A 71,579-nucleotide genomic window follows, 5' to 3' on the forward strand; every position below is an offset into this window, starting at 1 on the left:
TTTTTTTGTAAGACTGATACAGACAAACATCTGTGATGAGACAGACATAGGAGGCACTGCCTTAAGCAAGGGGATGGACCTGGTCACCTCTTGAGGTGACCTGATCCCTTCCAGTCCTGCTCTGGCCATAGATGGTTGCCCCTCTACTTCCTTGAATAGAAGAATTGGGCAACATTTTTGTCTGTGGAGGGATACCAGAGACCATTGTCACTGCCCTTCTACGTTTAAGTCCATCAGGTGTGGCTGAATTCAGTTCTTTGTGTTACCAGGACTAGAGACAGAAAAGTCTGGCCTACCAGTGATGGTAAAAACTGGTCTCAAATACGTGAAAACATAAAGTAGTCCAAACGTTTTGGCAGTATCTGTGTGAAAGGGTGGCTTACTGAACAAATGGTTTGAATGTCTTAGTGACACTGGACCAAGCAAGTTATGCAGGCATTAATCTGTTGTACTTTGTATCATAAGAAAAACTGCCTGAGTAAGAAACTTGACTACAGCTTCTGACTTCTAATCAACCTACAAGTGAGGTTTGTCACATTTCTGGCTGGGTTTTCTGGTTTTATTTAAGAATGAAACACTCCTGCAATCTGAAGTTAATTTACAATATTTTCTCATTTGTCTTTAAATATATTCCCCTATGAATGTGTTCTCTAATGTTCAGATTCTCAAAAAACTCAAACGGGCTTTAACCTTTTCTGTCTGTTGTGGTTTAGTTAAGACCATAATTCGCATAGCCTTTTCTTAATGATGCAGAAGAAAACATTTAAAAAATTTTCATTTTAGTCAGAGTATTTGAGTATTTCAAGTTACAGTTTCATAAATATCCAAATGAAAATTACTTGATAGTACACGAGGAGATGTTAGGAAAAACAACTCCACAAAACCAACGAATGTCTTGTTAAACACTTTTCTCTTAAATTCCTGAAGCATTAAGCATCCTAGACAGATTCATTCAGCAAAACCCATCCTCCTGCAAGGTTTTCTGACCCTTCAGCCCTCCAGAAGGCTGCCTTGTTTGGTGTGTACATCCTGCGTGGGCAAACTGAAAGGGTGTATAAAGGAGGCATATCACCCACATGTGATATTACAGCTCATCTACTTCATTTTCATCTGTGCAAATTCTACCTGCTTAGGCAATTGCTACATATACACCCACTCAACTGCTTGCTATTGTTATAGCAATGCTATAGAATGCTATTATTACAGTATTTAACTGAAGTAATAACTAGAGCAAGGCCACCTAACCTCTTGACAATCAGGACCTGAATTATATTACAATGTTTATGTTGGGATTCGATGGTGAATACAGTTTATAATGCTTGAAGTGGTGCAAAATCGTTCAGGAGCAATGGGACCATCAATTAGACTGCTCTGAAGTGGAGACCTGAGTCCTGACTGTAGTCCAGCCATGGTGCAAGCTGTACAACCCTAAGTAAAGGAAGTGTCTAATGAGATAAGGCTGTATTTTACTGTGTCTATACATACATGAGTTTAGAAAATAACCGCGTATTCAGGTGCACATAATAGTTAATAGCCATGTAATTTGCACACGTGTCTGTCAGTAACATCATCACAGGGCAAGTACCTTAAATACACTTCAGTCCTGCTAAAAGATGTACACTTATGGTCATCATTAGTATTTTGACTGCTCACAGCAGCACTGGGCTTGGTTCATTCTGCCCAGAATGACACTGAGTTATCAGGGAAACTATGTATGTGTGTTTTTCCTGAGGTACCACACGAGTGTTGCAACCCAGAAAACAGTAACTACTGCAAACATTTCTGAACCTCTGTGTGTATTTGGGATGAATTGTTTTTTCCTCCCTCTTCTCTGAACTTTCTGCCAGCAGGTTGTGACATGATTGTCATGGTCTAGAGGCAAAATATAAGTATTGCTATCCTACAAGCTATACACAACTCTTGGTTGACTTTACCAACTGCTTATTGAGCTTTCAGCCATTGATATGAAGGCTAAACAGTCCACTGCGAAGCTGGAGTGAATGGAGGGAAATCACTAGATATATTTCTGACCTGCATCTAGGCTGACCTACTATGAAACATAAAAAACTCAGTGTGCTTATGCTCAAAAAGACTCTCACCTTTCAATATGTCTGCAAAGACACAGTATATATCTCTATATACTATAATTTCTCACAATATATAGCATTGATCAAACTGCAACTAAGGAGAACAACTCATCTTATTTTCCCTACCTCTAGGCGCAAAAATAGCTCAAGGCTATCAGTGCAGGCAATGAAATTTTATGCCAGCTGCTGAATTTCAGGAGACTGGAGGGAGAGAGAAGTGCAAGGGACTAGTGGAGGTTGTGGGAAGGAAGGGTGGCGGTTGTGAAACATCAGTGGTGTTTTACAGATATGAAGGTGGATAAGAAGGCAAGGGAGCAGTCTTTTTTTTTTAAAAGGAGCCATGTTGCGTAAAAGAGCTGTTGCGTAAAAGAGTGGCATTTCCAGATAATGAGGCTGGGGAGAGTCAATAGGGTTTTGGGTCAATGAAGGGGTGCTGGGAAGGATGCATCTAATGAGAGAGGGAAGCTTTCATTGGTGACATTGTGATAAACTGGGCAAAGAAACTGGGAACCAAGGTGATGGAGACCAAGTGGGGGTTGCTCAAGTGAGATGGATTAATGTTGAGAACAGAAAGAGAGAGATGTGGAAAGGAGAGAGAGAATCTCACCCTAAGAACTAGTGCTGGGAAAAAAGAATAGGGAGTAAGAATAATGCAGACTGAGATTAGATAAGAAAGATATGGAGGGAAGGAAAATGATATGAATGTCAGTAGAGTGAAGATATATTGGAACAGAATGAAGAGGACACTTGCAAAATATTAAGGTATAGAGAAAAGAGAGAGTACAATACCTGCTAGAGATCATGTTTCTTTATAAATTGGAAGAGACACAAGAATTCCTGACGACTTGTCATGTCTCTGCTATCCAAAAATGATCTGCTGAAAACCATTAAGAAAGTATGCATGACAAGAAGGCAGGATGAAAACATATAGTATAGTGAAGGGTTACACTTCCATCAAGTGGCAAACTCCAGCTGCCATGGTTAGAAGGTCTCCAGCCTTGTGGGCTGAGAACCACTGTCCCTGCCAGTAGTTAGACACTGAATCTGGAGCCAGCTGCCCTACACTGACAGCTGTGAAAGGGAAGAATAATGAGACTGAGGATATGAAAAAGAAATAGGGAGACTTCAGTAGCAAAGCAGCCTTGGCTCTCGTGATCTTGTGTATGTACAAGGGATGGCTTACACAGAGTATTGCATCTGGACCAAGGAGCATTTCCTGGAGCTAGGAGTAAGACTCTGTGTTGTTGCTCAGGTCAACACCTTCTGCTTCAGGGCAAATGAACTGAGTTAGTTTTTAGACCACAAAATCTTAATGTCAAGTGATTTTCTGTTCTCCTCTAGGCCATCAATGATATTTGCAAGAACAGGCTAAGGCTGAGCCCTCAGCCTTGGCAGAGTTTGGCTTGACTCTGCCCATTTTACGTAGGCAAAAAGAGAATAAGCTTTCACACGTAATGTCCATATACCCCTGCCTGGGCAATATAGCTCCTCACGCCATCTACAGTCAGCAAATTCAATCCATCTAACAGCTTTCCAAGAATGTTATTGGGGGATGTTTCCTTCAGGATCTAAGGAAAAAGCAATATCCTTTTCTTTATCTCCTCCTTTATCAGTGAAGCATCTCTCCTAGAAAATAAAAAATAATTATTCTTTGTGTCAGCTCCCACCTCCACTGCTTCCAAGACTGCCTGCAAAAAATCCCACAGCTGTGGTATTACCCTGATGCCCACATTTTATCATCGGTGATTGATATCTCTAGAATACCAGTTCTGAAGGAAAGAAAAACGGGTTCAAGTTCAGCTTGTTGGTACTTGAGACCTCCAAGACAGCCGTCTCTTCCCATCACTCTGCAACATTACTGGCTGAAATAAGACCCAGTCCTAAGGACCCACGAAGGCCACCACTTGCTCCACAATGGGGTCAGTAGCAATTGCTAATCCTGTCTAGGTCCTATTATTCATGTACAAGCAAGTACTGAGGCAGGAGGCAAGACTGAAGCACTGTTTTGAACCAGCACCAAATAATCAGTTTCTTTTAGGTAAGACACTTTCCAACCTCCAAACCCAAATGGTCACTTTATGTTAAGCATAGAATCACAGAATCATTTAAGATGGAAAAGGCTTTTAAGATCATCAAGTCCAACCATCAACCTAGCACTGCCAAGTCCACCACTAAACCATGTCCCTAAGCACCACATCCACCCATCTTTTAAATACCTCCAGGGATGGGGACTCAACCACTTCCCTGGGCAGCCTGTTCCAATGCCTGACTGCCCTTTCAGTGAAGAAATTTTTCCTAATATCCAACCTAAACTTCCCCTGGCACAACTTGAGGCCATTTCCTCTAGTCCTGTTGCTTTTTACTTGGGAAAAGAGACTGACACCCACCTCGCTACAACCTCCTTTCAGGTAGTTGTAGAGAGCGATAAGGTCTCCCCTCACCTCCTTTTCCAGACTCAACAACCCCAGCTCCCTCAGCTGCTCCTCATAAGATTTGTGCTCTAGACCCTTCACCAACTTTGTTGCCCTTCTCTGGACACGCTCCAGCACCTCAATGTCCTTCTTGTAGGGAGGGGCCCAAAACTGAACACAGTACTCGAGGTGCAGCCTCACCAATGCCAAGTACAGGGGGACGATCACTCCCCTAGTCCTGCTGGCTACACTATTTCTGATGCAAGCCAGGATGCCATTGGCCCTCTTGGCCACCTGAGCACACTGCTGGCTCATATTCAGCTGGCTGTCAACCAACACCCCCAGGTCCTTTTCTGCCAGGCAGCTCTCCAGCCACTCCTCCCCAAGCCTGTAGCATTGCCTGGGGTTGTTGTGACTCAGGTGCAGGACCTGGCACTGAGCCTTGTTGAACCTCATACAGTTGGCCTCGGCCCATCGATCCAGCCTGTCAAGATCCTTCTATAGAGCCTTCCTATCCTCCAGCAGATAGACACTTCCACCCAACTTGGTGTCATCTGCAAACTTTCTGAGGGTGCACTCAATCCCCTCATCCTGATCATTGATAAAGATATTGAACAGAACTGGCCCCAGTACTGAGCCCTGGGGAACACCACTTGTGACTGGCTGCCAACTAGATCAATCATTCTACGTTCTGCTGGAACCATCCTCAGCGGAAGGGAGCCAGCTCTGAGTGCAACTCACCTGCAGCGTTGTGCAACACCAGACTGGGACCGCCGACTTTCTGTAACCTATTTATTTCAACTTCCAAATAGCTGTAGAAACTCTATTACTGCTCTCGTAAACAGATTCAGAACCTCTTTTTTCTTGCTAGAAATCTTATCTAAATATAAAATGTGCTAAAGTTATAGACTGGCCATTAACACTCATTTATTCTGTGCTTTGACTGATGTCTAACTGAGTTACTTTTCTCCCTTCTTACCCCCAAAATTATTTAACAGCAACAGTTGTATCCTGTTTGAAATTTCATTTTGCTAGATTAAAAAAAAGCCACATGCCTTTGTCTTATTCTCCTAAAACAAGCTTCTGCATCTCTGTCATCCTTTGGACTCTTTTCTGTTCTTTTTTCAATCAAAATTAATTTGTATAAACAAGAAGGAAATAGAATTAAAAACAGTATATTTCAAAGAAGATCTCAGTAATGCCTTCTACACTGACTATAACACTTCACTAATCCTACCAGGAATTCTTGTCAGATAAACCCTAAGGTTATACTTACCCCTTCCATAGCTTCATCCCATTGGCAGGATTGCCTGGCAGGATTCACAATTAGAAAATGAAACATGAGTTTACCATTTCTGCACATCTGCAACGACTGTTTTCTTAACATGTATTGGTCTGGAACACACTGTGCAGTGCAGAATGCAGGAGACTCTGAATTGTTTTTACTTTCTCAAACAGAGGTGCTACATTTGCTATTCTTCAGTTATCTGGTATTCTTAACTTCATGAAGCTACTAAAAAATCCTCACTACTGGGCCTGCAGTTATATCTGCTGGACATTGCTCTTGTACAGACTGAGAAAACTAACTGGTTCTATCCTTACAATTTCTGAACCTTCATTTTTCATTCCAACTTTGTAATTTCTGCTGCTTCATCTTTATTATCAATCTGCCAATGCTGCATCTCATTGCCTACATTATGCAAAGTACTTTTTCAGCCCTATTAATTTTTTATTTCTACCTCCCCTTCATTGGTTGCTACTTTTGTTTTTATCTGAAGGTAGATAATCCTGACGGTTATTTTTTCCCCCCGTTTAACATATGCTCCTGATTCACAAGACACAGTTTATTATACCAATCAGTTCCTTTTGCTCCATTTCTCATAGAATCTTTATATTCACGATAATACACATTGTACACTAGGGATTTGTACAATTATTTGGGAACCTGCTTTCTAAACTTTTTGCCCATTAGTTCATCTAAAAATTCCAGGCTGGTGAAATTTTGCCTCTCTTGAATGTCTTTCCCCACTCCCCGAGATTCAAATGCCGGGGGGGCAGGGGAGAGGGCGGAGGGGGGCTGAGGGCGCTGAGGGTGCGATGCCGCCGAGGGCTCCGCGGCTCCCCCATCCCCGTCCCCTCGCGATGGCCGGGAAGCGGCGCCTCCACCCCGGCGGCGCCGGTCCCGGGATTGCGATGGTTGAGGAACCGGCAGCGGCGATGTGGGCGCGGAAGCCACGGGGGCCGCCGGGCCCCGCCCCGCCTCCTCGGGCCCGGGCGCGGGGGCGGCGGCGCGCTTATCCCGGGCCCGGGCACCATCGGCGGGGTCCCGGGACGCCGCCGCCGCCGCCGCGGGCCGGTGAGCGGGGCCCGGGGAGGCGGCGGGGGGCGCGAGGCGGGGCGGGCGGGACGGCGGGAGGGAGGGAGGGAGGGCGGGCGGCCGTGACGTCATGCGGGCGGCGGTGCGGGGTGAGGGCGGCGGGCGCTCGCTCGCTCGCTCGCTGCCGCGCGGGGAGCCGGCGCCGGGCGAGGCTGCGGCGGCGGCGTGGCAGCACCCGTGCGCTTGGGCAGCGATCCTTTGTCAGGGCCCCTCAGCACCAGGAACTGAGGAAAAAACCCCGAGTTTTCGTAGGTTAATGACGTTTCAAAACGTTAATGGCGTTTCCAGGTGAAGCAAAGGGATAAACGTAGGTGTCGGGCACTTACTGTATTTTACGCGTGCCTGGGCATGACGGGCACCGCCACTGAACGCAGATCCTGCCCTTCGTACGCCAGCTCTTCCCTGCCGCATTTCTGGAAACCGAGCTGAGCGCTGATGCCTGCCCAGGGATGGTTCCTCAGTTCCACGGGGTGCATCAAACCAAAAAGTGGGAATTTAGTTCATCGTATTTGCTGAGCCAGTAAGAGAATCGACGGGAAACAATACTCCGGGTTAGGTACCCTCGGTGTGTGCAGAAGGGGGAATAGCCACTGAAAGCAGGGGACCGGGCTGTGTAATTGCTGAGAGTTTCTGTTTTGGGGGGATAGACCCTTCAGTTTTGGAGTGGATGTGCTGCTGGAGCGTGTCCAGAGAAGGGCTACGAAGCTGGTGAAGGGTCTAGAGCACAAGCCTTATGAGGAGCGGCTGAGGGAGCTGGGGTGGTTTAGTCTGGAGAAGAGGAGGCTGAGGGGAGACCTTATTGCTCTCTACAACTACCTGAAAGGAGGTTGTAGCGAGGTGGGGGTCGGTCTCTTCTCCCAAGTAACGAGTGATAGGACGAGAGGAAATGGCCTCAGGCTGCTCCAGGGGAAGTTTAGGTTGGATATTAGGAAAAACTTCTTCACCGAAAGGGCAGTCAGGCACTGGACCAGGCTGCCCAGGGAAGTGGTTGAGTCTCCATCCCTGGAGGTATTTAAAGGACGGATAGCCGTGGTGCTTGAGGACATGGTATAGTGATGGACTTGGCAGTGCTGGGTTAACGGTTGGACTTGATGATCTTAAGGGTCTTTTCCAACCTTAACGATTTTATGATTCTATGATAATCCATGAAGGTAGGAAAAGCTGTAGAAACATAGCAGTGTACAAGATGAGTGGATTTGTGGAGGCGAATAGAGTGGGTGGTGACTGCGTGAGGCCAGCAGAAAAGTTATTTTCCATGGAGCTGCCACAAAAAAATCTGGGAAACGTAAAATTGGAATTTAATTTACATTGAAAGGCAAGATGCAGAGTTGTAACTGTTAGATCACTCTCCTTGTGAAACAGAGCAGTTGAGTTTGACAGAAGAGCAAGTAGGAGCCTGCCACAAGAAAGCAGGTGTCAAAAAATTCTCTGTAGAAGACTCTCCAGCTGCTTCACACTCATCTTCCCGCTCCGCTCTGCTAAACCTACTGCCAAGAACAAACTGGTGAGCAGCAAGACCAAGTTTATCCACTCTTTAGTCATGGTTGAAAGCCAACGACAAGGTTGTAATTTTGATGCCATAGGTCTCTTGTGACAGCTTTGTTGTTGCACTTCCATTCCCTGGGATTATAGTGTTGATAAGATTATCCTTATCCACAAATGATGCTTCAGCAAAAGCTCGGGATCTGAGTGACTTGTAGCACAGGAGGCTTTTGTTGGAAGGGGAGCTCCCCTTTAAGTAGGGAGACATTAGTTCTGTCTCCCTCTGACATCACCTGTAATTTTACATTGTAGATACAGCTATTACTCTGGAATTTTATATGCTTTATAGGTGGAGCCCAAACAAACATCTCGCGTGGCAACACACATGTTTTCTAGAAGAATAATGAAATCACTCAGAACGATAATGCTTCAATTCCATCACTAGATGAGATGTGAAAAATATAGAGAATTTAAAAAAATGTTTGTTCACAAATGCTGATTTGTTAACCTTTTATGGGATGTTGAGTATTGAAGAACATGGGAGCTGCTCTTGGCTCAGATTTGATAAAAGCAGAAGACAAATTTCTCTCTTAAATTTTGAGACTGGGGGCAAACCAGAGCAGTTACGAGTAAACATGTTGCAGTAGCACTCTCGCATTGTCTTCCAGTACATAATCAAGCAAGTCACTCAAATAGTTATATAATAATTTCCTATATGGTGTTTAATAGAAAGGGTGCTTCAAAATTGTGTTTATGGTCTCAACAAGGGGCTGATGAGAGATAGCCGGTGGCAAAAATAGAAGTTCTGTCCTGTTGTAGTCCTTTGATGTTATACTGGCAGTACAGAGGGATGCATTTACCATGTTGGACTCACATCATGTGGTCCAAAAACCGGGGTCAGGATTCAGTGATCAGGGTTCATTCTTTCCTTAAGAAATGTTGGAGGCAGTGTACAAGTGAACTGTGGGAGCAGGAACTGAAAGCTGGTTGAGCACCCTTCCTACCAGAAAAAGCCATGCTGCTTCTATTTTTTTTCTCAGTCGGTCAATCATTTATTCTTTCTTCACTCTGGCTTGGATTCAACTGGAATGATGTTGAATTAGCTTGTACCCCAGCCACCCAGCTAGCTGGCGTAAAGTGAACTCACTCCTTGTGTACCCAACTACTTTCATATGTCCTCAGTCAAATCTGTACTGTTAATACCTGTTTTGTAGGTTTTAAAAAAAATACTTTTGGACATGTAAGTATTTTAATTTCTATTGAACTTAAAATCAGAAATGAGTAAGTTACTATGTTCATTTATAGTGTAGTCTGTGAGCAAACAAGGTTAAATGTAGTGGTCTTCCAGCCAGCAAATAGTTTTCTGTTACATAAAAATAGGGATGGAGGAAGAGGAATCTGCGATATTACATTGTTTACGCTGATCAATGTAACATCCCATTAATATTAGGAGAAAATTCTGAAAATGCTGAATAATGTAGGACATCATAGACTCAATTCTCATTTGATGGGGATTCCACCACCGATGAATACTTTTTTGTCATGTCAGTTGATGACATCATTCATGTCATATGTGCTCCATTATGAAGAGCTTTATTTTTTAATCAAAATGTCAAGTGGTGGACATAAAGTCCGAAAAGTCTGGACTTGTTGTACTTTATGATCTTGGCATGGACTGTGGCAATTATGATTTTTTTCTTGTAGGTACTTGTTCTGGTGTTGGAGCAGAAAAATTTACTCATTAAACAAGTAGTAACCTGATTGAGACAAATAAAAGCTGTATTCAGTTATGGATTACTGAACCTGACTGCAAAGTTTAAATCTCTGGCTAATGCTCAAGAATCTTAAAATCAGCCAGCGATGCTGGAGTGCTCTTGCATTCCAGAGAAACCACTACCCGCTTTCAGGCCGGCAGGGTCAGCTGTAGGAACAGACTAAGTAGGGAGCTGCATGTGGCAAACGTATCACTAGGGCCATGGAGCCCACTTGGCCTTTGCCAGGGCTGGAAAATCTGAAAGAAGGGTGTGTTGGCATGGTTGTGTGGATGAGGAGCAAAGAGCTGCTTTTCTCAGTGCTGCCAGTAGTGCCAAACGTCCCAGGCACCTCCAGCCCTTGGGAAGGAGCCAAGGGTGCCCAGGTTTTGCCTACCGGCTCGTCATCTAGCTCAGCTGCTCACTCCACTGTTCGTTCCCCTCGCTGCCGGCTGCTGCCAAACTGAGAGGGACCAGAAGCCCAGGCTGGACTCTCTGCAGAGGATCAGGAGAGCCCAGACCTCTGGTAGCAGTCTTCTTGGCTAACAATGCTGAAAATACTTAGCACTTGCCCTCTTTTGAGCTGCTAAAAAGTAAGCCATACTTATACAGAGAAATCGTCTGATAAATAGCTTTGACAGTGAATGCGCTCTATGTTGCATGGATCCTGAGGCTTCCTTGGACTCCAGCCCTTGTCCTTTCAGCCCCTGTTATCTGGCTGTATAAAAAACATCCATAAATACATAGGATAATCTCATCACCCTTTACAGGCAGTAGGGGATGGCAATTGCCAGCAGCTATCTTAGCATGACAGAGAGAGACTAAATGTTTGACTCGGTGCCATACCCCTATAGGCATCCGGTATATCTACAGAAAACTTTTTTCCTAAATTGAGAAACTTTCATGATTAGAGAAATTAGAGCTGTTTTTTTTTTTTCTCCTCCATGCAGGACATGATAGGTAGAAAAGAATCCTGCAGTTCAGGACAGATACTGATGACCGACCTAAGCTGCCTTGCCTATGTACTGGAAGAATGGACTCTTGTGGAATACTTGAAGAAATACCTTTTTCATGTGGTCATCGCCTCACTGACAATGAGTGCAATATTATTTTTTTTTATAGTTCCTTTAACAATGCTCTTTTTCATTTACCTTTCTAATATATTGCTTTTAATATATCAGAGGAACAGTGACGTAAAAGGAGATCCCTTGAGTGATGTTTGGGATAGTGCAAGGAAAACTATAGCAAGCTTTTGGGATATATATGCAAGAATATGGCATGGTAAGTATGACATGACTTGTCTGAAGCTTTGAATTACAATAAATAGTAAATACACATAAGTTTTAATTTATTTTTTTTTATTTCTTCCAAGTGGATGCAAAGAAATCAAATCACATTTATTATACTTTGTATGGCATCTAACCCAAAAGTTTCTGCCTCAAAGACTGATTGCAATATAGAATAAGCAGAATGAAAGGGACAAATTAGTTTATATAGGGTAAATTTCTCTTAAGTGGATAGGCAGGTGCAGTTCTCTGTATATGGTATCAAAGTGAAGCGGAGTGTTAATGTTAGTTCTAGTAAGGTAACTGCAAGGGAGATGTGTGATTTATTTTTTACCTTAGTCGCCATTTAAAACGCACTTAATAAATGATCAAAACACAATGACTAGTTGGAAATGTAATTAGTTGGCAAAAACGACTTTGTATTATGACAATTGAAAATAATTTTAAGAGCTGTATGGATGAAGAAATAATTAGATACCACGTTTAAGTTGGTACTGTGGGAGAATTTAAAAGTAACCTCATTTTTCAGTTTCATTACACTCGATCTACGGATACTTTCAACACACCCTGCTACCTAGGAAAATCCTCAGCTGCATGCTAAGCACTTGTTCTTCCCACAGTTATAGTTTAAGGCTATCAGCAAGACTTAACTTTGCTGCTCTAAGGATGAACAATAACAGGTTGTTATCTGTGTTGCTATCCTTCCTCACAGCTTTTTCCCTTAATCTTTGAACATCCTGCAGTATAAAACTTTCTCCACCTCTTCCTAGGGCTCTGCCTGCTCCATCCCTGTCCTTCTCCCTGAACGGCTCATGACAGGTGCTGTAGCAGGGATGGAAATGAAGGCAGACAAGGAGGAATAGAGCTCTTAGTTGACAGAAGCTGTGGCTTTTGCAAGCCTCCTTCTCTGGCTCCACCTAAAACCCAAATCAAATGTAGGAAGAGCCAGGAGAGGGATTTACAGAAGTCCATGTCTGTGAGGAAATTCACTTCCACTGTGAAGTGAATACATTTAACCCTCATGGAGAGAACTTATCTTTGGGATTCTTATGGATTCTGGTTTGGACTTAAACATCTCAACCAGAGAAACTTTTTATTATGTAAAATCCCAAACTTTTAATTCTGCCTGACATAGGATGGAGATTCATACTTCTGTATTTCAGGAAAGCATCCTGACTGTTTTTTTGCCTCTCGTTAGAATCATAGAATCATAACATGGTTTGGGTTGGAACTGACCTTAAAGATCATCTGGTTCCAACTCCCTCTGCCAAGGGCAGAGACACCTTCCACTAGACCGGGTTGCTCAAAGCCCCATCCAGCCTGGCCTTGAACACTTCCAGGGATGGGGCATCCACAGCTTCTCTGGGCAACCTGTTCCAGTGCCTCACCACCCTCATTCTGCCAATGAAGTGGTTTCACACCAGTATAGTAATTTATTTTTTATTATTGTACTTTGGACTGGGAAAAGTTCCTAATGGGAAATAAATAATTTAGTCCACTCCCTGTGGAAAATGTCAGGTTCAGGTCTGATCTAGTGATTAAACTGACCAATGAGTTAGTCCACCGATAACCTGTGGTGTTTGAGGGTCTTTCTCTTTGCTATTGACCAAAAGTTCCATCCAGAACTTAATTCTTTTAAAAGCTACTGCAGAGGCTTTCACAACTCTCTAAAAGTCATTTAACAAAGGGCAATAAACAGTTTTCTTTAAATTGCCAGCTGATTTACAGCTATCGTTGTCAGTGTATTGCTTTCCATCCCAAACAGGTTATGAGCTTCATGGTGTGGAAAACCTACCAGAAGGACCAGGCATTCTTGTGTATTACCATGGAGCTATTCCTATAGACTACCTTTACTTTTTGTCTAGGCTGTTTCTCTGGAAGAAAAGACTTTGTCTGTCAGTAGCTGATCATTTTGTCTTTCGTTTACCAGGTAAGAACATGTTCTCTTGTATTTAAGCATCCTGGATTCACTCAACCTGTTAGTGGCTTTGGTGAAATTTACATTTATTGCCTTTCAAGAGAGCTTTTAAACTAAAAGACTGCTTTTAGACTTTTAAACTAAAAGCTGGTAGATGTAGAAGGGCAAACAGGGTAGAATATCTTGTCTTTTAAGTGAAAGGTCCTAAAAACACTGGTAGACCCTCCAAAGTGAACAAATAGACATTATATAATCCTGTTAGGCTGAAATGTCAGGCCTCAGTAGAAAGTGTAGGATAGGGCTATGTTATTGACATAATGCTGGCTGGTCAGCAATGGGCTGTGAGTGCAGAAGAGCCCAGTAAATGGTAGGATATCAATTACCTACTTGCCCTCTACACTGAGTAGCCATTGCAGTGGGGTATGACATCAAATCTATCTTTTGATCAAAGGCTGGAATAGGGCACAAAACTTGTTTGAAGATTTTACTGTTGAAGAGAACTCCGTAATACTGACTGCCACAACACATTCAACACCTTGTAGACTGAGAAAGAAAGAAATTCCATTGTGAAAAGGAGAAGATACAGAAAAGAAAACTTCATTCATTTTTAGAAAAGCAAGGTATAAAGAAGGAGCATCCAGAAGGAATAGCAGGAGATTATTTAAAGGCACCTTTATGCTACTTATATTAAAAATTATCATAATACTAAAGAGTAAAGGAAGCTATTTAAAAGTAGAAGGGCATTCTTCAGAAAAGGAAGTTGTGTTCAAATACTGTAAACAAAGAGCATAAACTCAGGCAAGTTTGATGCAAGAACATATTAAGGCATCCCCAGAAAGATGGTGAGGAAGAATTTGCTAAAAGCATACTTAGTAAATACTGTTTAGTACTAAACACATCAGAAGCCTGAAGTCATCAAGAGATGCCTGGCTTTTAAGAGGACCCCTCAAGGAATATAAAGCTTAGCAGAATGTTGCAAAGGAGACTTCTTTTTTAAGGGATAAATGAGAGGGTACTGTTTCAAATTGAAGTGTCCGTAGCACAGATTTTTATTACAAATTTATAGTAAACTATTGTCAGGACCAAGCAACACTCTCAGCTATGCAATTTCCAGACTATTGATGTGTACATAACATATTGCTTGAATTATGTTCATGCTAGAGGAACAGAAGGTGGCAAATATGGTGTCAACCTATAAAACGGCTACCAAAAAGGCATCTGGTAAAAGAAGACCACAAATAGTGGAGATTAAGCCTCCCCATTTGCTGCATTAGTAGAAAATGTGGCTGAAAGTAATAGACTGAGTGAAACTTCTCCCTGACCTTCTCTTGCTCTTGATTTACCTGCTTTTTTGTACAGAAAGATTGGTTCTTTAAGGATGCTCATGAGCATATGCTGAACCTCAGTCTGTTGGATTAATTAAAGTCATGGGAGGAGTCTTCTTGTGAATGAATAACTGGTTAAAAGGTAGGAAATAAAGGGTAGAAATAAACAGCTCATTTTCACAAAGAAGCAGAATTCACCAGGTATATCAATGAAGATCAGGGCTGGCACCTATATTGTTCAAAATAATCATAATCTAGATCGGTAGTGAGGTGACAAAGCTTTATACTGGCCGTTTTTTTTCAAGGCAGTAGAAGCCCACACAGAGTACAGTTATCTACCAATACTGAATCACTGGCTGATTAAATGGCAGATGAAACCCAGTATTAGTTATAATGCAGTGCAGAAGGAAAGAAAAACAAGTCTAAACACATAAACATGTAATCAGGCTTTAAATTTTCTAGATTACTTTAAGAATATGTAGCTTAGGTCTCAGCAGTCGCCAAAAGGCAAACAGAATTTTAGGCTTATCATGAAAAAAAAAAGAAACAGAAAATACTATCATGTACTCAAAATGTGTATGGTGCCCACATCTTGAGTACCACATGGAATTCTGGTCTCCCCATCTCAGAAAAGGTGCAAAGTAATAAAGACACAAAAAAAAGGACAAGGATGATCAGAGGACAGAAGTCTTGCATGACTGAGGGATATAAAATTCTGCGTGACCTGGAAAAGGGGAATAAGAAGTGATAATATGTTCATCATAATTCTTATCAGGCAAAAGTTTTAAAGCCAAGCAAAGTAGCTATTCACTTAATAAGGATATGGCATTCATGGCTGCAGGATAAAACGGGAATACATGAGAGTTTACAAAGGGATTAAACAAAGTCAACATCTGTCTTTGACAGAAACATCTATCAAACATGATGTCTTGAATAAGATTAACTACAATTCAATTACAAGATGCAGCACTGTGTTTTCCACTGTCTTCCAAAGTTTCTGATGCAGACCTTTGTCAAAGCTGCAGTGCTAGACACCAGTTCTGGCAGTCCACTGTTGTTGTTTACATTTATTAATATAAACAATTTCTTTTCAAACCGTGCTGTTGGGACAGTGAATTTGAAGACTGGGGAAACTCATTTGCTGAAGCTCTCTATGGGAGTTTCAAACTGATAGATTTAAAATGTGAAGATAATATAAGAAAGCATAGAGTGCTTCTATGGTTCTCAGTCTGTCTTTTGGAGAAATCCCAGTTATGGAAACAAAGGAAGGAAATACATTGAACTGTTCATTCAGTGCTGAAACTGCCCTGCTAACTTCTGCCGTTCACGCATCTTAAGGGTCATACAGCAGTCCAATTTGATCCACATAGTTTGCAGTTTAACCACAAAATACTCAATTTAATAACTCAAAACCTCAACATTTAAAATGTTAAACATCACATTTTAAAAGAATACTAAAAATAGTTGCCAGTCAGGTATTTATTTTTGTAGCAATCTTTATTGCACTGAAAATTCTTTTTTTTTTTTTTTTTCTATATTAAAATATTTAAGAAGGAGGAGAGAGGAATAGATATTTATTTTCAGATTTCTAGCTATGATGCACAAGTTTCAGTTGCATGGCTGGTGTTTTGATAATTATAGAAAATAGCATGTGGAGGCATTAGTTTACTGAGATGCTCCTGATAAGCTGGTTCATCTTTTGGGCATAAACACTATCACGTTTGTCATTTTGCCAATATTTACTCTGTATGGGTTTTACTTCCTTCCTACAAATTTGCCTTAGTCTAAATATATAGCTATTAGATTTTCACTTAGCTGTAATCTTGTTCCTACATGCAAGCAGTATTTGTGATATATTGTCATAATAATATGTATTCGCTACTTATTTATTGCAGGACTCAAATTGTTATTGGAAGTGACGGGTGTTATGCCAGGTAGAAGGGAGGAGTGTCTCATTGCCCTGAAGAATGGACACTTGGTGTCCATCTCACCAGGTGGAGTTAGAGAAGCACTGTTCAGTGACGAAAGTTATCAACTCATGTGGGGAAATCGAAAAGGCTTTGCTCAGGTTGCTCTAGATGCAAAAGTGGTGAGTATTATATGTTACCAATCCCAGTTTATGCTTATTGCGTACATGCTTCATTATAAAATGCAGCTTAGGAGTGTTTGTTGGAAAATCTTCCAAATAGAATAAAAGGTTTGGGAGTAAAGATTTCTTTTCCTTTTCCCATCACTTTCCTCAAGCACATTAATCCGTAGGGAGCAAGGGTTTTATGGAACTATAGCTTTTTCTTGACTGTTGCAAGGCATCCATCTCTACAGTTCCATGTCTACAGTTCCATCATGCAGGCATCCAATTTCTTGTCTTGACTGTATCTCAGGAATCTTCACTGTGGTCCTTCTCCATATTGCCATAAGGTTTCATTCTTTTTTCTCATCCTACTAGACTTATATCTTTATCTTACTTCTACATACTCAGTCATTTTCTTATGGCTCTTTAATGTATTATCTTTATCTTTCTTTCTTCTCATATATTCTGGGAGGATCCAGGATTTTGTTCTCAAGGTGTGTCTGCATCAGTGGCTGAGTTTGAATCATGTGTGCGCTTTTGAAGCAGTTTTTCCATCTCCCTCACTTACCATGATTTCATTCACATCATGGAACGTGTTGGAATACCTGAGCTGCATTCCTTTTGGCTGAAACGAAACCAGAAGTGGGACCTAATACTCTCCAGTTGCAAATGGGCATTCAGTCAACGGTACCAGACAAGAATTAGTTCTACATAAAAACAGAGCACTGAAATGTATTCGGTGTTGCTGTCAGATCCTCAGCATCCTCTAGAGATGTGCACTCCGCTAATGTACACATGGCCACAGTTTCAGTTATATTTTCCATATGGAGGATGATCTACAAATACTAACTCCTACCACTGGCTCTGACTTCTTCCATATAATTCCACATGTGAGACTGTTTCTCTGATATAGTCTCTGGGAAATAATTTTATTTGGGATGGCATAGAGCTGAAAGAGCAGCAACCCTGTCTTTTTCCTAACTGCCACTTATCATCATCATCACCACTAGAGATGAATTTTCTGTCTTAATTTAGACTTAGCATACCTAGCACTCTTCGTGTCTGACAATACTGGTACACATCCAGGCTTCATCTGTTCTGCCATGAGCTTTCAGCTGCTTTCTCGTGAATTGCACAACTGTCATTCTTCTTTACATTCTCATGAATATCTCATCAATTGCAGTGCTCTTCTTTGGCTTTCCACATAAACACAATCCTTTTCTGTTTGTATAGGAGAATCTGTACAGGTAGTTGAGTTCTTCCCATGAAACTTGAATTTCTTACCACGCCTTTCATGTTTTATGTGCAGTTAAATCTCTTTCTCGCCCCATCCAGTTTGTTGCTTCTCAAACTTTGCTTTAGTCTCTTGTGCTAAAGCTCCTACTACAAAGTACCTAAGGTTGCAAAATGCATGCTTCAGCTTAGTATTTCTTCATAACTTTATGTATCTCTGAAGTCTTGCAGGGAGATAACTAAACTAGAATAAATTTAGGGGGATTTGATTACTGAATGGATAAAGTAATTTTAGGCTGGGAGTCCTATTTCTACCTCTTTGTTTGTCTTGTTATATGGCCTTTTAAAAGTTGTGTTTTATGTGCTTCGGTCCCCTCTCCCACCCTTTTTCTCAAAAACCACGGGCTGGTAAATATTAGTCAAAATACTTAATATATTGTGTGGGCCTGTAAACCACCACTACTAGGAAAATATCAGAATGCGAATAGGATAAACCCAGTCAAATTCATATGGGCATTTTGAATTCACTTGTAGTCTTTCTTCTTCTTTATTAATTTAATAATATACTCTAACAGTCAGAAGGAGATGTCACTTTAACAACTCGAGTGATTTCTAATAATTTTGTTTTCATATCTGTCTTCCAAGCTACCTCAAACATTTGAACAATCTTGTGCCACATATTTTCACTTTACCTGGAACCTTATACTGTAATTCTACAATGTGATACATACATTTTTTAAAATAAAAATTGAATTAAAAAAATATGAGCGCCCTTAATATAGAGTGCCATCCTTATGAAAACACATCACAAAAATCCTTGCTAGTAATCCTCATAATCCTTCCAATCTTCCATAACTTAGAAGCATGTGGAAATAGCTGAATAGTAGTACCTAAAATTGCTGGCACCTTTTAATAACAGGGTTTGGTTTGGGGTTGTTTTTGTTTAACAAATTGGGTATTCACTGAGGATAAGGTTCTTGCAGTATGAAAGGTTCTCATGGCTATTTGTATAACGTTTGGTAAAACAGGCACTATCTAGGATTATCTGTTACCCAGAGGGCACAGAGAATATTTTCTCCTTTGACACCTACTAGCCTGAGCTTACCTTTACTGTGAGTGCTGCTGGCTGTCATATCACTTATGATTGCACTCATTCAGGGCTGGTTTTTTTATGATCAGGAACTCTGACTGGATCTCAGTATAGTGGGTATCACTGTAATTAGCTTGCAGGCTCCGCGGAATTTTGGGCATCTTTGATATTTCTCTGGAAATCTGTGATCAGACACACCTTAAATAACTAAACACTTAAAAAAAAAAAAAAAAAGAAGTGCTATGCATTTAACAGTAGAGGAGGCAATATTAACCTTATATACCATTTCTTATATAAAGTTAGACCCATAGTAGTAACTGGATTCCATCTTTTGACAAATTTGGAGTTTGATTGCTCCTGTTTGTTCTTGCTGCATCCTTTTCAATACTGGCCAAAACAGTCTTGTAGGTTGACTGAAGACTGAGGATATACTTGTCTAAACTAACAGAACTTGCTCTGTAATGTAGCGATTCATATATGTTTTACTAATACTTATTCGGATCCTGGATGAAGGCAAAAGAGGACTAGAAGTTCCTTGTTTTGAATTTATTCTACATACAGTGTAGCCATCAACCAAAGAACCACACACGCACTTTACAGTATTCATAATTACTACATAGTAGTTCATAACCTGCCACGGGTGACTTGAACGGGGATTTCAAGACAAAAATAACGTTATATATGAATGGACACTCCCATTCTTATCATAGCGTTATGGAAGTTCAACAGTTCTTCCACTGAAAAAGTTGAAGAAAAGCAAACAAGGAACATAGTTTCAGCCTCAGTCCTTGCCTGCAGGTTTCCACATTCAGTTTCCACTTCGTCTTGTATAACTCTCTGCTTACTTGGGGTCAGAGAAGGAGAGTGTTACTGTTTAATGTAATGTTCTCACTCATTGAACTTCTGAGACATATATTTGTCTCAGGTGAATTTATGTAGGTCAGGGGCTTGAGCTTCAGAAATACCCTCTGCCTGTGGCGGGAGTTTGACAGGCTAATAGGGAGAAGTCATCGTTTCTCAAGATCCCTGCATTTTATCTGTGCCAAGAAATTGGTTCAAACCTAATTAGGTAAAAGATAAACAGGGACTATGGTTTATAAAGTTCTTAAAAAAAAAAAATAGAATAACCCGATGCACCAGTACACGCTGGGGGCTGACCAGTATGTGGACTAGGCCAGAGGTCCCTTCCAACCTCAACTGTCCTGTGATTCTGTGATTTTCAAGCTGGCCGGGTGTGATCCAGCTCAGTTCCAGCACAGCAAATCTAAATCTGTGGGTTGCTTCAGATCTGATCATGCTGCTTTACAGATGCAAGCTTTTATGTATACCTGTATTTATCAGCTTAAGGACCAAACACTGCTACCCACTCTGTACTTCATTGGCTGATTATTGTATGCGAGTAACTTTCGTAGCTGCCAGATTTCTTTATAGCCTAAGATATTTCTCTTGCACTATTCCTAAAATCTAAAGTGTTTTGTCTGTATAACAGGTGGCTTTCAAACATTTTAAATGTTAGACACAGTATTCAATCAATAGCTGAAGCGAAGTGTGGTATTTTTAGTGTCCAGTAGTTGTATGCTTTTAAAAGATGTTACTGATTATTTTTAAGAGTTTATTTCTAATAATTTCCCATAATTTCTCATTCTGAAGAGTTTACTCTTACAACTTTATGTATGTTTGATGTTTTTGTTATCTGTGAGGGTTTTTTTCCTTTAAATGATTTCCATTGCTGCGAGTTCTTTGTTAGGCTCTAGTTAGGTCTTTTTCTTGCTTGTTTTTTTTCTTGTCCTGTGGTTTCCATTCCATGGTAGTGATTCTTAACAGCAGAAAGGTGTTCTTTCATTACCTTCTGGAAAAGTAATTCATGCTCAAAATACAGTTAAAAAAAATGAAAAGGGACAATAGAGGGGAAAGAAGTCATTGTATGTATGGATTCAATCACTGTTAGTTTGTCTACAAACTATGAAATCTTACCTCAGGCTGTAAGAGATGACTGTTTTAAGTTCAGGTACCTCAAGTGTCTTTTTAGTCACAGTAATGAAGTGAACTTGTTCTGTAATTGCCCTCCAGAAGGTGTGTAGTCCAGGTCAATGGCGACATACAATTGCCTTATTTGTCCAAAGGATCTGCAGAAGTTTTTTCCAGTGGCTTATTATGCAAACATTACTGCTTCAGTGACACCTTACTTTGAGAAGCAGATGAGATGAGTCAAATGTGAATGTCTACTTGCTTTCTGCAAGACTTCATGAACTGAATACTTTCCCGTTCACCACACATGATTGTCCTGGTTTTGGCTGGGATAGAGTTAATTTTCTTCCTAGTAGCTGGTATAGTGCTGTGGTTTGGATTTAGGATGAGAATAACCTTGATAACACACTGATGTTTTAGTTGTTGCTAAGCAGTGCTTACACTGGTCAAGGACTTTTCAGCTTCCCATGCCCTGCCAACGAGAAGCTGGGAGGGAGCACAGCCAGGACAGCTGACCCAGACTGGCCAATGGGCTATTCCATACTGTATGATGTCATGCCCAGTATAGAAACTGGGGGGAATTGGCCAGGGGGCAGCTCGGGAAATGGCTGGGCATTGGTCGGAGGGTGGTGAGCAATTGCATTGTGCATCACTTGTTTTGTATATTCTTTTATCATCATCATTATTATTATTTTCCCTTCCTTTTCTGTCCTATTAAGCTGTCTTTATCTCAACCCATGAATTTTACTTTATTTTTTTCTGATTCTCTCCCCCATCCCACTGTGAGGGGGAGTGATCAAGCAGCTGTGTGGGGTTTAGCTGCCTGCTGGGTTAAACCACAACAGTCCTTTTGGCGCCCAATGTGGGGCTCGAAGGGTTGAGATAACGAAAGATCTGACCAGAGAGTGTTAAGGCAGATTTGTTACATGCATTCATTATGTTGGTTCAATCGTCGCTGGTCACAATGTTGATTCATTTGCTCTCAAAGTTGTTGTGCTTGCTCTCAGAGTTGTATTATGTAACACCTTACCTGCAGTATGTTCCCTGTTGTGCTGTTTATCACTGCTGGGAGCTGGATCAAGGTTATCATTTTGCTGCGCTGTGTAACACTGGCTTATGATATGATGAAATTACCGGTTGTGAGACTAATCTGGTATTTGTACTCGGCATTGCCATCATCTCTGGGCCTCGGGAGCCACCTCTCGGAAACTATTAATAATTGCACTGTTTACCTTTTTTCCTCAGAGAACCAATATATGGGGGAGACAGGGGTGGAGACTTTCCCCTGCTCCTTCATCTTCCCTTTCTCCTTCAGGCTAGTTACAACAGCTCTTGAGAATTTTGAATATCCTTGGGATGTTCAAACCAGCATGTTCCTATTGCTATGTCTCCTGAATGAGGTTCAGGTCTTGTTTAGGGTTAAACAACTATTTAAGAATAGCATCCAGAGGTCCACCCCTGTGACAGGCACTGTGGCTACTTCAACCCCGGCGACAGGCACTGTGGCTGAACGAGAGAACCAACCCTTGCCAATATCAGTCACCCCTCTATACAAGGAGAAATACATAGAAAATCAGCTCGTTTAGTAAGGGATGAAGATGAACCAGGGCCACCATAAGAACAGGAGGAGGAAGAGGCAGAATCCATAAATGAGATGGTAAACACCTGATCCCTGAGTGAGCTGCGAGATATGCAAAAAGATTTCAGCCATCGTCCAGGCGAGTACATTGTCATCTGGTTGCTCTGATGCTGGGATAACGGGGCCAGTAGCTTGGAATTAGAGGGTAGGGAAACGAAGCAGCTGGGATCCCTTTGTAGGGAAGGGGGCATTGACAAAGCAATTGGAAAAGGGGCACAAGCCCTCAGCCTTTGGAGGCGACTCCTGTCAGGTGTGAAGGAAAGGTGTCCCTTCAAGGAAGATGTTATAGGTCACCCAGGCAAGTGGACCACCATGGAGAGCAGTATCCAGTACCTGAGGAAATTAGCTGTGCTGGAGGTGATTTATGATGACCTGGACAATGAGCAGTTATCCAAAGATCCAGATGAAGTCAGATGCACACAACCCATGTTGTGGAAGTTTGTATGGAGCACACCATCATCGCACGCAAACTCCCTGGCAGTAATGACTTGGAAAGACAGAGGGACAAATGGTGGATGAATTGGCTGGCCAACTCCGACAATACAAAGAAAGTCTCTCTTCCTCCCTATGGGCCTGCATCTTAACTGTGGAAAAACTGTCCAAAAAACTGTCCCGGGAGATCCAGCAACTCAAAGAGGATATGGCCTACTCCTCACCTGTACAGACCAGTATCTCAGCCATTAGGAGTAAGCGTCACTCTGCTCAAGAGAGAGGATATAGTGGATACACAGCATGGGGCGCCCTGTTGTTTTACCTGCGTGACCATGGAGAGGACATGAGGAAGTGGGATGGCAAACCTACCTCAACCCTAGTGGCAGGGGTACATGAGTTGCAAGGAAAAACAATCACACAAGGCGGCTCTTCCAGGAAAATTGCTGCTGCAGTTTCCAGTGGGCAGTTCCCCAGACAGAGTAGAAGGGCTGATCTTGCTTCTAATCTTAATAAAGGGACTTCTGATTCGCATTTACAAGGAGTAACAAATACTATGACCAGTACTAGCCCTGCCTCCAGCCAGGTGGAGGAAAGGGACAACTGGGTTTATTGGACTATGTGGATTCGATGGCCTGGCACATCAGACCCACAGGAGTATAAGGCTTTAGTAGGCACCAGTGCACAGTGTACCTTAATGCCATCAAGCTATAAAGGGGCAGAACCCATCTGTATTTCTGGAGTGCCAGGGGGATCCCAACAGCTGACTGTACTGGAGGCCAAAGTGAGCCTAACTGGGAATGAGTGGCAAAAGGACCCCATTGTGAGTGGCCCAGAGGCCTATGCTTGGCATAGACTGCCTCAGGAGAGGGTATTTCAAGGACCCAGAAGGGTACCGGTGGGCTTTTGGCATAGCTGCCTTGGAGACAGAGGAAATTAAACAGCTGTCCACCTTGCTCGGTCTTTTGGAGGACCCTTCTGTTGTGGGGTTGCTGAGGGTCAAAAGACAACAGGTGCCAGTTGCCACCACAACGGTTCACCAGCGGCAATATTGCACCAACTGAGACTTCCTGATTCCCATCCATAAGCTGATTCATCGACTGGAGAGCCAAGGAGTGATCAGCAAGACTCGCTCAGCCTTTAACAGTCCCATAAGGCCAGTGTGAAAGTCTAATGGAGAGTGGAGACCAACAGTAGACTATTGCAGCCTGAATGAAGTCACGCCGCCACTGAGTGCTGCTGTGCCGGACATGCTAGAACTTCAATATGAACTGGAGTCAAAGGCAGCCAAGTGGTATGCCACAACTGATATCGCTAATGCGTTTTTCTCAATCCCTTTGGCAAGAGTGCCAGCCACAGTTTGCTTTCACGTGGAGGGGCATCCAGTACACCTGGAACCGACTGCCCCAGGGGTGGGGGCACCATTTGCCATGGACTGATCCAGACTGCACTGGGACAGGGTAAGGCTCCGCAACACCTGCAATACATTGATGACATCATCGTGTGATGAAAAAGCAGAAGAGGTTTTTGAGAAAGAAGAAAATAGTCCAAATCCTTCTGAAAGCTGGTTTTGCCATAAAACAAAGTAAGGTCAAGGGGCCTGCACAGGAGATCCAGTTTTTAGGAATAAAATGGCAAGATGGATATCATCAGATCCCAATGGGTGTGATCAACAAAATAACAGCTATGTCCCCACCAACTCGCAAAAAGGAAACACAAGCTTTCTTAGGCGTTGTGGGTTTTTGGAGAATGCATATTCCAAATCACAGTCTGATTGTAAGCCCTCGCTATCAAGTGACCCGGAAGAAGAACGATTTCAAATGGGGCCCTGAGCAACGACGAGCCTTTGAACAAACTAAACGGGAGATAGTTCATGCAGTAGCCATGGGCCAGTCTGAGCAGGACAAGATGTAAAAAATGTGCTCTACACCGCAGCCCGGGAGAATGGCCCTACCTGGAGCGTCTGGCAGAAAGCACCAGGGGAGACTCGAGGTCGACCCCTAGGGTTTTGGAGTCAGGGATACAGAGGATCCGAGGCCCGCTATACTCCAACTGAAAAAGAGATATTGGCGGCATGTGAAGGGATTCGAGCTTCTTTGGAAGTGGTTGGTACTGAAGCACAGCTCCTCCTGGCACCCCGACTGGCAGTGCTGGGCTGGATGTTCAAAGGGAGGGTCCCCTCTACACATCATGCAACTGATGCTACGTGGACCTAGTGGGTTGCACCAATCACACAATGGGCTTGAATAGGAGACCTCAGTCACCCAGGAATCTTGGAAGTGATCATGGACTGACCAGAAGGCAAAGATTTCGGAATATTGGCAGAGGAGGAGGTAATGCGTGCTGAGGAGGCCCCACTGTATAATAAACCACCAGAAAATGAGAAGCAATGTGCCCTGTTCTCTGATGGGTCCTGTCATCTTGAGGGAAAGCATCGGAGGTGGAACGCTACTGTATGGAGTCGTATATGACAAGTCACAGAAACTGCTGAAGGAGAAAGTGAATGGAGTCAGTTTGCGGAGGTGAAAGCCATCCAGCTGGCTTTGGATATTGCTGTATGAGAAAAGTGGCCAATGCTCTGTCTCTACACTGACTCACGGATGGTGGCAAACGCCCTGTGGGGGTGGTTGCAGCAATGGAAGCAGAGCAACTGGCAAACCCATCTGGGCTGCCGCATTGTGGCAAGATATTGCTGCCTGGGTAGAGAACCTGGTTGTAGAAGTACATCATGTAGATGCTCATGTACCCAAGAGTTGGGCCACTAAAGAACATCAAAACAACCAGCAGGTGGATCAGGCTGCTAAGATTGAAGTGGCTCAGGTGGATCTGGACTGGCAACATAAGGGTGAATTATTTCTAGCTCAGTGGGCCCCTGACACCTCAGGCCATCAAGGAAGAGATGCAACATATAGATGGGCTCGTGATCGAGGGGTGGACTTGACCATGGACACTATTGCACAGGTTATCCATGAATGTGAAACACGCACTGCAATCAAGCAAGCCAAGCGGTCAAGTTGGCCAGGAGTGTTGATCTGCTGGAGGGTAGAAAGGCTACAGAGTGACCTGGACAGGCTGGATCGATGGGCCGAGGCCAACTGTATGAGGTTCAACAAGGCTCAGTGCCGGGTCCTGCACTTGGGTCACAACAACCCCAGGCAATGCTACAGGCTTGGGGAGGAGTGGCTGGAGAGCTGCCTGGCAGAAAAGGACCTGGGGGTGTTGGTTGACAGCCAGCTGAATATGAGCCAGCAGTGTGCTCAGGTGGCCAAGAAGGCCAATGGCATCCTGGCTTGCATCAGAAATAGTGTAGCCAGCAGGACTAGGGGAGTGATCGTCCCCCTGTACTTGGCATTGGTGAGGCTGCACCTCGAGTACTGTGTTCAGTTTTGGGCCCCTCCCTACAAGAAGGACATTGAGGTGCTGGAGCGTGTCCAAAGAAAGGCAACAAAGTTGGTGAAGGGTGTGGAGAGCAAGTCTTACGAGGAGCGGCTGAGGGAGCTGGGGTTGTTTAGTCTGGAGAAGAGGAGGCTGAGGGGAGACCTTATTGCTCTCTACAACTACTTGAAAGGAGGTTGTAGCGAGGTGGGGGTCGGTCTCTTCTCCCTAGTAACAAGCAATAGGACAAGACAAAACGGCCTCAAGCTATGCCAGGCCAGGGTTAGGTTGGATATTAGGAAAAATTTCTTCACTGAAAGGGTAGTCAGGCATTGGAACAGGCTGCCCAGGGAAGTGGTTGAGTCCCCATCCCTGGAGGTATTTAAAAGATGGGTGGATGTGGTGCTTAGGGCCATGGTTTAGTGGTGGACTTGGCAGTGCTAGGTTAATGGCTGGACTTGATTATCTTAAAAGTCTTCTCCATCCTAAATGATTCTATGATTCTATATAAATATAGGGAGGCCTGGCAGATTGATTGCATCACACAATTGTGGGACAAATCTGCTAAGGCAAGCACCATGTGCTTACAATGTTGGATGCAACCACCGGATGCCTGGAAACATATCTCATGCCCCATGCCACCACCCAGAACACTATCCTGGGCCTTGAAAAGCAAGTCCTATGGCTACATGGCACCCCAGAAAGAACTGAGTCAGACAATGGGACTCATTTCCAAAACAAGCTCATAGTCACCTGGGCCAGAGAGCATGGCACTGAGTGGGTGTATCACATCCCCTATCATGCACCAGCATCTGGGAAAACTGAACGATACAATGGACTGTTAAAGACTACACTGAGAGCAACGGGTGCTGGAACGTTCAAACATTGGGACACACAGTTAGCAGAAGCCAGCTGGTTAGTTAACACTAGTGGATCTGCCAATCGAGCTGGACCTGCCTAATCAAAACTTCTATGTACTGTAAAAGGGGATAAAGTCCCTGTAGTACACACAAAAAATATGCTGGGGAAGACAGTCTGGGTTATTCCCACCTCAGGCAAAGGCAAACCTGTCCATGGGATTGCTTTTGCTCAAGGACCTGGGTACACTTGATGGGTGGTAGGGCAGAATGAGGAAATCCGATGTGTACCTCAAGGGGATTAGATTTTGAGTGCAAATAGCCAATGAACTGAATTATATGATGCTAATTGCTATATAATGCTGTATATCATCACTTCTATGGTGGCTATATGCCATATCAATGGTATTACAGTAACAATCACCCAGATTAATGAAGAGTGAACTTTGATGAACCCGAGCAAAGTGCAGCAATAATGGAACCAGAACTGGCTTCAGCATGCAACAATCCAGCACTGCACACCATCTCTCCTGCCCTGAAGAACTGTTGTGACAGATGGAGCCCAAAGTCATGGACTGAATGAACTCAACGAACATTTTATAGGGATGGCCCATAGACTAAGGGAATGATATCTGTGTGTATATATCAAAAGACAAGAAAAGTGGTTGTGATTAGTTAGCATGTATTGGAAAGTGTGGGACCTGTGCATGATGTAGATGGTATAGAATAAGGGGTGGATACGTAACCGCAGCGCCTGTAAGCTTTAGACAGAGAAACTGCAAAACTTCATTTTATGTTTCAGTCAGTGATACTGCAATAAATATATAACATGCAAGATACTTTTTTTAGAATCTCATTTAACTTTTATAATGTACATTCAAAATGAAAGGTATAAACCTCTAATACAATGTCAGTCATTTTCCTTACAGATGGTGACTTTGAAACAGCAATGTTTGTGGGAGCTGAGAAATAGAATTTGATTTCTATTCTGGAGTTTATTTTTTATAACAAGATTCCTTGTTTGCTACCTGACTGACCGATAATTATCCTCTGTATTCAAGTGATTTTTTTAGCTGCATTGACAGGCACTAAAACATAACTTCAAACTTTGTATAACATTTCCATCTTTTTGTTGTTTTTGTGATTCCTTAGCCCATCATTCCTATGTATACTCAAAATGTCCGGGAAGGATATAGGATGTTTAAAGAAAGAAGTAAGAACTATAAAATATATTTTAAGTATTTGGAATGTTTTCTCCACTTTTCTCTTGGATTTCTCTCACTTTTCTCTTAGATTTTGCTTTTCAGACTTCTGCTTACTTTGGATTCTCTAACAAGCTTGCTGTGGGTCAGAGGTATCTCAAATATGGAAATAGCTCGTGTATAACTGGTTTGTGCTGTGTGATTTGGTTCTTTAATGCAGTCCTATTTCAGTGATCTGTTAAGTCTATCGAGCTTTGTTTTGGTGGACAGTTACCTAAATCCTGTAATTTCTTCCTGACTCTCAGAAAAAGCATGCATTTTTAAGAAGTCTTCCATATTAATCAGATTTCAACATTGGACTGTGTTTTCTGTGACTATAATCTCACTTTTTCCTCTCTTAAACTGTTTCAGGATTTTTTAGACAGTTGTATGAAAGTACTCGATTGCCACTTACTCCTCCATACGGAGGACTTCCAGTTAAATTTCGCACATACATTGGGGAGCCAATCCCTTACGATCCGAATATAACTACAGAGGAATTAGTTGAAAAGGTAAGTTAGATCTCCTTGCGATATTGAACTACATACTTTTCCCTCTATTATATATGCACTTGAAACTAGTTTTTTGTATGCTTGAATAAAGACAAATACACTTTTACTAGCTTGCTAAAGCAATGGGCAGTTGAGCTCCAGGATTATTGAATGTATGGATACATACATGTAAGTATCGACATAGTAAGAGTTGATTGGGATGCCCTCATCCTTTCAGAATGTGTGAGCTCTGTCGTCTTGGGATGCTAACTTTGTTTCTCCCATGCCTTTGATAACGTTGATAACTGAAATGATGTAAACTATGTTTTAAGTTCAGTTTTCAATAACTAGGAAAATAAATTTCATATATAACGAATGCCTTTGAGAATCTTCTCTAAGTACCATAGGGCTCTAGCAATAAAGTTCCACAAGATCTTCAGTCTCATTGTCAAAAGGAAAATGTTAAGAAAATAATTTGCATCCAAAATATAAAAATATTTTGAGTACCTACAGCTTGGTGAAATCATTGGTGCCCAGGAGCATAAAAATGTTTCTAGATCCAGAGTTCAGGCATTTTTCAAAGGACTGATCTATACAGAAAACACAGTTTTTTCAATTTTTCATAGAAGATGAAAGGAGGGCTTTATGCAAAAAAAATCTGCTATGGCCTAGGAATACACAGATCAAACACTTGTTAGGAATCGCTGATGTGAAAAACACCTTGCTGCCCCCAAAAAGATGCAAGAAGGCTAGATTTTCCTTCTTTTTTTTCTTTTTTTTTTTTTCCTTTTTTTTCCTTTTTTTTTTTTTCTGGATCTACTGCAGATTGTTCTGGGATTCATAGCAGTGAAACCAGAAAGACAGGTTTGGTCTGTTACAAGGGAACTGCCCCAGCAAGCTGCGGAGTTTGGTCTTGGCAGGTTTAGGAGGCTGGAAGCAATATTAGGGCTAAGACTGCCCTTATGGTTATCCATATTCTTGGATTTTGGGGGAACAGTATTTCAAAACTGAAATTGAAATTTCCTATGACATTGATTTGCTTTATTAAGTCAAGCCTTTGACCACCCACTTCAGGGGGAGTATGGTTAGGTCTTCTGTGGCTCATCTTAGTTAAAAAAAAAAACAAATGGGGTTTGAGATGAGCAGTGGCCTGGCTGACCTCTATCTGATCCTGCCCTGGAAAGGAGTCAGGACATGAATCTGTGAGGAAAGGTTTGGCCACTCTTTTCTTATATTCCCAGTGATATTCTACCGTCACTCTGGGGTAGATCACCGGAGCATGCAGTTACCTTTTTTTCAAGTTTAAATACATGAGGAAAAACTAAGGGAGATTATTTCTTAGTCCTAGTAGAAATACAGAATATTTTATCCATTCTCTTCACAAACTTGCATTTGAATCTCATGCAGAGTAAAAATGAACCGAATTTAGATATGAATTCTCTTATTATGTGTATGCTGAATGTGATACAATTACGGAAGAGTTCATGTTGGGAAGGACAGGCGGAGGTCCCTACTCTGAATTCCTGGTCCCAGCAAGGTCAGCTATGAGATCAGACGAGGTTAGTCAGGCTTTATCCAGTGCTCTTGATGAAAACCTTCAGGGATGGAGATTACACAAACTTAATATTTGCACATGTTAAGGGCTACTTTGACTTAGTAATGATCAAGTTTGATAAATCTCAATAATTTGAGCCTATCCAAACTGCAATCAATGTTTTTATTCCTTTCCTTTCCAAGGAAAGTGTCATTAGGACAACTAGCTAATATAAAAGACAACTTTTTTCTTACAGTAGATCTTATGTGTGAATTTCCCAATACCTCTTGAACCTCTGAGAAGATGTCAGTGATTATACTGTTCTTCCTTGCATAAACAAGTCTGTAAAGGCAACTTTCTGTTCTCTTTGCAGACAAAGACTGCCGTCCAGGCTCTCATAAGCAAGCACCAAACAATCCCAGGCAGCATATGGAAGGCTTTACTGGAGCGATTTGATAAACGCCATAAAAGTGATTAGAAAAGCGTTTATTTCATTGTTTTTACAGCATACAGTAAAAAACAGTGTCTTACAGCAATGATGACTAATAATTTGTGATCAACCAGTTTAATTTACAAGTTTCTACAGATTTGACAGAAGAAAACAATTAACCTCTTGAAGGTTCCCCTGTGTCTTTGAGGATATTCTGAAGACAGAAAGACTGAAGAAGAAAACTTACGTATAATACCAACGCCACAGCTAAATTCCCCAAAAGGAAATCATGTAGCCAGGATTTGCCTGGTCCCTAAAACAAGTCTGAGAGCCTCAGAAGTTTTGTCTAGATCCGTGGTTTTATGTTTGGAGCGGTTCACAGTCCAGTGTCAGAGCAGAACCTCAGCGTCGGTGTTGTCCCAATAGAGTTCACCCCTCAGTGGGCACCTTTCCTGTTGGACCCCATGCAAGATGGTGTAAGAAGAAAAAGTGTCCCGCTTTAGCTAATGATCTGCTTAGACCATTTTTCTAGAGAGACCATACAAAGAGAAATAATCCCGTTAAACCAGATATTAGACTCCTACAAACACATCAGCTTAGTGGTTTGGTACCCTGGAAAGTAGGAATGCTACATCCAAGACTTTGCCACGGCAGGAAAAAAGAAAAGTTTCTCAAAGAGAGGAAAAAAAGCTTTAGTTAAGCGTAGTACTACGAAAATACATGTAGAAAGTAGTTTCAAGTCTGAGCTGGTACATTCATGCACTATTGCACCATACTACACTGGTTTAGCAGATAAGGCTGCCTGCAGCCTAAGAATCCCTGCATTGCAGTGTTTGGACTACAGATGTGCTGTACTCACCCAGATCTCCTGGGGAGCAGGGAGCGGGCTGGGGGCAAGCTTACTTATGTAATGGCACCCTGAGACTTATCATAACTGGTGGTTTGCCCAAAAATGTGGTACTGCAACACTGCCGTCCCCATAGAGATTGAACCAAACGCCTGTTTGGAAAGGTGGACACAGGCAGTGTAGTCTTCCTAATACAACTTTCAGAATACTGAAACTTGCTACAAAGCAGAATGTGCTTTTACAAGCTGTGGGATGTTGTTACTGGTGGGTGTGAGACAACTTTGTGTAATCCAATCAATATGCCATTAAATGCAACCAAGTCTGTTAACTTCAAACACCAGGAAAGGTAATTTTTGTGCCTTGTTTTTCCTTCTTGTACTTATTAATACCTATACAATCTTTCCCCTGAACATCCTAAAACATTATCTAGCATCTAAGGAAATATATACAACATTTGCCCATTTTCAATAGAAAACTAAATCTACTCTTTGGATTAAAATAAATCCCTCCTCTTCCCATGCTGCTTCTCCACAAATATTTCTTGCACATCTGGAGAAGGGAGCAGGACAGACAGGTAAGTTATTTCCCTGGAGCAAAAAGACAAGAATCCTGTCCTGAAAAAAAATCTCAGATCTGTCCTAAGACACTTCCCCCCACCTCTCCCTTCTTCCTGGGCTTACTTGAACACCTTAACTATAATTGCGGTATACAGGCAGAAAGATTTTTCTCTCAGCAGAAACTCCAGATGCATAGGGGATGATAAACTAAAGCCAATCAAGATGCTGACTGATATGCCTGGACATGAACAGGAATTCAAACCATGCAGTCTTACACACTGTACTCGTTGATGCCAGGTGCCCACCAAAGCGGCTCTATCGCTCCCCTCCTCAACTGGACAGGGGAGAGAAAATATAATGAAAGGCTCGTGGGTCGAGATAAGGGCAGGGAGAGATCGCTCAGCAATTACCGTCACAGGGAAAACAGACTCAACTTGGGGGAATTAGTTTAATTTATTACCAATCCAATCAGAGTAAGGTAATGAGAAAATAAAAGCTAAATCTTAAAACACTTCCCCCCACCTCTCCCTTCTTCCCGGGCTTAACTTTTCTCCCGAATTCTCTACCTCCTCCCTGCCAGCAGCACAGGGAGATGGGGAATGGGGAGTGCGGTCAGTTCATCACACGTTGTTTCTGCTGCTCCTTCCTCCTCAGGGGAAGGACTCCTCACACTCTTCCCCTGCTCCAGCGTGGGGTCCCTCCCATGGGAGACAGTCCTCCATGAACTTCTCCAATGTGAGTCCTTCCCATAGGCTGCAGTTCTTCACAAACTGCTCCAGCGTGGGTCCCTTCCACGGGGTGCAGTCCTTCAGGAACAGACTGCTCCAGTGTGGGTCCCCCGTGGGATCACAAGTTCTGCCAGCAAACCTGCTCCAATGCGGGCTCCTCTCTCCATGAGTCCACAGGTCCTGCCAGGAGCCTGCTCCAGCACAGGCTTCCCATGGGGTCACAGCCTCCTTTGGGCATCCACCTGCTCTGGCGTGGGGTCCTCCATGGGCTGTGGGTGGATATCTGCTCCACCATGGACCTCCATGGGCTGCAGGGGGACAGCCTGCCTCACCAGGGTCTTCATCACGGGCTGCAGGAGAATCTCTGCTCCAGTGCCTGGAACACCTCCTCCCCCTCCTTCTTCACTGACCTTGGGGTCTGCAGGGTTGTTCCTCTCACATATTCTCACTCCTCTCTCCAGCTGCAGTTGCACAGTCTTTTTTTCCCCTTCTTAAATCTGTTATCCCAGAGGCACTACCACCGTTGCTGACGGGCTCGGCCTTGGCCAGCGGTGGGTCCGTCTTGGAGCTGGCTGGCATTGGCTCTGTCAGACATGGAGGAAGCTTCTAACAGCTTCTCACAGAAGCCACCCCTGTAGGCCCCCTGCTACCAAAATCTTGCCACGCAAACCCCATACATCACTCCAACAATATAAGCTAAAATTCAAAGCCTGAGCTTAAGCTGAGTGAGAAAAGGAGTTAAAAGAAAGGGTTAGAAAATACTAAAAGGGATGCAGATGAAGAAGCAAGAGGAATTAAGAGTAACTGGAATCTGAAAGCATTCCTTGTGTGGCAGAAACTATGCCAAAGGACTAGACAGCACCCTTCTCTGACTATCCTATGCTATTTTTCAGGTGCATTAGCATCATCAGCTAAAACACTTTAGTCATCTGAATTTTCACAACCCTTCAAACTCAGGCCCTCTGATACCTCATGCTAGGGGCCATGCTGCAACTCAGAACAGAGGACTAGCCTTGGATAGGGGATATGTAATCAGAGCACTGATTACCTCCCAAAGCAGGGCTTTGAGCTTAGGTCTCCCATATCTCAGACAGCTGTTAATAGTTTGCTAACAAAGTTCAAGTTTGCCCTGGGCTATTTCATCTTACAGCAGCATCCCCGTATTATCTGCAGCTTAGCTGAAGTGAGCTGGAGTGAAAATTAATTTCTATTAGTTGTCTTCTGTCACAGTTGTCTTAAGAGTATTTTCTGGGGTCTCAAGGTGATAGACAAAACTATTATTGAGAGATGTGAGTGGTTTTGAATGACATATAAGCACTGATTTTTCTAATAAAAAAAATTTAAACCATTTTTTTCAGAAACATTATAATGCTGCTCTAATAAAGAGCAGTTATTATAATACTATTTCAGAGGCCCCCTCTAAATTTTTACTCATTTTACAGCAGTATTATAGAAACTAGAACTAGAAACTGGCATTATAGAAACTAGCAGAAACTGGAGTTTCTTTTCATACAAATAGAATTGTAATTGCGGATCAAATCACTCCCCTACTACACGTATTTTCTAGCCTCTCTGTCATACAACAGAAAAACAGTAAATGCAAATGACCTGTGCCTGTGTCAAAATGCAAGCAGCATTTATGACTTTTTCAGTATAGTTTGCCTAATGAACAATGCAAGGAAGTCCTGTTTCTTAAACTTTTCGCATATAAGGTTTATCCAGCTCAAACTACAAGATTTTGCATTGGGGAAAAATATCCTACTGGTAACACTGGAAAAATAAATTAATTGGACAACAGTGCAAAGAGCTTGCAGCCAGTTCTGGCGAAGTTGATCTCAGTGAAGTTGAGGGCACAGTTCATGGTAGTGTTACATTTCAGTCCAGCTGGCATGGCAGCTACATCAACCTGTGTGTCTGGAGCCGAGCCTGGTATAACTAGAATACCCCTTACTTCTTAGATTGATTTTTGTTTTTTTCTTTACACATAGATCCAGGAATCCTATCCAAGGCTGCAGGCCAGTCAGAAATACCTTAACAGCGCTCAGAATTTCACATCCAAACTGCAAAGCGTCAGGAACAGTGTCGTGGTTTAACCCCAGCCAGCAACGAAGCACCACGCAGCCGCTCGCTCACTCCCCTCTCCCTGGTGGGATGGGGGAGAGAATCGGAAGAGTAGAAGTGAGAAAAACTCGTGGGTTGCAATAAAGACAGTTAGTAGAAGTAGTAATAATAACAATAATAACAATATATAAAGCAAGTGATGCACAGTGCAATTGCTCACCACCTGCTGACTGACAGCCAGCCCATCCCCGAGCAGCTATTGCTGCCCCCTGGCCAACTGCCCCCAGTTTATATACTGGGCATGACGCCATACGGTATGGCATAGCCCTTTGGCCAGTCTGGGTCAGCTGTCCTGGCTGTGCCCCCTCCCAGCTTCTTGTGCCCCTGGCAGAGCATGGGAAGCTGGAAAGTCCTGGACCAGTGTAAGCACTGCTTAGCAACAACTAAAACATCAGTGTGTTATCAAGGTTATTCTCATCCTAAATCCAAAGCACAGCACCATACCAGCTACTAGGAAGAAAATTAACTCTGTCCCAGCCGAAACCAGGACAAACGGTAACTGCAGGCGGGAGCTGCGCCCATGCCCTGCCCAGCTCCAGCAGCCGGGACTCAGCACCAGAGCAGCGTGGCTGCTGCTGCGCTCACAGGCATCTGGGGGAGCTGGAAGAGGGGAGTTAAACCCAGGCTGCAGCGCTGGCAGCGAGGCGGTTTAGAGGTAACGGGGATAAAAGCAGCTGGGCGGGTGTGCGGAACCCTTCCCCCCCCCCTCCCCCAAGTTGAACGGCTGCACACCGGACGGGCGGCCGTGAAACACGCAGGAGGAGGAGGAGGAGGAAGAGGAAGAGGAAGAGGAAGAGGAAGAGGAAGAGGAGGAGGAGGAGGAGGAGGAGGAGGACCAGCAGCAGCCGCCGCACCGGGACGGCGCACGGCGGGCACCGGCAGCGCCCGCCCCGCCAGGCGGCGCCCTCCACCCGCGCGGCACCTCCCGCCGCCCCGCCCCGCCCACTCTGAGGGAACGCGCGCCCCCTGTCGGCGCCCGCTCCTCTCCCGCCGGAAGCGCCGGGCGGTGCGTGCCGGACGCGGTCCGGGCGGTGCGTGCCGGACGCGGTCCGGGCGGCTCCCGCGCCCCCGGCGGCGCGGAGTTCCCCCTTCGCCTCCGCAGCCGCCCTCGTTCTCTCCGCGCCCGTCCCCCCCCGGCGTCGTCTCCTGCGCTCCCGTCCGGTGCGCGGGGCACGGTGCCCTCCCGCCTCCGCCCCGCCGCGGGGAGCCGCCCTAGCCTGGCCACCCCGCGGGCACCCGGCCTCCGCGGGGGCGGCGGGCGGAGAAGTAAAACCAGGCCCCGGCAGGGACGCGGGGCGGGAACCGGAGCCGACACAAGGGGAAGGTGAGCGGGGGCTGCCGGGCGGGCCGGGGGGCGTCCGTATCCGGGGCCTGGCCCCCGCAGGTCCCCGGGCGGGACCGCCGAGCTCGGGGCCTTGCTGTAGCTATGGTCGGGACAAGGACGGGGACTACGGCCGGAGCGTGGGGCGGGCGGGCGGGTGCGGGGGGAGGCGGGGGGCCGGGGCGCGTACCCGGGGCAGCGGGGCTGGGCTGTGTCCTTGCCAGAGGACAGAAACTCGACCCCCTCCAGCCTCCCGCAGAAGCAGCCACCGTCCCGCTCTCACAGGAGCGAGAAGCAGGCCTGTTCTTCTTTCAAAACAAGGAGAAAACCACGCTCTGGCTTCCAGCATCTCTCCAGTTGCAGATGCCATTAGCAGCATGTCCTGGTTTCGGCTGGGATAGAATTCATTTTCTTCCTAGTAGCTGGTATAGTGCTGTGCTTTGGATTTAGGATGAGAATAATGTTGATAACACACTGATGTTTTAGTTGGTGCTAAGTCGTGCTTACACTGGTCCAGGACTTTCCAGCTTCCCGTGCTCTGCCAGGGGCACAAGAAGCTGGGAGGGGGCACAGCCGGGACAGCTGACCCAGACTGGCCAAAGGGCTATTCCATACCGTATGGCGTCATGCCCAGTATATAAACTGGAGGCAGTTGGCGGGGGGGCAGCAATCACGGCTTGGGGACAGGCTGGGCATCGGTCAGCGTGTGGTGAACAATTGCATTGTGCATCACTTATTTTGTATATTCTTTTATAATTATTATTATTTTTCTTCCTCTGCTGTCCTATTAAATTGTTTTTATCTCAACCTGCCGGTTTTACTTTTTCTCCCTGATTCTCTCCCCCATCCTGCTGGGGGGGGGAGTGTGAGTGAGTGGCTGTGTGGTGCTCAGTTGCCGACTGGGGCTAAACCATGATACAGGATTATCAGGGTCTTCTGTTTTTATGTGTTTGTGATGGCATTGCTAATTCTGGTAGAAATACTCTCCGTAACTGACTGATGCAGTGGGAAGTGGTGTATTTCTGTCGGCAGGGGCATGTCGCAGCTGTCGCTTTTGAGTATCTTTCTCATTTGGAGATACTGGAATGTTCTCCAGAGGTTCCACTTACACGTTTCATGTACATGCTGAAATCACACTGTGCGTGGTTCGTAGACTATATGTTGCTTTCCATAATCGCTTCTTCTAGCATGATCAATAGGGTCTCAGTTAACCCAGTGTCTGCTGACGACAGCTGAAGACCACTGTTGTAGGTGGTTTAGTTGAGGACTTTTCTGGGTCATATGCTAGAAGTCAGTGAAAGGAATTGTATGTTAGCCTTGTTTTGATTTCACTGTCAATGTAAAGCGTTAAGCATAAGCATAAGTCAGTGTGCACTGTCGTTAAGCAAATAAGAAATTGCATCTTATCCATCTAGTAAAAATATATATAGGCTGCTCTATTAGGAAGTTAGAAATTAAATTAAAAATATTTAGTTTGAACTGCACAACAGGTAATGTGGTAGTGGTGTCGGTTAAAATAAGAAGTCCTTTAAGGGTATGCTTGTATTACAGAGGGATTCTGCCTGTAAGCTGGGTAAGGGTGAGACTTAGTAGTACTGCACCCCATTGTAGTTTTTAGATTTGGATGGTGGCAGATGTCAGAAAACCTCTGACAAGGAGGACAGGATAGTCTCTCTTTGCTTGAATGAGGTCCTAATCAGAGTGACATTACTAGTGTTTCTAGAAGACAGTGTGCTTTATCTTGTAATTTTAACTGCTCTGGGCAGTCATAAAGTAGACAGCAGTAAAGTTGGAACAGACAAAAATGATGTTATCTGTTAGTAGCATACATGAACTATGTTGGACCTTTATTCAATGTGGAGCATCCTGTGCTTTTTTTGATCAGGGAGGCAGAATCTGTCTTGCCTTCTTCACTGCCATTGCCTTTGGTAGGGTGTTCAGCGTGGCAGTAACATAAATCACACTTGGGCTTGGATACAGAGTATTTTTTTTGTGGACGTACTATGGGTGATAAGAACAAATGCCAGACTTGCTATGGGGGGAGCAAAATTACAGGAGACGGTAGGTCAAATATGAGTGAGGATGGCTATCTACATTTTGGGCTACGTTAGCAAGGCCATAGCCATTAGATCGAGGAAGGATTTATTAACCTCTTCAGCACTTTTGAGACCACAAGTCCAGTTTAGAGCCCCATGATACAAGAAAGATGCCGACGAACTGGAAGGGGTGCAGAGAAGGGCCACCGACATGTTAGGTGGCTGGAGCATGTGGTGTCTGTGGAGAGGCTGAGGGAGCTGTGTGTGTTTAGCCTGAAGAAGAGAGGGCTTAAAGGGGATCTTACCACTGCTCTTAATGAGTGGTTATAGAACAGGGGGAGTTAGACTCTTCTCAGCAAAAGGACAGGAGGCAACAGGCACAAATTGCAGTAAGGGGAATTTTAACTGGAATAAGGAAAAACTTTTTCGCTGTGAGGGTGGTCAAGCACTAGATTAGGGGCACAGAGAAGCAGTGGGATCTCCATCCATGGAGATATTATAGACTGGACATGGCCCTGAGCAACCTGATCTGACTCCTTAGTTAGCAAGAGGTTGAACAAGTGCTGTCCAATGAGTCTTTCCAATATAAATTATTCTATGATTCTTTCAAGATGAGGAAACAATGTTGTTCGGAGTAGAGTTGACTGTCCCTAAGAGAAGGCAGTACTTTAGATGTTATCTCTGTGATTGGCAGGAAAGAAGATGTCAGATTTTAATTTCTATTACAGGTTAGTGCACAGATATGCAAGTAAACTTATAAAACTCCGATGATTGCATTTGAGGCATTGCATCTAACATTACAGGCAAAAAGACAAGTAATATTTTGCAAGGCTGACAAGTGTGGACAAGACTTTAAATTTACTTGATGAGGATTTTCTGTTTGGAGAAAGCCATAAACAATTAAAAATATAGTAGGTGGGAGAGTATAACTTTAAATAATCTTTAAAGCTGTATAATCACCTCTGAGTTTTGAAAAATGTTTCTGTGCTGTAACCCATCCTCCATATTGTTCTCTAGCTAGTAGGTGGAACCACTGGAGAAGCCCAGGCGTAACAATCTGATAAATACTGTAGTGTTGAATGCTACTCCTAAATCCTGCTTGGTCTCACAAGTTGTGTTTCTTGTACTTGCTGTGGGTGTTTGCTGCCTGACAGGTTCTGGGGTTCGGCTCTGGCAACTGGAATGAGAAGAGCTTTCTCTTGCTCTCCTACACGCTCGCTCTCTCCTGTCCTTTCCCTCTAATTCAAACACACGTGCATTAAATCAGTGAAGTGCATGTCACGAATGCTATGTGCTTATACATCACTGAAAATAAATCAGCTGCTCATCACATTGTCCTCAAGAACATGCTGAGGAGCAAAATGTTGTAAGCCTGAATTAGTGGAACAGGCATGGATCGTGGGAGCAAAGTCCTTGTCATGAGATCAGCTTTCTCGTTAGTAGGAGTTATCTTGAGCAATGTGGATAGAGGGTGATTTCAAAACAGAAGAAAAAGGAACATCCTTGCTCTGTCAGAATGGGAAGAAAAGTTGAGACTGGGAAATAAGTGAGACAAGTTCTGCTCTAGTACATTTTTCATAGCAAATGTGGAATAAAACTGATCTGCTTCGAAGTTTTTGTTGTCATTGGGGTTCTGATAGTATTAGCAAAATTATCTTCTGACTTTCAGTCACTTGTTGCTTGCAAAAACAGAGCAAAAGTGTAGTGGTTTAACCCCAGCCAGCAACTAAACACCACACAGCTGCTTGCTCACTCCCCCTCGGTGGGATGGGGGAGAGAATTGGAAGAGTAAAAGTGAGAAAACTCATGAGTTGAGATAAAGACAGTTTAATAGGTAATGCAAAAGCCGCGCGCACAAGCAAAGCAAAGCAAGGAATTCATTCGCTACTTCCCATCGACAGGCAGGTGTTCAGCCATCCGCAGGAAAGCAGGCCTCCATCATGCGTAACGGTTACTTGGGAAGACAAATGCCATCACGCCGAACGTCCCCCCCTTCCTTCTTCCCCCAGTTTATATACTGGGCATGACGCCATACGGTATGGAATAGCCCTTTGGCCAGTCTGGGTCAGCTGTCCCGGCTGTGCCCCCTCCCAGCTTCTTGTGCCCCTGGCAGAGCATGGGAAGCTGTAAAGTCCTTGACCAGTATAAACACTGCTCAGCAACGACCAAAACATCAGTGTGTTATCAACATTATTCTCACACTAAATCCAAACCACAGCGCTATACCAGCTACTAGGAAGAAAATTAACTCTATCCCAGCTGAAACCAGGACAAAGAGTAAAAAGAGTGATAGATATATGTCTATCGAGGCATAGGAACTCTGCAATCATACATGCTGTAAGTCCCATTTTAATAAAAAAACAAAACACAACAACCCCAAGCTTAGAGTCTTTCAGAAATTATTGTTCTTAATCTGTTGCTCTCTACAAGCCTACAGTATAGTTGCAACATGTTTTTCTTCTTGGTCCTGACTAACAGTTACTTCAAGCCTTGACCAAAAGTTTATTCTAGACTAGGATAACTTTTTTACCCCCAAGGTATTATTTATGTTGTTCCAGAACTGTAGCTAAGATAACCAAGCATATAGGTTGTCTCATGTTTGTAAGATGAAGTGAATAGCAAGTTTTCCCCTACGTCATACAAAGCTAAGAAGAAAGTGTTGCTCTAGGATTATAGAAAGCCTGAAATAATCAGCCCAGAGAGGCCTAGCCCTGAAACTTCTTAGGAGCTGGCTTTGCAGAAGAGAGATTCTTACACATAGACACAATAAAGCCAGAGCAGTTAAAACTCTTAGAGGACTTTTTGTGATCTTTTTCCCTTGTCCTTTCTGTTGCCTCTCTGTGTTGTGCTCTGGGACCTGACGTTTCCCTATCTGTAAATTTCCAGGTACAGTTGAAGGTCTCTACAGGTGTGAGACTTGCTTATTTGAGACCATCTTTTTCCTGAGTCATCGTATGCTTGTGGTTAGTGGAGGTGTTCGGTAGGCTTTTTATGGCACTGGATTTGAGATTGTGCTGTTTCCTGTTGTAGTGAGTTCTTGGGAGAAGGTTTTGAGTATACTGTATTATGTAGAACAATAAATTAGACTAATCAATACGGCTTTCCGAAAATACAGTATAAACTGGTATTGGTAACAGTATAAATGTTCTGCATCTGTGTAAGTCGAACAGTTTTTAATGAGATGAAGTCTTAGCCTGAGATTAAGCAATTGCACTATCTTTTTCAATTAGAATTGTCAGCATTTCCACTACACAAAAGAAAAGGACTGAAAAAATCAAGTAAAAACTTTTGCTGTATGAATCATTACGTTTGTAAGAGGTGCTGCTGGGATGTGGGGTAAATGGTATATGAATAAAATGCATCAGAGAGGTTTTTTGTATGATTAAAAAATATAGGCAGGTCTGTCTTTTTTGAGAATTTATTGATCTGCCTTTTTTTTTTTTTTTTAATTCAACAGGAGATGATAGGTGGAAATGAATCCTGTACTGCAGGACCGATACCTGTGTCCTACTTAACCTGCCTGACTTACATTCTGGGAGAATGGACTGGCGTGGAGCATATTGAAGATTATCTGAGTTACGCAGTCTACCTTTTATGGGTGCTTTTTCCACTCGCAGTAGTTTTTCTACTTCCAGGAGTTCTTGTCATCCTCTTCTACACTTCCATTCTTCTTCTTCATATTTATAAAAGGAAGAATGAACTAAAGGAAGCTTATTCCAATGATTTTTGGGATGGTGCAAAACAAATGTTGGCTACCCTATGGGATGGACATGGAAGAATATGGCATGGTAAGCGAGGTCTGACTTCTCATTAAAAACTGCTGAAGCTCTTATTCCTGGTTTACCTTTCAGGATTATCAATATATATATATGATTGTTGCTGCTGTTGCATGTAATCTAAAATTCAGGCAATTTTTTTTTCTGTTTTATTATTATTTATATTTATATTTTATATTTCTGTTTTATTATTATTTATATCAAAAGCCATTGAGACTTTTTGAGATGTAAAATTTTTTGTCTTATGCATTTATTACTTTGCTGCTACAAAATGAGATCTTTCATCCAGTTGAATATAGATGCAATTTTTAAAAATTATTTAACTTTTAAAAATTTTTAGAACTACTCCTGGATTTCCTCATTCCAGGAGGACCTGAAATGATTGCTATGTTAAAAATTAGATCAATTAACTGTATTATTTCAGACTCAGTATACGAACACTGGAAGTTAAATGCCAGTTCCCTGATAGCCAGTATGTCAGCACATGTTAGCATAATTTAATTGCGCTTAAGCAATCTTTTACATATAATGCCAAATGATGGCTAAAAGGAGCACTTAGTGTCAGTTCACTCACTAGTTGCTACTTCAAATTGACTTTAAAGCCCAAAACTTCTACAGAACCCTACTTTTTTATTTTCTGTCTATGTGTTTTTGACAACTACTTTCTCTACTAGAATGTCAAAACTAAGGGCTCTGTTCCTTGTCCTTCTACTATTATTTCTTTTATAAAGACAGACTTAATAAATGATTTGGCTTTTCTTTCTAAGGAAATCATAAGCCTCTTTCAGAACCATTCAGTCAAGATGCAGCTAAAGGAGAAAGAGATGTTTAAGAGCAATTTACATAAAGAACAAATCCTTCTTGAAAATCATCTCTATTTGTTCTCTAGTCAAAGGGAAGCAGGTTTTCAAGGCATTGATAACCAGATGGTGCAGTGGCTGTATCAGATAGGCTTTGTAAGACTAAGATGTAACTTTCAAATCTGGGAAAGTACACTAGATCAAAATCAACAGCTACATCAAAGAGCTTAAAATGCTCACTTCACAATAAAAAGCGATTTACTTTTTTTCATAAGAAAATGATTTTTTTAAGGCCTTGGCTCTTTTCATCCATAGTAACTTTTTCTTTTCATAAGGTCTAACTTTTTATTTGCACAGAAAAGATTCTTATCCAGTCCCTCATTGACAATTGTGACTTTTTTCTGCCCTGCCAGCTGGTTCCATGTTCTCTATACACTTCTCTTGCTAAAGAATGAAATGTTTTGCGATTATTTTTTTCCCCCACTTGATTAATCAATAGATCATGGGAAAAATTTTTCATCCTGAAATCTCACAGCATCGGGGAGAAAAAAAAACCAACAAACAAAAAACAACCCCACAACCAAAAATCCCAAAACTGGTGTGTGATACTTGTAACTTTACATATATTATGCAAATGCTAGATGTAGGTATCATTCTGGTTATGATTGGTGACATGGAGCACAGTTAGTGGTTACTTGGGATGGTACAGATGATATGCTTGCAATATGTTGCAGCTCCACAGGTGTAGAAAGTAAAATAGAGAGAGAAGAGCCAAGAGTACCTTCAGAATTAATAAAAAAAGATAATGGAGTGGGAATTGCAGACCTGATTAACTTTGGAAGAAGTGCAAGGGTTTGAGTTGGGATTTTGGGGGGGTTTTGTTTTGGGTTTTTTTTGTGGTTTTTTTGTTGTTGTTTCGTTTTTGTTTATTTAAAAAAAAAACCACAAACGATATTGTAGCAATACTGCTCAATATTAACTGAATATGTTCTATACTGATGCTTTTTGATATTTCACATTAACTGAATATATTCTGCACTGTTAACTTAATTAGAAATGTAAGTTCAGTAAGAAACTTGTGTGTGTTTATGTATGTTTCAGTTAAGCATATAAAGCCCAAATAACTTTTAGTACTTAGTGATGGAAAAATGGAGCAAGGATAACTCTGAGGGAGGTAACAAAGATAAGCTTCATACCCTGGAGTAAAAGGAGACATGTAAATGGATGTTGTCACGTCAAATCTTCTTAAACAATTACTGGTGGCAATAAACTTTGAAAGGTAAATAATAGCTTGAAACAGTTGTGTTTCACCACTCCTATCCAATCCTTATTTTGATTTCTCTTTAATAACTGATTCAGAGGACTCTGCAGCCCTGAAGACAGTGAACTGAAAAAATAAGGAAAAATTATATAGTTCAAGACAGTGAGACTGTGTGTTTTGTTTTCAGGGTTTTTTTGTTCTTCTTCTTTCTCTAAATGTGGCTCTTCTGCTTTAAATGAAACTTGTATTTCCTGTGAAAGCAACTTAGTAAATGCTACAAGTCACCTCTTGACTTTTTAACAGTCACTTTGCTCTTGCCGCTTCTCAATGGCTATCAGTTTCAGTTTGCCAACTTGCCACAAGTTACTTTCTTTGGGAGAGAATTGTATCAGACTTTGACATCTGTTATGCCTTTAACTCCTAACAGGTTATGAGCTTCATGGTGCCGACAATATTCCTGAAGGACCAGGCCTTATTGTGTTTTATCATGGAGCTACTCCTGCTGACTATGTCTATTTCATGGCTAGACTTCTTATACAGAGGAAGAGATACTGCCACGTAGTAGCTGATCATTTCGTCTTTAGATTACCAGGTAACATACTTTATTATAAACAATCAGTTTGAGAACTCTTAATTTTTTTTTTTTTTTACGGTGTAATTAATAAAAACCGTGCTACAGGAACACAGCTCTCAGAACAAACATTCAGACAAATTTCGTGAAAGTGTTGAAGTACAGCTCTCTCTAACATGTTCTTTACAAACAAGAATGAGTTCACGAGACTGGCCCACGCAAGGATGGGTCATGCTTCTGGCTCGGCAACACCTTCCAATGACTCTAGGGTGTTTAGAAACAAAGAGAAGGAAATCATAGGAGAAACAGTTGTCTCTGTATTAATCGGTAGCAAACACTTCAATAAGATGTTTCTTTTTTTTATTAATATAGGCAGAATGAGTGGTGTAACCTGATTAAGAAATAAACTGTTTGGAAGCAATGCCCTTAAAGTTGACAATATTAGTCTGGGGAGACAACATATTTTCGTATCCCACCCAGTTGAGTATGGTGGGCAGTGGAACCTGTCCCCAAAAAGACTGTTCCAAGTAGAATCTTTTTTGGAGGAAAGCTGTAGAACTATCCAACAAGCTTGTGTGAAACATGAGGTGAAACATGAAGAAAATAAAAAAATATGTTTAAGGCAAGATTTTGGCTAGACAGCTTATTGAAAAACACTGCTGTTTGGTAAAATTAATTACGTAGGGGATTTGGTTTTTGTGTGCGTGAAATACGGTAGTACCCCATTCTTTTCCTACGTTCAGTTTGTGACTAAAAACCTCATAATTAATTTTGTGAATTTACAGGAGTGTTCTGTAGTGTACTGATGCTTTTAGTGGAAACAACTCATATCAGAAAACTGTCCTTTTGCCGTTGTAGTTTTATTTCAGCCTTAATCCCTGAAAACAACTTTCTCATAGTTATAACAGAGGCAAAGCCATGCTACAACTGCTTTTGCCAACAGACTAGGATTTGTCAGTTGATTATCAAATCTTTTGCATACAGCTGACTAACATAGCCTCTTTTGTAATTTAGATTTGGCTCCATATTATATCTATTAATACTTATGCACAGTTGTTTATCAAATGGGAGACTATTTTGGTTTTCTCCATTTCTGCTTTAAAATAAGGTTCTAAGTGTGAGTATACTTAGGAGTCCCCCAAATATCGTTTAGTAGCATCGCAGAGACATCTGGCTGAATGGCTGGTCTCGAAGGATTTGGTTCAGCAGTACATCTAGCTAGCAGCTGGTTTCTACAGGCATTACTCAGGGATTGATACTGGGACCAGTGCTGCTTAATGTTTTTATTGCACACTTGGATGAGGGGTTGGAGTGTGCTCACAGGAAGCTCACTGATGATACGAAACTAGGGAAGCAGTCGATACACGGGGTTAGAACTGGTATTCAGAGTGTCTTCACAGAAATGAACTGGCAGAAACATCACAAAGTTCAGCAAAAGCAAACATGAAGTTGTGCATCTGGGATGGAGCAATCCCGTGTGACAGTACCCTGGGTAGAAGGTGGCTTTGCAGAAAAGGACTTTGGCATTCTAGTGGACAACAAGTTGTACGTGAGTCAGCAGCGTGCCCTTGCAGCAAAGCAGATGGACTGCACGCTGTGCTTTTTGTAGCATGAGCATAGCCAGCAGGTTGAGTGAAGGGGTTTTTTCCCTTGGCTTGGCGCTTGTGTGAGCACATCTCACAATATGGTGTCCAGTACAAGACAGATTTTGACACACTAGAGTGTGTTCAGTGGATGATGGGGGGCTGAAGCACACAATGTATGAGGAGAGGCTGAGAGGACTGGATTTGTTTGTTCTGTACCAGATAAGGGTGGGTGAAGACATATTTGCTGTCTTCAGTGACCTAACAGAAAGGTGCAGAGAAGAGTCAGACTCTTCTCACAGGTGCACAGTGATAGAACGCAAAGCAACAGAGACAAGTTGCAACACAGGAAATTTTGATTAGACACGTGGAAAGGTATTTTACCGTGACAGTGATCAGACACCTGAACGTATTGCGTAGACAAGTTGGGGAATCTCCATCCCTGGAGACTTTCAAAACTGCACTGGGTGAGGCCCTGAGCAGCCTGACCTAGTTGGACCCGCTTTGAGTGGGAGGTTGGACTAGTTGACCATCAGAGGTCCCTTCCAACCTACATAATTCTTTGGTTCTGTGAATGAATTAAGGCTATTCAGGGAAGACAAGCCCAAAGAGCCCAGATAATGTTCTGGATTGCGTTTCAAAATCTGCACGATAATCTATGACTGGCAACCCAGATAGGTGCCGCTTCTCTTGTGAATCAAACCAAAGACTGCCCTAATTTTATCCTAGTACTAAGACTGCCTGATCTTGATAAAGTCTTCAGATTAAATTGGATGCCTTTTCAGAAGATGTTTTAGTTAACCGAAAGTTATTATGCTTAATGCAGGAGAAATGGGGGTTGGGGGGTGGGTTTGGGGAGTCTGTAGGCTGTTAGACACACTTTGATTAGACGATTTAATGATCCTTCTGTTTTTATGATTATTGAATCTCTTATGAATAGCTGTGAGGAATGCCTTGTCCCGTGAATCTGAATCTCAGGTCCATGCCAGTATGCAATTGCCAATATGCAGTCTCATTGCATCCTCTGCATCCGGCACTGCTGTTGTCAATTAACTGCAATTAACTGGAGTGTGTTTGCAAAATGTTGCTGTGCCACCTAAGGGATGCATGAGCCTGCAAGGGGTCAAACAGGCCTCTCGCTACTGCTTAGTCTTGAAAGATACAGCTTGGTAACTTATGGAAGGGAATCTAACTTAATAGGAGACTTCCTATAGATACCTGTAGATCCCTGTTGAACATTGCCTAATGCGTCTTTCTTTCACGTTGACGCAAAAGGAGATTATTTTGTTGTCTCAATTTATACTGTATCAATACTATGTATGCTTCTGTTGCTTACATTTTGGGGCAGAAGGATATGAAATATGGTCCTGCGGCTTCTTTTTTTCCTTTTTCTTTTAAATACTGGAGTTTAGTCACAGAAAAAAAAGCATTCCTATGGTTTCTGGTTCTTTTAGATTCTTAGCTGTGTAATGCTTAGGAGTACATTGATTTCTGTAAGGTTAAGAGAAAATCTTTTTGCAAAGAATGCAGTGAGGACTGAGATTTCACTTGTGTTCTTCTCCATCACCCTCTCCTATAGTATGGGCCATGTCTGCTTCCTAGAGTCATCTGGGAGCCCTTTAAAAGGTTGCCTGCTATTTTAGGGATCTAAGACAGTCCCTCTCCTGTAATGTCCCAGAGGAAAGGAGCTGTGGCTTCTTGTCTATTGCATGCACAAGGTGTTGCAAAGTGTCTTATGGACTAGATGTTCTGCAGATAACCACGCATGTGTACCTACAGTTGTGGAAGGTTGGATTCAATGGTCTAAATGATTCCTCTCTGTCTGTGGTCCTAAAGGTCCACCATAGAAAAATGATGACATCCTTGCCATCTTGCTACCAGGTAACTGACAGCCCCTGTGTTACACGCACTGGGGCTAAGTTAGAGAAATGTACATAGTGCACTTATCTCAATAAGTGTTAAAGGCATTACTGGGTACTCTCCAAAGGGTTTTCAAACACTGGTGTGGACACAATGTTGTGGAAAATAGAAGAGTGTGCTGGGGCAAAGGGCAGAGTCCAGGTTGAACTGTGGAATAAAATTAATTTTGGTCGTCTTGGTATTTGGAAAAATTAGCATCCCTTCGTGCTCTGGAAGGCTGAAAAACTGTGTTTAGATAATTTTGAGAGTTGTTTTGTTGTTTAAAGTGGAAAAATAGATTCTTGGTCACTTTCATGCGACAGCCAGGTACTAGCCCAGTGTTTCTTCTGACTCCGTGATGACCTTTGCCTTGGGCACAGAGTACCCTGGCTTCCCTTCAGGGCCACTGCACTAGTTCCTGTCTCTGCTGCTCTAATGGAGCCAGGTTCTTCCTCTTCGCTACCACAGCAGAGATATCGATAATCAGTATCAGCAGTAATGTGTGAGCTGCTGGCTAGGCTATGAGGTACAGCTCAGAATATAAGGTTTATACTGAAAGTCTATGGAAGAAATATGGCTGAGAAATTTTGTGAAGACTTGAAACCTCACCCCACCACTGTTCTGTATTACAAGTTTTTGCCTGTATTCTGTCTATATTCTGTTCTTTTTTTCCGACCTATGAACTGGACAGGCTCATGGTGTTGCTCTATTACACACCACACACCCCCGTTCCCCAGCATGTCTAATGCAGAAAGAAAAACTATCTTCACAGGTTCTGCTTCCTTGGAGTCTCTTTTCCTGCTTGGCTCAACACTTCTTGTGACTGTTTTGTCTCTCTCCTGAACTCACTGACAGAAAGGGGTTAGGGACAGGCAGCTTCCTACCACCAGGTACCTTCCAGAGAGCTTTAATTAGTTTGGGAATGTAAAACACAAGCAAAGATCCCACAAGCAAAGCACCTGAGAGAAATTAAATTACTTTAGGAAAACTATTTCAGGTGTTGTCTGTGCAAATGCTACTAGATGAAGACTGCTAGTATCATCAGCAGTGTGCAAGACAGGCACAGCAGAATATGAGACAGGTGTAATGCAGCTTGTGTTCTGTTGTCATGTTTATGGACAGATCCTGATTGTGCATAGGTACAAATCAGGAGTAATTATACTCACACCAACTACAAAGAGTAGTTAGAGATCAGAGTTTAGTTAAGAATAAACTAACGATATGCTCCCTCATGCTCTCCTTCCCAAGCCCTTAGTTTATGCAGGCTGTAAGAGAAGACAGATCTCTCTTAACTATATTGGGGCTCTTCTTCAGTGTGTGTATGTAACAAATGCGTGTTCATAGTAACAACTATTCATTTGTTAACCTGAGGTTAAAAAATGAAGATCTGTTATTGAGGAGCAAACTCGACTAGATCAGTTCTGTGTCCTTGTCTATGACTGATAATGTTGTTTGCCTCAGTAATCTTTCCCATACTGCTCAGTCATCTAAAGTTCCCATTTTGGCATGCAGTACTCATAAATACTGTATAAATTTTGAAATTTATTGAACCAAGTGAACACGACTGATTTCCTGCAACCAGAGGTTTATGCTAGTTATGTTCTTTCACATTAGACTAGCTGTCTAAATTGATCAAGTGTGCACCCATTTGAGCAAATTTTTGATGTTCTGCTGTTTCTTGAAGAGTAGGGTCAGTATGACATTTCAAATTCAAGATGAAATGAGGAGTTTATGTAGCTACAGTTAAAAACTTCAGTAAATGAAAAATCTTAACCTAAGATGAATATACCCAATCCAGGCTTGCCAGATGCCCCTTGGTGTGAAAGGCCATCCTGGTACTCACACACTGAACCAGGGAGTCAATTCCTGCAATGATCTGTAACACAGAGAATGCTGCATTTTCTTTGTCATTCTTCTTGTGCACAGACTCGTCTTTGTTTGCCAAAGTTAACAAAACAAAAAACCACAACAATTTGCTGGTATTTTCTCTCGTTGCACTTTATTAGGACTGTGCTACATTTGAAAAGTAGAGCTTGGGCAAGGAGCCAGTGCCGTGGAGCTGACTTAACAACTCCTTTGAAGGGACACAAGAAAGGTGTCACAGAGTGCTTGCCATTTTTTTCCAGTTTAGTCCTGATTGTGAGATAGCACCTGATTTTACTATGACAAAAAGCCACTGAAAACCCTAAATCTTCAACTTTTTAGACCAAGATTTATAAGCAGGACTTAATGCTTTAGTCCCTCTAGAAACATCTTTGATTTTGCTTTACAGGTTATTAGACAAGTTTTAGTTATTGTGTTCTGTATTGGAAATCCATACTCAATGGTAGTATGAATTAACATTTTCTGAATTAAAATTATCTTACCCTACAGGTTTTAAAATATTACTTGATGTACATGGAGTTATGCATGGACCAAAAGAAGAATGTGTCAGTGCTCTGAAGAAGGGCTATCTGATAGCCATTGCCCCAGGTGGAGTTCGGGAAGCGCTCTTTAGTGATGAAATGTATACTATTATCTGGGGTGATCGGAAGGGCTTTGCTCAGGTGGCCATTGATGCAAAAGTGGTGAGTATGACAGATCACAGAAGAGAAGCAAAGAATGCTAACTTCTTAGTACTTTCTTCCAGGGAAAGCTGTTTTGATTATCATATATTTGGTGTTACATTGCTGAATGTTATGAGTATGGTCTACTTGCTCTCATAACTACCTTTCAAGACTCTTTTTGTTGCTTTCGATAAGAAGGCTTTGGAGTCAGCTAAGAATAATGTGGTCAGGAAATCCAGAGTTTAAAAGAATGAGAGATGAAATCCAGGATGGTTTCTACATTACAAGCTTCTGCTGTTTTACACATACCAGGTCAGGATTGTGATGGCTCAACCCCTGACCCGAGTCATTGGGAAGCAACCATACATCAATATTTCTGTTTCCCCTATCGCTGAAGTACACTGTGACCCAGCACAGTATAGACTCACTGGCACTATGTACTGTATTGGCATTTTATGGTAGTAAGGGATGTCTAGGGCATACAGCAGCAGCAGGAGATGCTGTTCACTAGTGGGAACTGTCTCTTCAATTCCAATACATAGCATTGTGCTTGGTCAGCAGGCAGATAATTATTCATATGGGACCAACTGTGAAAGGCACATAAGTGTATGATATATTTAAATTGTAACTATTCTAATAATAATTTCAGAGTCCCTCTCACTCTGTATTTGTACTTGAAAGGTGTGTGCATATGTCCGTAGGTCTGCATATACCTAATTTGAAAGTAAGTCTCACACCAAGAGTTTTATATTTAGGTACTGTCGAAGAGAGGCTAGTTAAATCTCTGGATTTTATACAGAAATAGAATACTTTTAAGACCCAATTTTAAATGTGTGTCATTTTTCTCATGAGGAAAACAAATATCCTGTCTAAACAGTGTTCTTTTCAACAGATTTAGATTTTACTGATGTATTGTAATAACATATGAAAGACAATACTTGGGATTCAGCTATGGTTGTACTAGTTATATTTGTTTTATTGAATGTGTGTTCAGTTCCCTTTGTGCACTCACAAAGGTCTTGCAGCTTCATCCTCCCCTAAAAAAAAAACCTGAGAGATGCAATAGAATAGGAATAGTGTCGGAGGCAGGCTAAAAGTGGGGAAAATATCTTTATTTAGATTAGAAATTAACTTTAAGTCACCTTTAATTGTGAGCATAACTCCTTATGGAAAGAAAAATGTATCTAAAACATCAGAAAAATATGTCTAAAACTGGGACCTTCAACTTCTTGAAGTTGTCTCATTTCAGCAGTTTGTTTGCCAGAATTTTTGTCATATAAACCAACTTGGTACATACAAAAATCTCTGCCTTTATGTCAAAAGTAAGGTGTTCCAAATAAGATGGTTCTAGAATAAAGAAGTTTGTTACCGTTCAGTTTAGGCAACTGCACTTCTTTTCATTCTCTATAGTTACATTGGTTTATTATTATTCCCTCCCCCTAGAAAAACTCCAACTTGATACCTGTCCGAAAAGTTTCATTTACTAGCTCATCTCCATACTTGTTTAAAAAAGTTTGAAAGAATCTGAATGTTTGAAATCCCATAAAGAGTTCTATATTTCTGATGATGCTATGTGCAGTGAGTACATACTATAAAATGATATTAAAAAACTTCATGTAGTAGTCAACCCCCTCCTGGTTCTTGTAAATCTTGATAGCTGTTTGCAAGTTCAAAAACAGCAACAAAAACTTGGACTATTCAACACTGTTCCAAATGTTCATCAGCTGAAATAAATCATGGACGTGTATTGAACATGACGCATCATGTGTGAAGCGATACAATCAGCATAGCAGAGACGAATCAGACGGGTTTAGGGTCCCAATCCTATGAATTCTTCCCTTTGAGCATAACTACAAATTAGGTAAGAGGTTTAACCACTTAAGTCACAAATGTGCAAACACTGCTAGATGAGGGGAGGCCTAAATGCTCCATAGGTTCTGAAAGCCTGGACTGCTTTGAGAAAATGGACTTGCTGAAACAGTGACTCACTGAAATGTCATGGTATTCTCCAGCTTGGAACCTCACGGCAGAAGGTCGCGAAAGAACTTAAGAATACTTGTTTTGCTCTCTATATGTCCTTGTCTGAGAAACACTTCTGAAATTAATTTGCTTGTTGGGTTTAGGTGAGGTAGAAGTTTTTTAGATAGTGCTATCTTCATTAAATTCTTAATTATTTTTTTTCCCTCCTAGCCCATCATTCCTATGTTTACACAAAATGTTCGAGAAGGCATTAGGACATTAGGAGGAATAAGTAAGATATTTTCTATTTTTTTGTAGTTTATTTTTCCATATGTGTTTAGCCTATCTCTGTAGAAATAATCCCCATTTAAATTTGATGCAACCTTGTTTCTGGAGGTTTGCTCTCTGTTAGAATTCAGAAGTATTATTAGGATTTAATATCAGCATTAGATGTGGTATTGGCTTGTCTAAGTAACGCTCCACATAACAATGTGCCTTCACAAAAGCAGCAGAAGAAAGGAAGAAGGAGCCAGAAAAAGGCAAATAGATTTAGAGCACTTTTTTCTCTGCTTATATCTGCTAGGCCAGCTCTAGGTTTTCTGCTGTCTGTTAAGAAGCAAAGCAAATAGGGGTTTGCAACTGACATGTAATTTCTTTAGATGTCCTCCTAAAGCTCTGTGCTTACACCTCTACCTGTACTTACACTTCAAATGGTTTGAAATATATTTAATCTGTAGTTGGTTTACTATTCAGCGCTAGACCTGTGATTGCTTACAAAACCTTGCATTTGCCTGCTCTCTTTCCTCATCTCTATGGGACTTCCAGCCAGCACATGAATAGATGGGTATATGTCTGAAGGTCCCACCTCTGCGATGATTAGATGCCCACATCTATGCTGATCTGCCAGTGTTAAACCCGCTTTTTTTATATTCTCCAACTTACTGTCTAGCAGAAAGGGCCTGAACAGTCTCCTCCACGCCACATGTTCTGCCTCAAGTATGGCATCATCATCTTCATCAGAGGACCGCAGGGCAAAACAGTTCTCTTTCTCTCCCCCTCTAATTAAAAGATATGTATTGCATGGAGAAAGGCAAGGCATCAGATGTAGATGTGCAGAATAATTCACACATTTGTCAGGTTGTACAAAAATAAAGAGCAATTAATTGTGGCTATGTTCAGGAGAATCTTCCCAAACAGGCAGAAATTAAAGCCAAAATCATTCATGCTACTTGTATTCTACAGCAGAGGTGCTACAGGAATTGAATACTGTTTATCACTGGAGGTGTTACTCCAGTTTCAGTAGTTTCGGAATATTCTTTTTCTTATAGGTGGTGTACAGAAAATTCCACATCTTGGTCAGTAAGGATTTTCTTATGCCAACACCTCAGTTAAAGGAATTTCTTCTCTAAAATTGAGAGAGAGAGCATTAGCACCCATTTTGCAAGGAATCTGTGCTGGGTGCGTTTGGGCTAGATGCGTAGAAGGTGGCATGTGGGGAAGAAGATATTGTCCTCTTAGAGCTGATTGAAATACCTGTTTTTTCTCTCTTTTTATATTGTTTCACTGCAACCAGTGTATGGTCTGAAAGAGCAATTCAGTGCTTTAGCGTGACTGCCCTTTAGGCAGATAAGACTATTTTTGATCCTCTAGACCTCAGTGGGACTGAACAGAACAGTCTTCTAATACTAGTTTTTTATGCTAACCTGTAAAATTAACTGAACTGTAACCTGTATTGTGTAGCATTCCTTTCCTTTCCAGAGAGGCACCTACTGGATTTTTCTCCTCGTCTTCCTTCTCCTTGCAGCTACTCTTTGGAGGAGAGATTTCACACCAAGTTAGGGTGGAAACAAGTCTGATGTTAGCATTAACACAGCTTTTAGGAAATGAAAGTCAAGGGTAGAGTAGCACTTGAGATGACACGTTGTTTGAGAATCTGGGTCAGGGGCTGGATTACTTGATAAGCTGTCACAAAGCAGTGATTTAGATGGCTTAAGGAATTGTCACGGATGAGCCATCAAAGGAATTAGCAAAAGTGGTTTTAATATGGTGTTGTAAGTTTTAAGACATACTGGGAAAAAAACTTTACAGAATAATCTTAGTCTCTCTCTCTTTTCTCTCTCTCTCCTCCCCATCCTCCCTTTTCTTTCTCCTGCTTTCCCCCTTCCCCCTAAATTTTTTCACATTAGAAATACTTAGGTCACTATATGAACGTATTAGATTGCCAATAGTTCCTGTGTACGGTGGGTTTCCAGTCAAGCTTCGTACCTTTATTGGAGAACCCATTCCATACGAACCAAATATAACTGCTGAGGAACTAACTGCAAAGGTAAGATAGATATGCATAAATATATTTAAATTATTGTCTGTTCTGATAGAAAACACTGGAATATTCTTGTCAAGTGATTTCTGCCTTGGAGCTTGTTATAGAAGGTGGTGGAATCATGGTAAGCTTTGGTCTTGCTTGACTCTGAATGCCCTTCTTAAATACTATCTTTTTATTACTACATCTTGCAGATGTTCTAGGCCTTTTAAAGTCAATACTGCACCCTGTATTTGCTTCAAGAAACAACTTGCTTTAGGGACTGAAGAGGTTCAGTCAGATAAGTCTACTCTGAGTTGATAGAGTCATAAGCACTTCACCCAGAGAAAGTGTTCTGCTTCTTGGTCTTTTCAGAAGGATACTAATGAAGGCTTTCAAATATAGCAAATCTGTGTTCACAAACTGTTGAAATTCCATACAATAAAAAAATTAAGGTAAATCATTTCATGGCTTTGTACAATTTCTATTGTGTTTCTATTTCTGTTTCCTCCAACTTCTCACCCAACAAATTAACTTTTGAGTGTTCCCCTAGTTCAGATGTAGGTGGTTTATAGAAAGGATTCTGAGGTCCTCATGTTCATTCAGTTTATTAATAGATTTCACAGTGCAGAGACATAAAACAGTTAAGTGATGGAGCAGTCAGATGGAGGGGGCTGAAATAGCCATTTTTGAAAGCTCCACAGATGGTCACTTTTAGCATTCTGAAAACTTCACTTGAGAGATTTTTCTTCTGGACCATGCAGGTGTCAGTTCAGTTGTCTCTCCTCATCTGTTTACCCTCTGATTAGACCTCTTCAAAAATGACATCTTAAAATGTTTATCTGCATTATCTTATGCCCTGGTTATGGAAAACTGATTGCTTCTTTTGGGGGTTCGGACAGGATTTCGGAACTGTTGGCTTTGAGGAGAGAATGTGTGTTTAAATGACTTTCAAATGTGCTTTGGCATCTTACATTTGTGCCAACCCTCAGTTGCTTCTGACTTAAGTGCAAATTCTGCTAGATAAGGCCCCTAGAATGTGAATCCCCTAGAATCCTAGTTAGAGTGATTTTAAATTTGTATCTCATGTTTCAGGCTATGGCACAGTATGCGTTTTCCCATTATATATAGAAAAAATCAAGCTCACATTTTTTACCTAATAAAAATTTTAGATCTGTAGAGACACTTAGGACCAGATCGGTAAAGAGACGTGGGCAGGAACCTTCTCCCAGGACTTAACAGTTGATCGCATACCTCATATGAACAGTGGGACCTTGTACCAAGAATCAGTTTTCCCCTTGCTGACCACTGGTTCACAAAGGCAAATAGTTCTCTGTTCTGTCTCTGGCCTTAAGAACGCAGTAGTCTGTGCTTCTCTAGGCAGAATAGGAGGGTTACTGCATGTCCTCACCGTAGCTTTTGCATATGGCCCTGGTTTTGCCTGTTCCCTGTAGAGCTTTTGCATAATAAGAATGGCTGCTATTAACTTCTTGGCCTGCTATGTTTTTGAGTGAAAACAACTGCTGCTGTCATATGCAGTATTTTAGGTGTGGTCTAAGTGTGCTTTACAGGACCAGCTCCTTCAGGGGACTGGGGTGCAAGGATAATTACTTTGTACAAGCCAAATGTGCTGAGACACAATTGTGTTTCCAGTGCTGCTTCTGAGCATGTGTAGAAGCAAAGTTATCGTGTACTGGAAGAGTGTTACTGGGTACAGGCAGGAGTTTCTGAGTTGCAGTACAGCACGCAGGCACTGACATGCTTTGTAGATCTAGGTCTCTTCATTAATTTACTTCATCGTCATTTTACTATTGCGTATCACTAATAGAGCTTGTGAACACAGCTACCAGAGATAAGATACTGGTTGTTGGTCTGTTTCTTGGCAGTGATCCCACAAACACATCCTGTGGGCTTAAATATGGAAAAATAGTATTTTGAACTTGCAGTAGTTCTGCAGCATTTGAAAGGATGAAAAAGAGCCTAGAAATTGTGTTAATGTATGAACAATATAAGGATGACTTAATCTGACCAAAAACTTTTCTCTTTCCTTACAGACAAAAGCAGCACTCCAAGCTCTAATAGAAAAACATCAGAAAATACCAGGAAATATATTTAGGGCTTTAATGGAACGATTTCAGACACAAAAGAAAGAAGATTAAGATCTTCTGAATAAACTACTATTTAGTTACAAATATTACTTTAAGAATATTATAAATTATTCATTCTTCTAATAATAGGTTTTAAATACTGTCCTAATGACACTGTTGTATAATTTAAGATGTAAGACACTTTCCCTTGCCCTTCCCCCTGTCCAGTATCAAGCTCAGGAACCCAAACTTCAAGTCATTCATAATGGGGCAAAGCTTACTTTTTGATAAATGCATTCCTACCTTGAAAGTGTTTTTTTCAAAAATGACACTGCAAGTCTTTATGTACGTGGTCTCTTGTCTTTTTCTTCCCCCCCCCCTCCCCCCTTCCCCCAGCTCTTTAACCTGAATGTTAGACCTGCTGTAGAGCTAGAGTCTTACTGTCTTGATCATCATCACTGTAACTAGGTTTTGCAGGCGAGGTTAATGCTGTACAGTATTTATGAAAACTTTCTTTAGGTTGTTACTCTTGTGCTGCTGGAAAACAGTCAGCCTTCCGTGGCCTGTAGGACCTCTAGCTATGCCTGCAAAACCTACAGTGGAAAGTGTTTTGTTTTACTGTGGTAAGCTCAGAGTTTGCGGCAGTGAAAACTGATTAGAGAACTGCAGTGAACGAAGGAAGTTTGTTACAGAAACCACTCCGATGTGGTGAATGAGAACCCTACAGCACAGCTGCTATTCATTCCAAGCCGAGCCATATTGGATACCTGCCCTTGAGTAGAGAGTTGTCCCGTATACTTCTCAGTGAATCTGCAAATTCTCCGTTGAAAGAATGAGCCAAGCATTTAAACTTTAAGAAATGGAAATGAGAGTACGGATTAGTAACGTGAGCTCATAAAGCTTTATTTTGAAGGAAAGAAAAAATTAGTGCAACACTCCTTTTAAAAGTAGTAGTTCTTTTGAAAAACAGGATAGACCTTCCCAAATACCCTTTAAATCTAGTATATGTGTAAATTGTTAAACATCTGTATTTTTCAAACAGAGTTATTTATGTAAGTTATTAAATCAGGGTTGAGAGGGAAATCCTATATACTTTCCTTAAGTGAAAACAATTGAATGAACAGGAAAGAGTTGCAGGATTGGGCTTTTGTGCACTTACAGTAAATTATATTATTATATTTTTTCTGAACTAAAGCCTATGCTTTTGTTGTCCAGATAGGAAATATCTGAAATAATTCTTCTGATTGCCAGCAAGTTTAATCTACAGTTCTTAAATGAACATCTGGGAACTCTTTAGTTTTGGGATGAGGACAAATTCCTTAAGGAAAGACAAGAGGTTTTTGCTATATTACATGGTCTCCTTTCAATATTGTTAGGGTTTGACCTTTTCAAACAAACAAACAAACAAAAAAACACCAACAAAAAACCCCCAACTTTTGAAAGAGCAGTTGTATTCAATTTAGTATCCATTCCTCCCACCATTTAAGCACATCGTTTGCTTTATACTCTTTTAAAGGTGTAAATTAGTGAGATTAGTGCACATGGATGATGCCCTGTGTTAGGGCATCCTATCACTTTATGGGAAAGAGTCTATAAATCATGGTTTACAAAATGCAAAAAGTTTACTTATTTTGTGATGTTATTTTATATCAACAGCATTTTATGTGGTGTTGAATTAATTTTTTTAAAGCTTGGGGAAGAATCATGTTATGTAAAAGCAAATGCCCATTCTGAAGTTTTTTAAATTACTTGGGTTATATTTGAAGGCAAGATTGTGTTCTTTTTAATTTATTGGAATGTTTTTAAAAAAATACGATGTTAACACAGTATGTCATTAAAAGTGATAATGCCAAATTCCTACATTGAAGTATGCTAAGTATGACTTTTATTTTTACTGCCCATCTTGAGGAAAATACATCGGTCTATATTGTGAAATTCTCAAAGGCAGCTGAACGTATTTTGTGTTGAGGTTGCATATATGTAGAAGAAAACTCGGTCTAAAAGGTTCTGTTATACTTGAACAGACCTTTGTGATCTGAGATTTTGTAAAATTTATTTTACTAAATACGTGGGCTGTTTGATCCAGTTTTGTCCCTTTAAGTATTGAAAGATGAGTATAAAAAATGAAGGGCAGTATTGGTACCCTTTAAGTGTTCATATTTGTATAGGCCTTTCATATTTATTTCTATATATAAAATAATGTATAGAAGACACCTTTCGAATAAAATTGACAACTGGAACAGGCTTCTGAAGTTGTGTGTTGTGTTTGAACTAAATGAAATTATTTATATGTGGCCTGCCCTGCTGAACCTTCAGTGGTTTTGAGCAGCACATAATACCCTTGAGAAGCTCTTCTTGCCTAGAGTCTGAGTAAGAGGTGGAAGGATCAAAGCCCCAGAAGGAGCAAATTAAAGGAAAAATAATTCAGGCAACAGTGGAATAAAGGACAAAAGTCACATAAGCAGTAAGGTCCAGGTTTTACTAGTTGTAATCAGTGCTGCAGGAGGCCTTAACAGGCACTGCAGTAGCACTATAGTTACCTTTAAGATTCCACAACAGAAAACATGTCATAAATACTGACTAGTAAGGTTTATTTGTACATATTCGGTGTGTGAATGACTACCGGCTTTATTTCATTGAAAAAGGGGGCAGATCTGGAGAGAGACTTACAAGGAAGGTTACAGACCAGGCTTCCTTTTAGCTGATTTGGTTTACTGTGTGTTAGGCAGGAGTATTTAAAGGAAATTTTAGCAGCCTGAGACTAGAGCGCTGATCGCCTGGTTAGCCTTTGCATACACTGAAGACGTTCCAGGCTTCTCCATGCGAACAGCAGAAGCGGGATGTGCATTTTTAGGTTGTTTGGAAGTAGAAATAGACTGACTGCTGTACTGACAGGTATTTGTCATTATCCCTCTGCAAGACCCAAATCTCCTACTGGCCAATTTACTGTCCTGTTGTGTAACAGCAGAGCTAAGTCTGAACATCTATTATTAGGATGCTTTCATATGAATTTAATCACTGCAAATGCAAGGTAGAGCAGTTAATCAGCACTGTCAACACAATTGTGTGGTTCATCCGGTATTGGGTTTGCTGTACAAGTATACACCATTATGTCGCTTCATCCTATTACTCTGGAGAGAAAGATACAGCTATGGTGACACTTCACGTGTTAGCTCTACAGTGCTTAATCCCTATTAAGCCCGTCATAGACGCTAGACTGCTTTTTTTGTGTTACTTTTGCACCAAAAAATTACGGTACAAAAAGTAAACATGGAAGTGCATGGAATTGCTACATGAGTGTAGCAGCACAGGAAATACATGTTAAGTAGGATAATCCTCCAAAACGCCTGCTGAAACATCATGAGACAATCTGATGTCACTGTCTTAGTTCTATTCACGTCTACGAAGGTCCTTGCTAGCAACAAAGATACGCGTTTCTGCAATAACAGATCAATGATGCTAATGCCTTTTTGGATATTTTTTTTTTTTTTTTTAATTCAGAACTAGCCAAAATGAATGGTAGTCTCAACACAAATTACTTTTCTCACCATGGGTTATTTGCGGTATTTGCTTGTCTGCTTTTTTGAGTAATTTTGTTTTGCACGCACGGTTGCAAATTTACCACTTACTACCTTGAATTTTGTCACAGCACACATTGAGTGCACACCATATGTTGCTTCCTGAAACATTTTAAAATTGTTATAATGATCTCTTCACGTCAGAAAATTGGTCACAAAAGTGTAATAAACTTTTGAACTGTAGGGAGATTTTTTAAAAAACAAAACTGTTTGCTCACACTTCTTGCTTTTGTGTGTGCGTGTGCATATCTGAAACATTACAAGAAGGTAAGGTGCCATTTGGAATGAACAGAAGGCTGCATAGAGAAAGCAGACCCAATATTTTTTTCCCCACCATGGAGCTGAGCCGGCTGTTGTAGAGCAGATCCTATTCCACCGGTGTTGCAGCCATCCCAGGAGAGAAAGCCCACCGCTGCCTGCTGTCCGTACTAGTTACTGTAACGAGGGAGTGCACCTTTGGCTCCTGTTTTCTAGCTAAAACCACTGCAATGCTCTGGAAACATGAGATGCCAAAGTTCTAACAAAATACAGAGGGGAGCATTGTATTATTCAGAGAAGATCTTAAAAGTTAAAAAAAATAAAGTTAAAAGGCAAGAAATGGAACCATTTTTACCTAATTCCTTTTAATGGGAAATAGAACGTGCCAAACATCGGGGAGGGTAGGAATTTACCATTTTGTTTCATCTTTACACAGAATTTGTGGCAGATGAATTGGGATGAGTCCTGTTGCAGCTGTGGCTGATCTTCATATATTCCAGACTGGGGTTTGCTTTTCTTTTTCTTCCAATAGTGTTTTCTTATGGTCAGGTCTACACTGTGCTCAGAGCAGCCCCAGTCTTCCTTCAGTTACTTCTTAAGGGGGAACAGAAATGGAGACCCCAATGAACATTCATTAGTTCTCTTTTTGATCTGTTTGAAGTCTACCAAAAGTACCTAGAAACATTTCTGAGCTCCTGTTTCAACTGCTGTGATGAAGCTGCCAGCTCTCCAGTCACTTCTTTAATGATCAGATTTCTCCTTACCATATAAAAACCAGTCTCCTGACAAATCCACCAAAGCTTTTGAAGTGTCCTATCCATTCAGAAATGGATTAATTTTCTTTTGCCCATCATGCAGTGGATTAATTTTCTTAACTCGCTAGCACAACAGTTGCAGGCTTGCTTGGTTCATGTTTTTTACCAGACTTCCACATTCCAGACAGACTTTTTGGTATCTTGATCTTGCTTTGTGAGAACAAGCTTGAGGGAAAAGGCTGACTGCGACTTGGCTCAGTCCCTGAAGGCATTAATGAAAATACAAACCAAGCCCCACAACTGAAAACAAGCACACGCAAACGCCAAACTAGTTTTGGAATCCTAATTATGGACAATCTTGTGTCACGTTTATAGAAACAAAACTTCCTGGCTCCTTTTTCTCCTTGCAAAACCTGGCACCAGCACAGAAGCACAGCAGCTCTGATGGTGTTTCCAGGCAAAGTTGCCATCTGAGTTGAGCAATGGCAGGGGCGCTCGTTTAGGAGGAGCAGCCTTAGGAGAAGACCTCAGCAGCCCTCGGGGCCTGTCTGGAGCAAACTATAAGCCGGTCGACTCTAGTGGAAGGTAGCCAGTAGTCAATGCTTCATTTAACTTGCTCATCAGGTAGCAGCACATCAAGGGTTGCTATTTCCCCTTGACAGCAAGCTAGCAGTCATGCTTGCTACCCAATTCCTCTCTCCATCACTAGTCTTGGTCTATATTCTTTCCTGTAGACTCCCCTGCTCCCCATGATGATACTCAAGATCGTTCAGGACAAGTCTTGAAGCACACTAAAGCATTGCCTTTACAGGGGAGTGAAGCAAGCTCGAGCACCTGCAGACACAGTGCTGGGGTTTGCCTTGCAGGAGGGGCAGTGCCTGGCACTGCACGGCGGCGGGGCTGCCTTTGCACAGCAGTCAGGGGAAGGGACAGCAGCCAGGCTGGCCCAGCCACCCTGTTTTCACTGCCTCAGGTGCCCTGAAATGTCTTCTTCAGCTCAGGGTTGGCTTGGGTGTGGCCAAACAGACACAAGAAGTTAGAGCTGAGGAGCTAATGTGGTTGAGTTCTGGTCTTTGTGCGCATCCCACCACCACCTTTAAGATCCCCACAGAGAGCAAACCTTGTAAGGGAAGACTGCTGTTCTAACAGGTGAGAAAGCTTTATACAAAGAGCCTCTGGTATTTTTCTGTCATACATACAGTATCCACAAATACTATTTATGGGAGGCAATAAGCTTTCTGCATAGCAGCTGTAATAAATGAACCAACAGACATTATTATACTATGCAATTTATTCCATCCTTCTGGTGCAGCAACTGGGTCGTACATAGATCTGAAGTTGTGCTGCACACACCACTTTCAAGTTGCTTTGGTTACTCCATACCCAGTGCCTCAAAGCTCTCCTCATGAGCCAGGGGATGTACAGTTTGACAAGCATTTAAAATTGGAGGATGGCTTGTGTTCCTGTCTGCAGCAAGGTGAGTCAGGAGAACTCGGCACGTGGGCGGCTAAGCACCCACCAGTGCCCAAAAACACACTTCAAGGAGCAACGGGAGTAGAGAGCTGACCTAAAAAGGCAGCCAGAAAATCTCAGCCGTTGGAACGCGTTAATCCATCTTTCTTTAGTTTCTTAACTTTTAACATATTGTGACCATTAATGGCTACAGGACCAGATACTGTCTGACTTTATTTACACAGCAGCATAGGTATGTGTATGCATGTGTATGCACGATGCCTGTTTCTTTGGTATAAACAGGAGCATGGAACCTACTTTAGCTGCTGTTGCAAGACAAATAGCAGACCATTATTATTGAATCCACCTGAGCTTTTCAAATGTCAAGATGATATCATTCATGCTTGCTTTGTCATTATTACGCTTAATCATTTTTTATTAGCTGGTGAACCAAGTAGTTTCTGTAGATGTGCTGATTTCTAACAGATTGTTTCTTCAAACTATGCAGCAAAACATGGATAGCAAGCAAATAATGATTTCTGGAGCCCAAGCTCCTAATTTTAATGCAGATTTCTGTAAGTGCAGGAATGAAGTCCCTAGGAACATTTTCATCAATGAGGAATTGGCCCACCTCTGAGGATTTGGACCCCATTTCCACTGTCTAAAATAGGAGACAGCATCCATGTTAGCAGCATGCTCACATCAGGGCAAATAAAGCCAGAAACACTCAGGTTCCAGAACAGCATTGCCACCTCAACAAATAGTTGCAATACTGACATCCCCGAGCTCCAGAGTAAAACACAGAGGACCAGCAGGTTTGGCAATGAGGGAAACCGATACACTCAAATACACAGGTGCAATTTCACCTGTAGAGGTGAAAAAGACTGAAATGTTTATATTGGCCCTCTCCTTCAGAAGGAGCTTTATTTCTCTGGCAAGCTGTCCTGTTTTGACAGTCCCTCCACCTTTCCGGGCAGCATGCCAGGCAAGAGACAGCAGCAGAGACAGGCAGTCGAAGGAAAACATGTGAGCCTGTAGTATTGGCTCTTTCGGGACAGAATGAGGACCCGCTTCCATCAAATTTGATCAGATTTAATACTCAGCTGCTGGGAACAGCTACTATTTTGCAACTGGGGAGAAGACAAGACATTTGGCTGAGCACAAGCAGGCTGCATAGGGAGAAGGTGGTGGTGATTCATCCCAATATAAATGTGCCGCTGCTGGGGTGGGGCAAAGTCAATTTTAAGGGGTGCAGCAAGTGTTGGCAGCTGCATGAAAAAAAAATTAATAAATCAAATGAAGAAACCATGACTGGCTCCATGTAATTCGTATGTGCATGATCCACGCTTTCCATCCTGGGATCCCATACTGTTCTGTGCGTGTGCTGGGTTTATCTTATATTTCAGCAGAAAAAGCTGAAGGTTTATTTCTCCCAGGAATCCACTTGCCCATCTGTAATGGAAATGTTTGATCCTGCACAGGGTGCTGGGCTGTTTTCTTTTTTTTTTTTTTTCCTTTCCATTACATACATTTTGCCCCTTTGTTTAGTGAGCAGTGCTGCCCCATTACAACCATCCTAACAAAAATCACCAATATTTCAGCAGCTGCCAGAACAGACATGGGTTAATATTTAGCAAGGCAGGTTATCTTAAGTTAGAAAAGCTGTCAAAATGCAAGATGGCTCAGTGTGGCTCAGATATAGTGCAGTTATACCCCTTTTTAAGATGAAAGGAAAACTCTTTTTATATGCCTGATCCCCAAAGACATTTGCCCCCGGCCAGTCTGAAAGCAGCCCTGTCTGCCCACCTCTTGAAGTTAGGTCTGCTTTTTCACACTTACAATACAGAAGCTGTAACGCATAGCATGGAATAATCCAAAAATTGCATGGCCTCTGCAGGCATCTGAGGGCAAGTGAAGTAAGGATCTTTGCACAGGGAAGTTTAAAGCATGAAAAGGGATGCTTTGCTAACATTTTGGCCCATGTTTTTTCATTTCTTTCCCCAGGCATATTGTCTGGAAGCTTGCAGCCAGTGTCTCTGATGTCAGAAACAATAAGGGCATGGGGAATTTAAAAGCATCGCTGCCTTGGCACAAGCGGAAAACCACATTGCTGAAGCAGAGGTTGTTCCTCTGAACACTTTAGCTGAGCATCTCTGAGCACTCACACAAAATCCTGCATCTGTGTCCTGACAGCCTGCAGGAAGAGCTCAGCTCAGCGCTGTGTGCTGTCTAAGACAGCAGCAATGCAAGCTGGCACGTAGGAAGCGAGTTATTCATGCAGCCTGCTGTGGTCTGAAAAAGCCAGTATGAAAAACTCCTCTTTGCAGCCTCTTCTTAAAAAAACAGATGTGTGGGACCTGGAAAGTGCCAGGACATGGAGCACTGCCCTGCCATGGATAAAAGCTCAGCTCTGGCAAGGCAGCAGGCAACGGTGCCCGGCTCCATTACTCACCCTCCCTGCCACATCTGACCGGCTGTATCTCCTCGCTGTCTCTGCCTGCTCCTGCTACACCATCTGATCTGCACACTTACACCTTGACACCTAAGCACAGAGGCTTTGTATATTTATCCCAGGCAGTTGCAAGATAAATAACAGAGAGATCCTGAGCCCAGAAGCTTCTCTGCTTTCTTCCTCCTATACCAGCCGCCTTTGTAAGAGGCAGAGCATCTCCCTAGAGATCTGGCTTCCTGTATGAATTCGAATGGCATCTCTTTAGTGCTTCTTTTGAATCGAGGTAGTAGATAATGCAGAGCAAATTACTGCTTCTGATAACTCAGGTTTCAGAGAAATGTCAGATAAAGTCTTCAAGGCAAACTGTAATGAACACAAGACTTTTATGTTCTTCCAAGATTTTTGTTTTTCTCTAAGGCTGCCCTGTTTTTTCTTCCTCTTCCTTTAGGAAATAGGAGAGCTATGATCTCAAAATATGTTGCACGTGTGCACACAAGAAAAAGCACTCTGAAGGATAAAAGTGCAACCAAACACTTCCCTTCCTATTTTAATTCTGCTTCAGGCAGAGATAGAAAGAGAGTGTATTACCTCTGTGCACAGTCAGGAGCATCCTGTAGCATAGGCTGCTGGCGAAAATGAATTAGCTATGCAAGAAAAGTTAATTAAAGAAAAGGTTTTATGAGATCTGTGTTCAAAACAGAAAGAAGTTAAATTTAAAATCGAGGTTTCTCGTGTCCTACTTGCATGCGCTACCAGGGGAATGGCATACCTGATTGGAAATACAGTGCAAGTGACTTCTCAGCCAGCGCTCAGGGAGGGAATGTGCCATACTGGATCAGACCGTTAGCCCATATCACCATCTAAACCAAGGCATACACTGGTGAGGCCGGCAAATTCCCGCCAGACAGCTTGCCCTTGTGCAATTCCGTAGGGCTGTGCGATGGGTGAGATGAATCCAGACCAAGAAGCAATGTCCCTGTGCCGAGCAGGAGGGCATCAGAACCTTTTAAATGGGCAGAAGCCACAGGTGACATCATGTAGGTGGCTGGGTAACGGGACTGGGCAGGAGCAGAAATGGTCCTTTTGGTTCCCTGCTCCCCAGCCCGCACTTTAAAGTCTGACCATGATGAGGAAAAGCAAAGGAAGTGCCAGAGGTCCAACTGAGCCCTGAGAATGAATCCTGAGAACGACACTCTTCAGATCCCCCAATTTCCCAGAACATTTCTCATTTAATTGCATGTTTTCTGAAGATGTCTGATTCTAGCATTCCATACGTGAAAACCAAAAACAGAAGTTTCACTCTGTAATTCCTTCTGCAACAAAGCCTCACAGAGGTGCTCTACAGGCAAGGTAAATTAATTTTATATGCTAGATAATACACCACTTCAATGAAATCCTGTTCCATTAGGGTGTTGAAGAAGCCATTATCACTGAAATCTCATGTCTTACCAGCACGGAGTAACAGTTTGGGATAAGGTGATGTGCCCAAATGTAAAAAACCTGCTAACTACATAAAGAGCATAGAGTTGGATAATTATAACTTTAGAGATCAAATGGATCAGATATAGAAGCAAAAGCCCACCTAAAGGCTAAAGCTGATTCATTATTAGTTACAAGTCACATGCAGGGGTTCGTGTCACTTTAAAGAAAGATATAACCATGAGGCATATTTATTCTTAAGTGCCAATAATGTCCTGCCTGGAATGGGTTGGGGCAGAGAGGGGAGAGCTGTAACCACTGTGTGAGCACCAGCGCTTCTCACAGCAGGCAAACCCGTCCATTTCTGCCTTTGTGCCATGACACAGAACTTAAGCTTCAACCTCATTTTTCCTTTACAAAGACAGAATACAATGCACTGTGTATGCTGCTCACATGGGTATGATATTTGGAGATGCTCATTAAGGGATATCATTAAGGCATGCTATATCCTTCATGCTATAGCAGAGTTTAAGCACATGGAATTATTTGTGTTTCTTGGAAATGTTGAGTGATCATCTAGCACATTATGGCCCAGCTAAGGCAGGGTGTCCTTATTTTGGTTTTTTGGGGTTTTTTTTTTAGATTTTAAAATATGGGCTAGGTGGAGTCACACAAAAAAGTCAAAGAAATTCCAAGTCAGCACAACAGATCCTGGGGTGAAACTGTAGGCAGAAGATGGCACAGGGTACCTAACAAAACACTGACCAGTCAGAGACGTTGAGAGATGGGTTAATTTTCATGCTTTTATCAGGACGTCATTGTTAGGACGTTCCTCAGACATCAGACCTCTGACAAAACGCCACACATCTGTAACGTAACCACACAGCTCCTCTTCCACTGCTACACCAACACGGCTGGCTGGAATCAAAATCGACACGAGAAGGTGACAGCATTTGAAACATAGACTCAAACATAACAGATGGCAAGCACAGCCCAAAGCAAAAACAAATCCCCAAAGGAAAACACAAAAACAAATATCAGAGACAAGCGGGCATTTAAGATAAATGAACAAACAAACACAAAAAGAAAATGCCTTAAAGGGATAATCTTGGAAGGGTTACAAAATCATCAGACGAGAGGAAAAAGATCAGTAGGGACAAACGTGCAATAAGGAAGAGCTGTGTTGCATAATGCTGCTCGCTCAGTCTGAAGGAGCCTCCAGATGTTCCCTCTTACTGTCACATAACTACAAGTTGTGAAATAGCTGGTTTGCAGAGGGTGGCTAAGCTGAGGCTGGTCATGGTGCCTCTTGTCTCACACCGGCCCAGGGAAGAGAAACTACATTCATTTCACTCTAATGGTGGATCCACTGGCATGGCAGAAGAGTGCACGAAGCTAACAGATGGAATAAAGTAGGGCCAAGGCTAGTGAAGATGTGCTACTAACAGTAACTACTGCCAGAGCCCCACTAGTCATGGATGTTAAAAATGAGGTTAGGTCAGTATCTAAATGACCTTTGGAGTTTAATGAGTTGATTAAATTCCAGATTTGGACTGCTATAGTCTTTACAGACACAGGAAATTTAAAATTAATGTAAAATTAACTTGCTTAAAACTGTGAAATAGTTTGGAGATGAACTGCAGCAGCCCACAATACCAGTAATAATCCACCAGCTCAATTCCAATATTTACAATGGTAATGTACTTAAGCTTATCCTTCCATGTTTTGGGACATTATCAGTGATCTTGCCTTCCATAAACTGGTTTACTTGGTTAATAATGTAAGTCACGAGCATATGTAGCAGCCACACACCCTCACTTGGGTGTGATTATGGCAGTACAGTTTATGCTCACAGCAATTAACAAGAACCTCATTAAAAATAAACGACTTGGCTACTGGAAGACACAGTAAGTACGAGCATCCCTTTGTCCTCAGTTTTTTTGTGTAGCCTCCTGTAAATGAGAAATCTTTCCATCTTGGAAAAACCTACTGCTTAAGAACAGACATGAAGCCTACGATATGCATGGGCCCGGTGTGCTAGGTGGCAGCAAGCGGAGCTAAAGCCACCCCTCCAGTCAGTCTGGCTCTACATCTTCTGGAGCTACACTTTTGTCAGCAAATGGAGCTCTTTTCCCCTTGCCCAGTGAAAAGAAGTGCAGGTGAGCACATGGCAATAACATCGATGTAAACTGGTTAAAATATGCATTGTTCTGTGGACAACATACTTTAGAACGTCGTGTACTTCAGAATTCACTCGGCCCAAAAACATGCCAGAGAGCAGGGTTCCAACCCATCTTCACATCAAATTCACCTGTGGTTCTGTGCTTGACCATAGGTCTGAAATTCTCTCACAGCAAAAATACTATACAATATCACTACTTTCCTACTTTCCAGCTTCATTTCTGAAGTCACTGAACAAATGCATTTTATACCTGTGCAACATTTAGGAGAAGAAGAAGTGCTTCTCATCTCTAATCTCCCTTTCCAAGTCTCCCATTGCTGGGGTAGGAAGACACTACTCCTTCCCATGCACACAGGTCTCTAGGTGCATTATTAGCAGTATTAAGCCAAGCCTCTTACTGGCTCCCAAGTAAAGTAAAGTAGGAGAAAAACCCTGCTTGAATAATTTTGCCAAGACACTTGGGGCTCTTATTACCAAGTCCCTGTATTTAGTTTTTCAGCATGTTTTTTTACTGCAACTATAGATATTTCTGTCTTCTTTTAAGGCAGGAGAGTCAAGAAGTGCTCTGAATAAGCCCTTATCAGGCCACTTGCAAAAATTTTCTCTCTTTCCTTTGTTAAGAATCTAATTGAAGCATGTGCTACCTTTGTTCAGCCTAAAAAGAAACGGCTTTGTTTCTTTCATGCAGAAGGATTACATTAAAAGACCCCTGAAGAAAGCTTTTGCCCCAGAGGTTAATAATTTGTGTAAAAACATGCAAAGTAAATCCCTTTTACCCCAAGCTAACTAGTCCCATGCCGTGGCAGCTAGCCACCCAGTTAATGTGTCCCATGAAGCCCTGCATTTGGAGTATGAAGCAATGTTAGAGGTCTCCAGCTCCTTTCAGAGACATCTAAATGCAAAGACAAGATCTTTAGGTGGAGACTCCTGGCTTCAGAAAGGCTGGTCCGCCCAGCTGCCCCACTTGCTGAAGGCAAGTGTTTCTCTGGGGGTGTAGGACAGTCCAGCTCAGCGGAGAAGACCGAAAATGCTCTTTGTGCTGCCTTTCTGGGGGATGCTGTTTCACCTCACCGTGGAGCGTCATCAAATGCCTTTCCGGTGCTCAAGATTGTGGCTTCTGCCCCTCGATTCACAAGAATGGTTAAGAAAATTATTTAAGAGTGTGTTTCTATTACTTGCCATTTGGTTTCTGAGCCTTTGGTGGGGAGTCACAGGGCTACAGGGACTGAGGATTTAGGACTCCATTGAAATAGACAGCTACCAGTAGTGTTGCTGGGCTGCTGTTCCCTCCATTATGCTTTGCCAAGCTACAATAACAAGCTGTTCCCTCCATACCCTTAGCCAAACAACAAGATAGACACATGTAAAAAACAAAACCTTGAAGAACCTATCAGTCACATATCATCCCTACTTGCAGTCAAATTCACTTATCCGAATTATATACATACATCTCTTTTCCCTCTTTTTGATCTCATGCTAATTAATTACTTGTTTGGTAGGTTGTTTTCCCCTCATCTCCCTTTCTTGGTCACCTGAGGGAGGCCAGGAAGCCTCATCTAAGAAGGAGTGGGAGCATGGCGAGGGGACAGACAGGCAGAGAGATCTGGGCGCTGGCCTTGGTTGTACAAACTTTGGGTGTTGCTTGGGATGACATTGCACACACAAATGTGGCAATGAAGTCCAAGAGGGCTATTAAGGCCATTGGAGATGCTGCCAAAGACAGCAACAACTTCTGTAATAGTTTAATGATTAAGGCACTTGCCCAGGAGGCAGAAATAGATGAAACTAAATCCTCCTCAACCCGAGGGGATCTGAACACAGTAATATCAAGGAGGAAGCTGCATCTTCCCTGAGTTTTTCCTGATTATTGGGCTCAGGACAAGACTGGGGTGAGGCTCAGCTCTCCCTCCCCCACCACTTGATGGGGCTCACTGGATGGCAATGCTTTCAGGAGTCTGAAGGGGGAATAAAAGCAACAAAGCGCCTTCTTCTGTCCCCTGTGAGCAGGGCCCTTCTCAGGTGATGGAGGAGTCCTGGGTTTCTGCACTCCCCTGATGGCCCTGAGAGCAGAGCCCAGAAATCCCCCTGTCCAGTGGC

At 42.2% G+C, this 71,579-nt stretch overlaps 2 protein-coding genes across 6 annotated transcripts; both read left to right on the top strand.

Annotated features, from left to right (window-relative positions):
- Positions 1–6,757: 6,757 nt before the first annotated feature.
- On the top strand, positions 6,758–32,171 carry LOC104019752 (DGAT1/2-independent enzyme synthesizing storage lipids-like). Of its 4 annotated transcripts, XM_087735640.1 has the most exons (8): positions 6,758–6,854; positions 8,238–8,379; positions 11,059–11,389; positions 13,160–13,324; positions 16,533–16,726; positions 28,452–28,512; positions 28,913–29,052; positions 30,939–32,171. In XM_087735640.1, exons 3-8 carry the CDS (start codon positions 11,062–11,064, stop codon positions 31,041–31,043), a joined length of 993 nt encoding a protein of 330 aa, XP_087591766.1. In that variant the 5' UTR covers positions 6,758–6,854; positions 8,238–8,379; positions 11,059–11,061; the 3' UTR covers positions 31,044–32,171. The 4 variants fall into 4 exon arrangements, with proteins under 4 accessions (XP_087591766.1, XP_087591746.1, XP_087591757.1 ...); XM_087735620.1 differs by lacking the exon at positions 8,238–8,379 and having other exon boundaries at positions 6,771–6,854; XM_087735631.1 differs by lacking the exons at positions 6,758–6,854; positions 28,452–28,512 and having other exon boundaries at positions 8,249–8,379.
- A 4,105-nt stretch (positions 32,172–36,276) lies between these two features.
- Positions 36,277–59,629, top strand: LOC104019753 (DGAT1/2-independent enzyme synthesizing storage lipids). Of its 2 annotated transcripts, XM_087753236.1 has the most exons (8): positions 36,277–36,572; positions 41,492–41,568; positions 42,063–42,393; positions 44,870–45,034; positions 50,869–51,062; positions 53,232–53,292; positions 55,187–55,326; positions 57,354–59,629. In XM_087753236.1, the coding sequence occupies exons 2-8, from the start codon at positions 41,560–41,562 to the stop codon at positions 57,456–57,458; spliced, it is 1,005 nt and encodes a 334-aa protein (XP_087609362.1). In that variant the 5' UTR covers positions 36,277–36,572; positions 41,492–41,559; the 3' UTR covers positions 57,459–59,629. The 2 variants fall into 2 exon arrangements, with proteins under 2 accessions (XP_087609362.1, XP_087609368.1); XM_087753242.1 differs by lacking the exon at positions 41,492–41,568.
- The last annotated feature ends 11,950 nt before the right edge of the window (positions 59,630–71,579 follow it).

Source organism: Nipponia nippon, unplaced genomic scaffold (assembly GCF_047370975.1).
Source record: "Nipponia nippon isolate SJK-2023a ecotype South Korea unplaced genomic scaffold, ASM4737097v1 scaffold_1, whole genome shotgun sequence".
NCBI lineage: Eukaryota > Metazoa > Chordata > Aves > Pelecaniformes > Threskiornithidae > Nipponia > Nipponia nippon.

Bases quoted from the DNA above. Each gene is read 5' to 3' on its own strand.
- LOC104019752 (XM_009473064.2), top strand. From the start codon at position 11,053: ATGCAGGACATGATAGGTAGAAAAGAATCCTGCAGTTCAGGACAGATA. The intron at 13,325-16,532 runs GTAAGAACATGT...TATTTATTGCAG, and splicing joins TTTTGTCTTTCGTTTACCAG to GACTCAAATTGTTATTGGAA. The intron at 29,053-30,938 runs GTAAGTTAGATC...TTCTCTTTGCAG, and splicing joins CAGAGGAATTAGTTGAAAAG to ACAAAGACTGCCGTCCAGGC.
- LOC104019753 (XM_087753236.1), top strand. The intron at 45,035-50,868 runs GTAACATACTTT...CTTACCCTACAG, and splicing joins TTTCGTCTTTAGATTACCAG to GTTTTAAAATATTACTTGAT. The intron at 53,293-55,186 runs GTAAGATATTTT...TTTTCACATTAG, and splicing joins TAGGACATTAGGAGGAATAA to AAATACTTAGGTCACTATAT.